Below are 71,745 nucleotides of genomic sequence, written 5' to 3'. Positions count from 1 at the left end.
CAGAACCAACGGTAGGACCTCGGCCCATTTTCGAGGCGAGTCCACCATCTCCTTCCTCAACCTTTCTTTTAGGGTCCTATTCATTCTTTGCACAATCCCTGATGATTGTGGGCTGTGGGCCACATGCCACTTCCCCTCGATGCCTAGCAGCATAAGGGTATTCTGCATTACCTGCCCAGTAAAGTGACTCTCTTGGTCGGACTCCACATACTGTGGTAGCCCCCACCGCGAGGACACCTCCCGGACCAGGATCCTGGCAGTACCCAGAGCTGTGGCTGTTCTGCAGGGGAAGGCCTCTACCCATTTCGTGAACACATCTACCAGGACTAGGCAGTACTTATAGCCTCCCTGGGCAGTGGGCAGGGGCCCGATGTAGTCGACCTGTATCGACTGCCATGGACCCTCTACCCTCCTGATGTGTCCCATAGGTACCTTTCTTTTGTGGGGGTCAGGGTTATTAGCAGCGCACACAAGACAGCCGGCGCAGAACTCGCAGACATCTTCCCTGAGTCCTGGCCACCATCCCGCCTGTTCCACCCATTGCCAGGTGGTCTCAGGCCCGGGGTGTCCCTCTCTTGGACCCTCATGGGCCAGTTGAAGGAATTCCCTCCAGTGCTGCTGCGGCACAACCCACTGTTTCCCCCGGAACAGCATGCCCTCTTTCACGGAGAAGGTTGCTGTGCCATACGGACCCTCTACCCTTTTTCCCTCAGTAACTGCGCTGAGGACCGCCTTGAGGACGGGGTGTCATAAATCGCAACTTCGACAAGAAGTAACTCAGGAAGTACTACTGAACGGCCAGCTGAGGGTGCCGTCCAAGGAGTATAAATACTCGGGCGTGGGCCCAACGCGGCCAGAGACAATCTGGAAACAGGAAGCTGGTGACTACTAACTAGACCTCCATGTTTTGTTACAAGTCGATTAACGCCTTGCTTTATGTACAACCAAGTGCGTAGTGAGTCTTTATTACGTCAATTTAATCGACTAGTTATTGTCTCCATGCCTTGGGTGATTCGGAACAACCAGCTGCAACTCGAACCGCAGAAAGGGACTTGGGCAAGAGACTGATCCATCATGGAAAAACTCCTTAGACCCACTCGTCTCGACCTGGACCCGAATGCACCTGCGGCAGCGAAGATATGGAAGCATTGGTTTCGTACCTTTAGCAACTTTCTTGAAGAATGTGGGGCGGATGCCCCTAATAAGTTATGAATGCTTATTAACTACGTATCCCCTCATTTGTATGATTATATTGAGGACTGTATAGACTACGACGCTGCTATCCAAATTTTACAGCAGCTATATGTCAAGTCCCCAAATGAAATCTTTGCTCGACACCTACTGGCCACAACTCGGCAGCAGCCTGGGGAATCAGTTGATTAATTCCTCCAGAAACTTCGCAGGCTCAGCAAAGATTGTAACCTTAAAGCGTTTACAGCTGAGCAGTATCAAGAGGAACTAATCCGCGATTCCTTTATCAATGGGATTGCGTCCCCTTTTATACGTCCGCGCCTGCTGAAAAATAAAACCCTCAATTTAAGGGCTGCTTATGACCAGGCGTGTTCCCTGGACTTGGCCAAGAAGAATGCAGACACTTATCTCTCACCACGTGCACGGGCGGCGGCTATCACTTTAATAAGTCTTTCGATAGGTCTCGGATGGATGCCCCCGCTGATGATGAGTCTACTCTAACGGACGACGACCCTACCCTAGAGGCCTTTGCTGATGACGACCCCGCCCTAGCAGCATCCTGGCAATCAGGAAGAAAGTGTTTCTTTTGTGGAGGTACGATCCATTACAGAAAATTTTGCCCGGCTCATAATGCGACCTGCAATCATTGCAGCAAGAAAGGACACTTTTCCAAGGTATGCCAGTCACGGGCCTCTGCTAACAAGAAAGGCCGCTCCTCTAAAGTATACCGGTCGAGAGCTCCTGTTAGCTTCACTGCTGCTATCTATGGAGCTGCTCCTCCCCCAAGAACCACTGCTAAGGCTACAGCTGCCGAAGGAAAAATTACCACTCCTCTCATCACAGCTGTTTTTCCCCAAAGTTTGTCCCATGCAACCACGAAGGTTTCAGTAAATGGGCACACTCTAAGCACGCTAATCGACTCCTGCAGCTCTAACAGCTTCATTAGTAAGCGGGCTGTCAGCAGGTTAAAACTGCGCATTTATCCCTCGGACAGGGAGATTGCAATGGCTCTGACGACTCTGACCACCAATTCTTTTGGCTTCTGTCTCGTCAACCTCATCCTCAATGGTCGCACGTATCCCTCCCTTCGGCTCGGACTACTTGAAAACTTAAGTAGCGATGTGCTTCTGGGACAGGACTTCCAGAAGCAGCACAAAAGACTCACTTTTGAGTTTGGAGGGTCGAAGCCGGAGCTTACCATTTCTAAGGTGCCGTTTTATGCGCTCTCGGCGGCCTTACTCGGTGAGCCCGCCCTGTTTGCCAATCTCTCCCCCCGCTGTAAACCCATAGCCATCAAATCCTGGAGCTTTAGCCAAGTTGACCGAGCATAGAAACATAGAAACATAGAAGATAGGAGCAGGAGTAGGCCGTTCGGCCCCTGGAGCCTGCTCCGCCATTCAATGCGATCGTGGCTGATCATCCAAATTCAGTACCCAGTCCCTGCTTTGTCCCCATACCCCTTGATCCCTTTAGCCTTAAGAAATATATCCAACTCCTTCTTGAATATATTTAATGTATTGGCCTCTACTGCCTTCTGTGGTAGAGAATTACACAGGTTCACCACTCTCTGGGTGAAGAAATTCCTCCTCATTTCTGTCCTAAATGGCCTACCCCTTATCCTTAGACTGTGACCACTGGTTCTGGACTCCCCAACCATCGGGAACATCCTTCCTGCATCTAGTCTGTCCAGTCCTGTCAGAATTTTACAAGTTTCAATGAGATCCCCTCTCATTCTTCTAAAGTACAAGCCCAATCGACCCAATCTCTCCTCATACGTCATTCCTGCCATCCCAGGTATCAGCCTGGTGAATCTTCACTGAACTCCTTCCATGGCAAGAACATCCTTCCTCAGATAAGGCGACCAAAACTGCACACAATACTCAAGATGTGGTCTCACCAAGGCCCTGTACAACTGCAGCAAGGCATCCTTGTTCCTGTACTCAAACCCTCTTGCTACGAAGGCCAACATGCCACTTGCCTTCTTAACCACCTGCTGCACCTGCATGCTCACCTTCAGCGACTAGTGCACAAGGGCACCCAGGTCTCGTTGCACTTCCCCTTCTCCCAATCTTTTGCCATTCAGATAATAATCTGCCTTCCTGTTTTTGCCACCAAAGTGGATAACCTCGCATTTATCCATGTTATATTGCATCTGCCATGCTTTTGCCCAATCACCCAACCTGTCCAAATCATCCTGGAGTTTCTCAGCATCCTCCTCACAGCACACATGACCACCCAGCTTTGTGTCGTCTGCAAATTTGGAGATATTACATCTAGTTCCCTTGTCTAGATCATTAATATATATTGTGAATAGCTGGGGCCCAAGGACCGATCCCTGCGGTACCCCACTAGTCACTGCTTGCCACTCGGAAAAAGAGCCGTTTATTCCAACTCTTTGCTTTCTGTCTGCCAACCAGTTCTCTATCCAAGTCAATACCTTGCCCCCAATCCCATGTGCCTTAACTTTACATGCTAATCTCTTATGTGGGACCTTATCAAAAGCCTTCTGAAAGTCCAAATACACCACATCCACTGGTTCTCCCTTATCTATTTTACCAGTTACATCCTCAAAAAATTCCAGTTGATTAGTCAAGCATGATTTACCTTTTGTAAATCCATGTTGACTTTTTCCGATCCTGTCACTGTTTTCCAAGTGCTCTGCTATTACATCTTTTATAATGGGCTCTAGCATTTTCCCCACTACTGATGTCAGGCTTACCGGTCTGTAATTCCCCATTTTCTCTCTACCACCTTTTTTGAATAGTGGGGTAACATTAGCTACCCTCCAATCCATGGGTACTGTTCCAGATTCCATCGAATGCTGGAAGATGATCAGCAAAGCATCAACTATTTCTAGGGCCACTTCCTTAAGTACCCTAGGATGTAGATTATCAGGCCCTGGGGATTTATCGGCCTTCAATCCCATCAATTTCCCTAACACCATTTCCCTACAAATACTGATTTCTTTCAGTTCCTCCCTTTCATCAGACCCTATGTTCCCTGACATCTCTGGGAGGTTATTTGTGTCCTCCTTTGTGAAGACAGAACCAAATTATGTATTCAATTGGTCTGCCATTTCTTTGTTCCCCATTATAAATTCCCCTGATTCTGACTGCAAGGGACCTACGCTTGACTTCACCAATCTTTTTCTCTTTACATATCTATAAAAGCTTTTACAGTCAGTTTTTATGTTCCCTGCAAGCTTACTCTCATATTCTATTTTCCCTTTCTTAATTAATCCCTTTGTCCTCCTTTGTTGAATACTAAACTGCTCCCAATCCTCAGGTTTACTGCTTTTTCTGGCCAATTTATATGTCCTCTCCTTGGATCTTATGCTATCTCTAATTTCTCTTGTTAGCCACGGTTGAATCACCTTTTTTGTTTTATTTTTATGCCAAACAGGGATGAACAAATTCTGTAGTTCATCCATGCGATCTTTGAATGTTTGCCATTGCCTATCCACCGTCAACCCTTTGAGTGACATTCCCCAATCAATCCTACCCAACTCGCGCCTCAGACCATCGTAGTTTACTTTATTTAAATTTAGGATCCTATTCTCTGATTCGACTACTTCATTCTCCATCTTAATGAAGAATTCGCTCATATTATGATCATTCCGACCCAAGGGGCCTCGTACAACAAGATTGCTAATTAATCCTTTCTCGTTACATAATACCCAGTCTAAGATGGCCTGATCTCTGGTTGGTTCCTCGACATATTGGTCCAGGAAACCATCCCTTAAACACTCCAGGAATTCCTCCTCCACAGTATTGTTACTAATTTGGTTAGCCCAATATATATGTAGATTAAAGTCACCCATGATGACTGCTGTGCCCTTATTGCACGCTTCTCTAATTTCCCTTTTAATGCCATCCCCAACCTCCGCATTACTGTTTGGAGGTCTATATACCACTCCCACTAACATTTTCTGCCCCTTGGCATTTCTCAGTTCTACCCATACAGATTCCACATCACCAGAGCTAATATCCTTCCCTACAATTGTGTTAATCCCTTCTTTAACCAGCAATGCTACCCCACCTCCCTTTCCTTTTTGCCTATCTTTCCTGAATATTGAATACCCCTGGATGTTGAGTTCCCAGCCTTGGCCACCCTGGAGCCATGTTTCCGTAATCCCAATCAAATCATATTCGTTTACCTCTATTTGCGCAGCTAATTCATCCACCTTATTACGAATGCTCCTCACATTAAGACACAAAGCCTTCAGGCTTGTCTTTTTAACGCTCTTACACCTATTAGAATTATTATTTACTGTGGCCATGTTTGATTTAAACCGTTGATTTCTCTGACTGCCAGTTTTGTTATTCTCCTTCCTATCTTTTGCTTTTATCCTTGTTTCCCTTTCCTCTGTCCCCTTGCTCAGGTTCCCAACCCCCTGCCATTTTAGTTTAAACCCTCCCCAGAGCACTAGCAAACACTCCCCCTAGGACATCGGTCCTGGCCCTGCCCAGGTGCAAACCGTCCGGTTTGAACTGGTCCCACCTCCCCCAGAACCGGTTCCAATGTCCCAGGAACTTGAATCCCTCCCCCTTGCACCATTCCTCCAGCCACTTATTCATCTGAAATATCCTTCTATTTCTACTCTGACTAGCACTCCTGAGATTACTACCTTTGAGATCCTATTTTTTAATTTACCTCCTAACTCCCTATATTCTGCTTTTAGGACCTCATCCCGCTTTTTACCTATATGTACCACGACAACTGGCTGTTCACCCTCCCCTTCCAAAATGAGACATCCTTGACCCTTGCACCAGGGAGGCAACACACCATCCTGGAGTCTTGTTTGCGGCCACAGAAACGCCTATCTATTCCCCTTACAATAGAATCCCCTATTACTATAGCTCTCCCCCTCTTTTTCCTCCCGTCCTGTGCAGCAGCCACCCCTGGTGCCAGGAAGTTGGCTGCTGCTGCCTTCCTCTGGTAAGCCATCCCCCCCAACAGTACTCAAAGTGGTTTATCTGTTTGAGAGGGGGATGTCCACAGGGGACCCCTGCACTACCTGCCTGTGCCTGGTACTCTGTCTGTTGGTCACCCGTTCCCTTTCTGCCTGTCCAACCTTTGCCTGCGGTGTGACCAACTGATCAAACGTGCTAGTCACGACCTCCTCAGCCTCGCGAATGTTCCAATATGAATCCAATCACAGCTCCAGCGCCGCAATGCGGTCTGCCAGTAGCTGCAGCTGGACACACTTCCTGCACACATAGTTGTCAGGGACACAGGAAATGTCCCTGAGTTCCCACATAGCGCAAGAGGAGCATACAATGGGTCCGGGCTCTCCTGCCATGACTTACCCTTAAATTAAATCAAATCAATCCCACCAATTACACTACCGTTAAATAGTATATTTAAGGGCCCTGGTTTATAAACAGTCCCCGCTACACCACAGAGACTTTAGAAACTATAAACCACAGAGTTAAAGTTTATAAAGAGAGAAATACTCACCAACCAATCACTTACCTGCTTTCTGGTGACGTCACACTTCGATGACTTTTTACTTCTTTCCCTCTGAGATTGGAGATTGGTATGCTCTGAGGCCTACCTGGTCTCTTGGAGCCATTTGTACTGCTGCCGCTCCGCGATTCCCGCTGAGATTTCGCCCGCTGACGCTCTGAGGCCTTCCTGGTCTCTTGGAGCCTTTTGTACTGCCGCCGCTCCGCGATTCCCGCTGAGATTTCACCCGCTGACGCTCTGAGGCCTACCTGGTCTCTTGGAGCCTCTTGTACTGCCGCCGCTCCGCGATTCCTGCCGAGATTTCGCCCGCTGATGCTCTGAGCATTTATCGAGGCAAAAATCTCTCACCTTTTAGCTGACGGTATTATCGAGCCGTGTTTATCTCCCTGGCAGGCTCAAGTCATCATTGTGAAAAACCCTTTAAAACAACATAAGAAACGTCTGTGTATTGATTATTCGCGGTCTATTAATCAATATACCAATCTGGATGCCTACCCGCTACCACGCATAGATGACATGGTCAACAACCTTGCCAAATACAAGGTATTTTCAACCTTCGATTTAAGGAGCGCGTACCACCAGGTACCGCTGAAAGATTCTGACAAAAAGTATACGGCCTTTGAGTCCAATGGTCGGCTTTATCAGTTTCATCGCCTTCCATTTGGGGTCACCAATGGGGTGGCTGTCTTCCAACGGGCAATGGATGGCCTAGTCCGGCAAGAGAACTTGATGGATACCTTTCCGTATTTAGACAATATCACTATTGCCGGCCATGATCAAAAGGAGCATGACACCAAGCTATAGAGATTTTTTGACGTTCTCCGTCGTCGCCACTTAACGTTAAACAAATCCAAATCGGTGAAATCGGTGCCATCAGTGAACATTCTTGGCTACTGGGTGGGCAACCATGTTATTAAACCGGACCCAGAACGACTTCATCCACTTCAGGAGCTCCCTCCCCCTACAAATCTTGGCTCTCTTCGTCGGGCACTTGGCATGTTTGCTTATTACGCAAAGTGGATACCTCACTTCTCCGATAAAATACAGCCCCTGCTTCATACGAAGTCTTTTCCATTGGAAGCAACGGCTATTTCTGCCTTCAACCTCCTCAAACGACAGCTGGAGAAAACCACGCTTCGCTCCATTGATGAAAACCTTCCTTTTGTGGTTGAATGCGATGCATCGGAGGTGGCGATCTCGGCTACCTTGAATCAAGGTGGTCGACCCGTGGCATTCCAATCCAGAACCTTACAGGGTAGCGAGCTCCATTACCCCCCCCCTGTCGAGAAGGAGGCTACAGCCATCATCGAGGCTGTATGCCAGTGGAGTCATTTTCTTGCTCGGCGTCATTTCACGCTCATAACTGACCAGCATTCCGTGGCCTTCATGTTGGATAACCGGAAGCGCACGAAAATCAAAAATAATAAAATTCAACTCTGGAGGATGGAGCTGGCAGCCTTTGGATATACTATCCGTTACCGACCCGGGAAACGGAATGTGGCCCCAGATACCTTCACACGGGCATTTTGCTCTTCAATGTCAACGTCGACTCTGGCGGATCTGCATATGGATTTATGCCATCCTGGCATTACCCATATGTTGAACTTTGTGCGTTCCAAAAATCTTCCATTCTCAACGGAGGACGTAAAGAAAACATGCTCCTCCTGTAGGATTTGTGCAGAATTGAAGCCACAATTCTTCCACCCATCAGATGACTTACTCATACATGCAATGCAGCCTATGCAGAGGCTCAGCATAGACTTTAAAGGGCCATTGCCTTCGTCGACGCAGAACACCTACCTACTTACGATGGTAGATGAGTATTCATGCTTTCCCTTTGCCTTCCCCTGTCCTAATATGCTTACCTCTATGGTAATTAAATGCCTCGATCAGGTCTTTTCCCTTTGCGGGACGGCCAATTTTATCCACACGGATCGGGGTCCCTCCTTTATGTCAAGTGAACTTAAAAGTTATCTCTCCCAATGGGGAATCGCCTCGAGTAAGACGACACCATATCACCCAATCGGCAATGGACAGGTTGAATGATACAATGCCATCATCTGGAACGCTGTCCGTCTGGCATTGAGGTCACGCAACCTATCAGACCAGCAGTGGGAAACTGTGCTCCCCGACGTGTTACACTCTATCAGGTCTCTTCTCTCCACATCCACTAATGTCACGCCTCATGAGCGATTCTTCAAGTTCCGGCATCGCTCTACACACGGGACATCTCTACCATCATGGTTGGTGGCTCCAGGCCCTGTGCTACTCTGGAGGTTCGTCCGGTCTGCCAAGAACGACCCTCTCATTGACGAGCTGGAGTTAACAGAGGTAAACCCCACGTATGCGCACGTGCGGTACCCCGATGGCCGGGAGTCCACCATCTCGCTCAGAGATCTGGCTCCCTGCCCAACCGGTCACACGGGCCCGAATGATGAAGGATCCCACGACGATGATGTCAACACTCCGCACCCCTATGAAGATGACGCCCAACGTGGGACATCGAGGGATCTGCCGGCAGTGCTACCGGATCAACTCAGGGAGCCGAACGCTCCCCGTAGGATGGCCACCTGAAATCAGGATGCCAGACAAACTCCGGCTACGACCCAGGATGAGGCCAGCTCTGCACCTGTGAGGACCCGCACCCGGAGTCATGATATTCCCAGGCCTCCACAGGATGATCAAGACGATGCGGACTCTACCGACTTACCGGTACGGGCCAAGCGACCCAGAGACCAGGAGACAGTCCGGGGAGACGTGCCTTCCGGTCACAAGCAGAAAGCTAAACGACTACGGCTATTTTTGGTCCGCCTAGTCCGTTAAAGGAAGACTGGACTTCCAAACCTTTTAGGGAGGAAGAATGTCATAAATCGCAACTTGTACAAGAAGTAACTTAGGAAGTACTACTGAACGGCCAGCTGAGGGCGCCGTCAGAGGAGTATAAATACTCGGGCGTGGGCACAACTTGGCCAGAGACAATCTGGAAACAGGAAGGTAGTGACTACTAACTAGACCTCCATGTTTTGTTACAAGTTGATTAAAGCCTTGCTTTATGTACAACCAAGTGTGTAGTGAGTCTTTATTACATCACGGGGTCTTGGGCTTGGACCGTCTTAAGGTCCGGGGCTAAGGCTACCCCTGCACTTCCTTGTGTCCCGTCCCTACCTCTGACTGCTGCCATGGGTCTGGACCCATACGGGTTCTAGAAAGTGCCTGTGCAGGCACCCTCCTTGGCGAGCAAGTCAGCCTGCTGGTTACCCTGACTACGGGGTTCTGTGGAGGAATGGGCCTTCACCTTGTGGATAAAAACCTCCCCTTCCTCCCCCACTGCTGCTAGGATCTTTTCCAGCAGGGGTTTCACTGTGAGGGGTCTCCCGTTGGTGGAGGGGTATCCGCGGAGGGACCAGATGGCCAGGTACGCCATACACAAATTGCACGTAAACATGCTGCCCGAGCAAATCGTGTATGGGGTGGGGAAGATTTTGGGGTGTGTAACGATGTACACTACCGTGGACATTTCAGCCTGCTGAGTGCTCATGGTGCTGGGGAGCTTAATTGCCAGGGCAATGTTTGCCGCTGGGTCATAAACTCCACACCCCGTGAGTTGCTCGCCAGCAGATACCGTGCTGGAGCCGTGCACATAGATCTTGTGGCCCATGGGATGTATCCCGGCCCGTAAACCTATGTCTACTTCCCAAACCCCTTCAGTGGAACACCGGTGTAATGATCATTCTAGAATGGTACACTAGGTGGAGCTGTATGTATATAAGAGTGGGCTACCCATGATGCACTAGGCTACCCACAAGGCAGTAGTCAAGATGAATGCCTATATAAGAGTCCACATAGCTGAATAAAGTGACTAGCTCAAGCTAGCTGTTCATAATGATAAAGTCTAGTTATTTATGAACATAACATGGTACCAGGAGTGGTAAAATCTGCTGAATATTGTGAAACGCGACATGGAGAATTTGAAGCCACCGGAGGGTTTGAAACTCACGGGGAATGTCGACTGAAATTGGCGGACTTTCAAACAACAATTCGAACTCTACATTGCTGCCATCGGATTCGGTACGAAGCCAGACGCAAGGAAACTAGCGTTGCTGCTCATGGTTGCAGGCCCACAGGCGATAGAGGTATTTAATACATTTGTATTTAATCAAGAGGAGAACAGAGAAAAATTGGACGATGTGCTAAAGAAGTTTGATACACATTGTTCTCCCAAAAAGAATGAGATACGTGTTCTTTTCACGGACAAAGCAGCAAAATGAGACTTTTGATAGCTTTGTGACTAATCTGAAACTGAAAGCATGGACATATAATTTCTCTGAGCTGAAATCATCCATGATTCGTGACCAGATTGTGTTTGGTATTCATGATAAAAAAAGTCAGGGAACGTTTGTTGAGAGAAACCGAACTAACAATGGAAAATGCTGTGAAAATATGCCAAGCCAGTGAGCTAGCTCAAAAGCACGCGAAGACTTTCAGTGAAATTAATAATAATGCGATTGTAGTAAGTGATAGTGCTGCTGTCGGTGCTGTGTCCTACAAAGGGAAGAAACATGGGCAGAACAGAAATGCAAAGCAATCGGAGGATGGAATTTTTAATTGTAAACGCTGTGGTTACAAACACCAGTCGCGACAATGCCCAGCGTTTGGAAACATGTGCATAAAATCTCATGGAAAGAATCACTTTGCCAAACAATGCTTTTCAAAAGTAAAAATTAAGAAAGGGCAACGAGTTAACGTGATTGAGGACACTGATTTAAGTGAGACATTTTTTGTAAGAATGGTGTCATGTGACAATATCAAAAAGGATACAGAAAATGTGCAGGCCTCAGGAATGGACAATGCTGAACATAAAGTTAATGCAGTAAAAGAGGACAAATGGATGATCCCACTGCAGGTAAATGGAGCATTAGTTACATTGAAACTAGACACTGGGGCAAAAGCAAACTTAATCAGTATGAGTGACATTAAAAATATGAAAGAAAAGCCCAAAATACAGAAAAAATCAGTACTACTGAAGAACTATAATGGACAGAAAATAGATAGCTTAGGTGTATGCAGACTTAAAGTGACAGTCAAAGACAAAGTGCATCATCTCATGTTTTCTGTTGTGGCTGAAGGACTTGATTCACTACTAGGTGACAAAGCTTGTGAGGACTTAGAACTGTTCAAGAGAGTCTACCGTATATACTGTGCCATAAGCAGACCAGATGACTCAGTGGATTCTGTAGTGAGTAATTTCCAGGATGTGTTCAAAGGGTTTGGAGTTCTACCATTCACTTACAAGATCCAGCTAAAGCAGGATGCTCAGCCAGTGGTACATGCTCCACGGAGAGTTCCAGCACCCCTGCGTGACCGGCTCAAGAAAGAACTGGACAGAATGACCACACTAGGAGTCATCAGGAAAGTCGAAGAGCCAACAGACTGGGTTAACTCCATGGTATGTGTAAAGAAAAAGAACAATAATCTAAGAATATGCATGGATCCAAAGGACTTAAATGCAAACATAAAACGTAAAGACTACCAGATTCCCAAGCGAGAAGAAATCACCAGTGAAATGTCAGGTGCCAGATATTTCACAAAGCTCAATGCCTCACAAGGATTTTGGCAACTAAAACTGGATGAAGAGAGCACCAAATACTGTACCTTCAACACACCATTTGGCAGGTATTGTTTCCTCAGAATGCCTTTCGGGATAATATCTGCATCTGAAATCTTTCAAAGAGCGATGGAACACATAATTGAAGGTCTGGAAGGAGTTCGGGTCTATGTTGATGACATCATCATCTGGGGCTCCACACTAAAAGAACACAATGAGAGACTGACTAAAGTGCTACAGAGCATACGCCGGAATGGGCTGAAGCTCAACAAAGCCAAGTGTGAGTTTGGCATCCAAGAAGTCACTTTCCTAGAAGATAATATATCTGGTAAAGGAATAGAGCCAGATATGGAAAAAGTAAACGCCATACTCAACATGCCCTGAACCACTGACAAAAAAGGAGTGCTACGCATCATGGGGATGATAATCTTCATTGGAAAGTTCATTCCTAACTTGTCAGCCAAGACAGCCTGTCTGTGAGACCTGCTACATAAAACAAATGAGTTTGCATGGACAGAAAGACATGAGCAAGTGTGGATGAACCTCAAAACAGTGCTGAGAACCACACCTGTACTCACCTTCTTTGACCCAACAAAGAGCAGAGGGTGAAGATTGGAAGCCTGTTGCCTATGCCTCCAGGTCTATGACTGATTCTGAGTGTCGATACGCCCAGATTGAAAAGGAATGTCTAGGCTTGGTAGTTGCACTAGAAAAGTTCCATGGCTACATATATGGACTTCCCACCTTCACAGTTGAGACAGACCACAGCCCACTGGTTGCCATCATAAAAAAAAACCTGAATGAGATGCCTCCGAGGATTCAACGACTCATGATAAAGTTGCAAAGATATGACTTTGAACTGATCTACACACCAGGCAATCACATAGTGTTAGCAGATGCACTATCCCGAGCACCCACAATGAGTCATGTGAGCTCTACTGAAGAAGACGTGGATGTTCATGTGAGTATGGTCACTGCTGCGCTGCCTGTGTCAGACACAAAATCAAAGCAAATAGCAGATGAAACAGTAAAAGATACAGGCCTAGAAATTCAGTTTGGGCCCGCCAGCTGGCGTGCGCCCAAAAGTTAGCGCTGCGTGCGGAGCCAGTTGCGCCCGTGAGATATTCAGTTTTTGCGCCCCAAGTCGGAACTGGGCGCTGTTCCAGGGTGTGCCCGCCTCTGCTTGGGGCGCTGAAACTGAATTTCAGCGCTCTAGGTGCCGCTGCGCCACCCGATGCGGTGCGGCAGGCTGCGGTACTGCAGGCCTCCTCCTTCTCTTAAGGTGGAGGTGCCTGCAACGGGGAGATCGCCGCTGGATTGTGCCAGCAAATGAGCCCGGCACCACGGAGAAGTGCCGGGCTCACGGAAAGCAGCCGGCAATGCCGCGGGGGGGGTGGTGGAGGAGGCCGGGGAAGGAGGTGCGGGCAGGCGGCCGCCGAAAAAGCGGCCGGCCGCACCTCCATCTTTATGCGCCCCACTAAGGCTGCAGGAAGGCCCTGGTCTCCGGATGTTAGTAGCGGCCGCCACGGAGGAGGCGGCCGCAACTAAATATGGGGGTCGGGGCGGTAGCGGGGCGGAACCGGGGCACTGCGCACACCGATGACGTCATTGGTGCCGGCGCAGCGCTACCGGCTACCACCGCCATTACCGCGGCACTCAATATCAGTGCTACCACCCCTACTGGTGCAAAAGCCCTCTTTGGGCGAAAACTGGGCGCAAAGCCAACTGAATTTCCAGCCCACATTGTTAGAAACAGTAATAGAGAACATTCATCATGGTTGGCCAAAAGGTTCCTGTCCAAAGTACTTTCACATAAGGTCAGAGTTGAGTGTCGCAAGTGGACTATTACTGAAACAGAACAGAATAGTCATTCCACAGGCTCTATGTCAAGACATGCTCAAAAGGATTCATGAGGGACACCTCGGAATTGAAAAATGCAAAAGGAGAGCAAGAGACACTGTTTATTGGCCTGGCATAAATAAGGACATTGAAAACATGATAGGCAAATGTGAGACATGTCAGAAACACCAAAACAAACAAGCAAAGGAACCAATGATAGTAGCTGACTTACCAGCAGCACCATGGCAAAAGGTTGGTATGGACCTTTTTCATTTGAATGGTAAAGACTATCTAATAGTGATTGACTACTATTCTAACTATCCTGAGATGGTGCTGCTCTCAAGCACCACAGCAAGCAGTGTCATAATGCATGGTAAATCCATCTTCGCCAGACATGGGATTCCCAGGATTGCCGTTAGCGTCAATGATCCGTGCTTCAACTGTAAGGAGTTGCAACAGTTTGCAGCACAGTATGACTTTCAGCACATCACATCCAGTCCTTTGTATGCTCAGTCGAATGGTAAGGCAGAAAAAGGTGTTCAAGTTCTCAAACAGCTACTGAAGAAAGCGACAGAAAGCAAGTCTGATCCTTATCTCGCCCTGCTGAGCTACCGAGCCTCACCTTTAGACTCTGGTTCTTCACCTCTTGAACTCCTAATGAGTCACAAGTTGCACACCACGCTACCCTGCTATGCAAAAGAAAAGCAGAGTAAGGAACTGAGACAGAGACTTCAACTGTTAAAGCTAAAACAGAAATCATACTATGACACGTCAGCCAAAGCTCTAAAACCATTGACAAGGGATGATGTTGTCAGGATTGAGGATCCAGATGCATGGAACAGGAAAGCGACAGTTCTTGAGGAAGTAGGGCCAAGGTCATACACTGTTAGAACTGAGGAAGGACAGATTCTCAGGAGGAACCGCCGTTCCCTCATAAAAACACAAGAAACTATCGAAGAGCAAATCGATGACAATGCCGCAACTGAATCTTGTCACTCACCACCAGAACAATCTAACACAAACACACATACAGGCCCTCATGAAAACACATCAGACTTACCTGTGCTGAGAAGATCCACACGTGAAGTAAAAAAGCCTGATAGACTTAATCTTTGAGTATAAAGTAAAGCTTTGAAAATGTGTTGACTGTTGTGAAAATGTTTATGATTATAGAGCACTAACAAAAGTGTTCCTGATATCATCTTTATCGTGTTTCTTGAAAGTTGATTCATATTGATTTTGTTTAACCTCAAAGAAAGGGGGATGTAATGATCAGTAACATGTTATTCTAGAATGGTACACTAGGTGGAGCTGTATGTATATAAGAGTGGGCTACCCACGATGCACTAGGCTACCCACAAGGCAGTAGTCAAGATGAATGCCTGTATAAGAGTCCACATAGCTGAATAATGTGACTAGCTCAAGCTAGCTGTTCATAATGATAATGTCTAGTTATTTATGAAGATAACAACCGGTGGGCTGTTCCAGGATATACCAGGTTGGCTGCGAGCTTTGGCTCGCAGAGACCCTTCACCTTGAGGTCCATCTGTGAGAGAAGCAGGGTCCAGCGAGCAATGCGGGCACTGCTCACTGTCCCATCCTTGATCCTCCCATCCAGGAGCATCTGGGTGGGTGTGTGATGAGTGAGGAGGGTGATGGGAGAGGTGCCTGTGAAGATCAGTGATCTTTTCACAGCCCAATGTGTGGCCAAGAGGTGCCTCTCACAGTTGGAGTAGCTCCTCTCCACATCCGTGAGTATCCTCAGCTGGCCATGCTGCTCTTGGAGCAGCACAGCGCTCAGGCTGTCCCCGCTGGCTGCTACCTCCAGGAAAAACTCTTTCCCCCCATCTATGGCCCCTAGAGCTGGTGCGGTCTGCAAGTCCTTCTTGAGCCTGACAAATGCTGCCTGGCAACCCTCATCCCAAACCCACTCCACTCCCTTGTGTAGGAGTCGGAGCAGAGGGGCTGCTGTGGCTGCATAGTCTTCAATGAAGTCCTGCTAGCCCTAGAAACAACCTCACACCTGTGACTGTGTTGGGGACTGGTAACTCTTGTACCGCTTCTCTCCTAGCCTTATCTATGCCCATTTCTCCAGCGCGTACGTTCAGGCCTAGGAATTTCACCTCCTGCTGGCCGATCTGCGCTTTCTTGGGGTTTACTTTAAAACCCTTTTGCCCGAGCAGCTCCAGCAGTTCGGCCAATAGCGGGCGATGTTCCTCTCTCGAATTGGTGAACAGGAGCAGGTCATCCACATATTGTACCAACTGTCTGGGCTGACTCAAATCCTTTAAACTGTTTGCCATGCACTGATGGAAAATGCTGGGGCTGTTGTGGAAGCCCTGAGGCAAACAGTTCCACGTGTACTGTTGCCCTTTAAACGTAAAGGCAAACTTGTACTGATCCTCCCTCCTTAAAGGGATGGACCAAAACCCGTTGGAAATATCCAGCACCGTGAAAGTAGTCGCGGATGCTGGGATACTTCCTATCAGGTCGGCAACTGCTGCTACCGTGGATGCACAGGCTGGGATGTTACTGTTGAGCACCCGATAGTTGACCGTGGCCCTCCAGGAATTGTCCGGCTTTCTAACCAGCCACAATGGAGAGTTTACGTGGTTGGCTATCAGTCTCAGAACCCCCTGCTGTACTAAGGAGGACATGGCTGCTTCCATGTCTGGCTCTGCTTCCCTGGGGAAGTTATACTGTTTCTGTGGTCGGGCCATGGGGTCCCCGTCTATGCTGACCTCAAACCCGTTGACCCTCCCGCAGTCGTGTTTGTGTGTAGCAAATGTGGCCAGGTGGGCCTACACAAATGCCTGGAACTCCTGTGGGGTGTTACTGACCATGAGCTCGAGGTTATAACCCTCTTTGGGCTTCATGGTGCATAGGGTCCCCTTCCCTTCTTTCCCTGGGATTATTACTACCTCGCCGTCCTTTCCTGTACTTGCCCCCCACAGGCAATGATTTCTTAAATCGACCAGGATCCCATGGCCTACAATAAAGTCGGCTCCCAGGACCCCTCTTCCACCCTCCACTTCCCACTTCATTAGGACACAGGTCCACTTAGAGCAGAGCGGTCCTAAACGAATAGCGAGCGGGATGGAAAACGAGCCGGCCTGTTCTTTGCCTGTGAATCCTGACAGACTGTATGGGAGCCCGTTAGATAGAGGTGAGGTGGTGGGGTTAGCTGAATGGACCACGGTGCATGATGCCCCCGTGTCCAACAGATAGGTCCCCTTCACCTTTTCTACCTCCATCTCCACGAGGGGTCTTTTCCATTCATCGTACCGAAGGGAACACAGGTAAACAGGCTGCGCTGGCTCTAGTTATGGCTGTGGGTTGGATGGGGCTGATGGGGTCAGAGCACCGGTAGCAGCTGCTACTCTCCCGTGGCCAGTCAATAGGGACCTCATGGTGTCCAAAAATGACTCGACCGCGGCGGGAGGGATTCCTGCCTCCGCCTTCTGGGCTGGGGCTGTGGAATTCTTTCCCTTGTTGTCTTTCCAAGGGTTTTTGCACTCCTTCCGCCAGTGACCATCCTTCCCACACCCGTAACAATTCGTCTTTGTGTTGGGGGGGTTATTCCCTTCCTGATGCCACTCTTTCCTACCCTGTCTGAGTTTTATCTCATGCACCTTCCCCTTGGGTGGGTGTGCATCGGTTCCCCTACCATTCTTATAGGCTAGGGTCAACTGTCTGATCACCGTGAGCTCGGTGGTCTGGGGATTCTTGGGGTCGAACCAGACTTCCGCCTTGGCCCGGACCTGTGGTAAGCTGTTCGCCACCAGGCAACAGAGCCAATGGGCCAGTGGATCCCCGTTCAGGAACGCCCGGTTAGGTGTCCCTGGACAGGCACTCCGGTACACCGGCCATAACCTGTCCACGAAAGCCTGCAGGTTTCCCCTGTGAGCTGGACCGTCTTCTCCACACGGGAGAAAGGACTTCCCTCATTCATCCCCATGGCCTCCAGAACTTCATCCCTGAGTGCCTCATACCCGCTCTGCCCCTTCTTACACTCGTCAGAGAGGGATTGGAGGAGCCTACTCTCCAGGGAGAATAGCAGCATTTTGTCCTGCTCAGCGCCATCGCAGTCGTTGACGCTGGCTGCCTGCTCTACTTCCCTGAAGTGGATCGAGGGGTCCCCCTTTTCAGAGAGTTTGGGGTATGGTTCACCATAGCTCTAAGCTGTTGGGTGCTATAGGGTAATATGAACTGGTTTTGGAGGGGTCCCTCATCGTCGCCATTGACGGGTGGGCCGAACCTCCGATGCTGGGCTGGGCACATCGGTTCTGGCTCTGACCTCTCTGCCAGACCTCGCTGAAACCTGGCGCTATGGGTGGTGGTCGTGAGACCTCCTGTTCCTCAACCGGCTCATCCCTGGGCACTACCAGTGATGTTTGAACTGTCCTCCCCTCATTCCCCATAAAATCCGCCTGACCTGCCTTCGGGCTTATGAGGCACACCATGCCTTTTGCCTTCCTCAGGGCCAGGCTCAGGTTTTCTATCTGCTCCTTGCAGGGGCCATGATCTGCATCTTCAAACCCCTGTTCGCTCACTAGCTTGTAAGCTGCCTTTACCTCTTTTACTTTCTCCTCCTGTTTCCTAACTTGTCTTGCTAGGCGGGCGTTCTTTTCCCGCAACCTCAACTCATTACCCTTGGCTTCGGTGACTTGGCACTGTAGGTATTTAAACTTGGCCTTATGTTCTCCCATTAAATGCATTCTTTCCTGATTCAGGGCCTGCAATGCTACCAGTAGCTTCTCCCCTGCTAGAGCCTTGTCCTGGATCTCCAGGGCTGACTCCTTTAGCTCGGCTGCCTGTGCTGCAACGAGCCTGTCCAGAAGCTGGACCTGCTTTTTGAAACACATCAGCCAGACTGCCTTCTCTAAGGACTTCTTGTGTTCCCTCCCCTCTGTCCACTTAGCTGCTGCATCTACCGGATGCCCAGCCTTTAACAGAGTGGTGATCCACTTCTTTGTGAAAGTCACCTTACTAAACACATAATCAGAAATCCTTTCCTCCATCATGGTTTGCTCATCCGAACCATTGTCTGTATCGCACCCCTGTTGCCGGAGTCATGCTGTGGTCACCATTTCTATAGGGGGTGGTGTGTGCGCCCAGTCAGCTTCACCTCTGACTGTCCTTTGAGCAGTTCGAATCACTCCATCACCCCTGGGTTCTAGACGCCGGACTTAGGTACAGGCGGCGATACAGAAAATCGAGTAGACAAGTGGTTTGGTGTAAGAAAACCAGAATTTTATTACAAGCAGAATACAACAATCTTATGAAAATTACTGGTATGAAAATACAGTCATAAACAATTACACTTATATGGGAATGGGGAACACACGGCACATCGAGGGAAAACAACCACATTAACCAATCCCCTTATCCTTATCCCACCCCCTATGCTTAACTAGATTAAGCTATGAGGGGCCAGGAATTCATGCTCACCAATCCAAAACCTGTTGCTTTAACGGTTGTGAGTTTTGGGGTCTGTTCTTGCTGTCCTTTGGGGTATCCCGTCACCACGTGGTCTCAGAGCGCTGCGCTGAAGTTGTTGATGTGAAGCACCCTCCTTTTCCTCAGCTACCGTCGTCATCTCGTCGTGATGGGTTTTCTTCTTCTTCTCCCTCGGGTGGTCGTCGGTGGTAATGTTACAGTTGGGGGTTGATTGGTGGTCTTTACCGTCTAAATGATTTCACTATCCAAGCTTCGAACGCCAGCTTATTCTTTAACTGGGCTATTAATGTCCATGTGACAAACGCCAGCTTATAACTAGGCTGTATGTCTCGATTCTTCTACCCATCCTTCCAATGCCAGCATATTCTTAAATTGGGGTGACACTATACGTCAACTTATTCACCAAACACCAGCTTATAACTGGGCGTTGGTCCCCAAATGCGTCTTTCCGCTGCCCTTCTCTGCCTTTACCGGTTTACCTTCTTCTTCATCTCGTCTCGTCTGCCCGTTTGTGGCCTGTGTGTCCTGTGTGGTTTTGAACTAGGGTCTCATTCTCCTCCTGCGTTTGGCCCCGGTGTAATGGGCGTCCTTGGTTGTTGAGCGGCGCGGGGAGCGAGAAGAGAGCCCACCACGAGGCCAGGGCGCGAGTACGATAGGCAGCAGGCCAAGGCTACAGGCAGGCGATAAGAGTCAAGAAAGTGATTGCCACTGATGGGCCTACAATTATACCCGTTCTTCAACTCCTTATCTGCGTGCCAAATCAGGTCAGTCCATTGTTTGACTTTTGGCGGGCTTGTTTAAATGATTGCAGCCATTTATTTTAACGACTTGTGGAGTGGTTGTCTCCGGGTCTAATGGCCCCGATGTCCTGGTTGTTTGTCATGGATGAAGCTTAATTGTCCCCATCCTGACTTGATGGCTACTGTGAGCTGTTACCGATTAAATATGCAGAAGCCTAATGGCCTCGATTCTAGGCCCATTCTAGCTTGATCTATTTCAAGTCGAATGAATGTGTATTCTGTGTTTACTTTGGCTGTCTGGCTCCAGATTGTCCTTTTCACAGATTGCTGCATTTTAAGTTTCGTCCCCGGGCCTGCCTGTCTGCAGAGCCCTGTTTTAAAAATCCTGTCGGTTTTGGTCATGAGGTTACAGAAGCCATTTTGGGTACCCTGTTTTTAATAACAGGTCCAAACAGGGTCCCTTGATCCATAATTTGGGGATTGCGGGAATTCTGAGAACCCTGCACTTACACAGGCAATGAGCCTCTCCAACAAGCGAGAGTTTAACCACATCCCCTTGACATTCAATGGCATTACCATCACCAAATCCCCCACTATCAACATCCTGGGGGTCACCATTAACCAGAAACTTAACTGGAGCAGCCACATAAATACTGTGGCAACAAGAGCAGGTCAGAGGCTAGGTATTCTGCAGCGAGTGTCTCACCTCCTGACTCCCCAAAGCCTTTCCACCTTCTACAAGGCACAAGTAAGGAGTGTGATGGAATATTCTCCACTTGCCTGGATGAGTGCAGCTCCAACAAAACCCAAGAAGCTTGGCACCATCCACGACAAAGCAGCCCGTTTGATTGGCACCCCATCAATCAACTTAAACATTCACTCCCTCCACCACCGGCGTAACGTGGCTGCAGTGAAAGGATTATTACTAGTCCTAGCCCTTTTAGGGCTACCCCAGATCAGGCGTATTCCCCAGACGTTCACTTTCAAGTAAAGTTTGAGGTAGCCGAATCCTAAAGATGCTTAATTGGGTCTAAAGGTCCAGACTGTCTCTCCCTAAAGGAAAGGAACAACCTGAAGATGTTACCGTCCTCCAGATAGCACTTTTAATAAGTTTAGCTAGAGTGTAACGTTCCGGATATTATGAGGGTCCGGCAAACTCCCGCAGAATTCTGCAACTCCTCACCAAGGAGCGTACAGAGATTGAGTTCGCGAGTTTGATACAGAAGTATTATGTGAGACAATTCTAAAAATGTATAGATTTATTAAAGAACCAACATGTAATTACAGTAGGTGTTTCAATCACAACATTAACAGTTCCAAATACAAAAAGCTTACAATTCTATTATCAGAGATCCTTATTCTCAAATCTTAACTTCGCTAGTTTTACAGTTCTCAGTTTTTATTCCAGGATATCCACCAAAATCAAATACCTTTGATACCCGAGGTACAAAGAGGTGTAGACTTACAGAGCCTGCCTCTAAAGCCGAGAATCGCTTTGCCCCTTCAAGCGAGTCTATCATCCCATTTGAAAGTTCATTTTTTATACCTTTTTGCAGTGGTATTTCCTTTGAAGTTTTCTGCTGATGTAAGCTAATTATCTCTAGTCATTTTTCTGCTGACCCCTGTTATTTTTACAGTTAGATCAGCTGGTAGCATTAAGAATTATGTCTCTACCCTAGGTGTTCGAAGCTTATCATAAAAAATGGTGTAGCCAGCAGGTGCATCTATTTGATGTCATTCTTACCAAGGTCTTCTGTTCGTGTTTTTTTATGACGTGTAAATTAAAACTCCTCAACCAGGGTGATCTATGCAATTCTTACTTACCTCAGCTGGTTGCAACACAGAATCGTGTCTCCTGTGTTTCATTTGATGTCATTTTCATGAAGGCATATGTTTCTTACTCTTATGTGATTATTTCCAAAGTGTAATTTAGGACACCTTAACAGGGTGTACCATTGTGTTCTTTCCAATGATTCAGACGTCAGGAGCCTCCAACCTCCTGTTTCAACAAAGTTATTGATTCAGTGTCAACAACTTATCTTATCTCAATAGCCTGTATGCTGTTCACAGCTTCTCCATTGTTGAGGCTTCCAGATTTCCAGACTTAGTTTGTCATGTTTTAATAAAGTAAGAATTCTTTCATAAGATGGTGTATTTTTCTGAATATGGCTTATTCCTTCACAGCAGTGTGTACCATCTACAAGATGCACTGCAGCAACTCGCCAAGGCTTCTTCGGCAGCACCTCCCAAACCCGCGACCTCTTCCACCTAGAAGGTCAAGGGCAGCAGCCGCATGGGAGCACCACCACCTCCAAGTTCCCTTCCAAGTCACACACCATCCTGACTTAGAAATATAGCGCCGATCCTTCATCATCGCTGGGTCAAAATCCTGGAACTCCCTACCTAACAGCACTGTGGGAGTACCATCACCACACGGACTGCAGCGGTTCAAGAAGGTGGCTCACCACCACCTTTTCAAGGGCAACTAGGGATGGGCAATAAATGCTGGCATTGCCAGCGATGCCCTGATCCCATAAACGAATTTAAAAAAAAGTTTTTTTTTTAATTTGCAGGGCTGGGGAAAGGGTGGGGGAGTAGGACTAGCTGAGGTGGTCTTGCAGAGAGCCGGCAGGGGCTCGACGGGCTGCATGGCCTTCTTCTGTGCTGTAACCATTGTATGATTAAATGTTTTGGCCTGGAAATTGGAATCTTTAGCACGGCCGGTTTTGAAGAAAAAATGGCGGCTGCCTTGCTTCCTCCCACTTCCAGAGCGGAACACGGCGGCCGCCATATTGGGCTCGTTGCAAATACTTTACTGACCAGGAGCGTGATGTCAATCAGCGTCCAACACCGAATTGATGCATGCGCAGCGATTTTGGATGTCGCCGCCCCTCTTACCGCCCTCTCCAAAGCACACCCGTGTTGTCACCAGCGCTTAGAGCTGGGAGAATGTGGCGGAGATCTATAGATCTCTGCCAAAGTCTTCAATAACTCTGCAGAGTATGTTCAAACCAGTGAGATGGCTCATGGTGATTGCTGCAGAAACACATCAGCAGATTGAACGCCTGTTCTATACACGTTAGATGCCAGCACTCAGCTGGAACAGGTCAGTGAGTTCTGCCACGTAATGTGTACAGAATATGGTTACAAATAGTCTGGGGAACTTGTACTACATCTAAAGGCTTAATCCATTATTGCCACTTGCAGTTGTGTCAGTAAACTGGAAATGAAATATGTAGGGTTTGTAAATGTTTACTGTTATTGTTACAAACATCTGTACTGAATATGCATCCCATTCCTCTGAAGTAACAGGTGTGTGCTTATTACTTTTTCAATGAAAGGAGACCAACGACTTTTTCCTGTTTCTGAAGGAATTTGTACATCTGCATTTCCTCGTATCGATACTCAGGTGTTCAGGTTATCCAGTAAACTTTTCACATCTCTTGGTGTATTCAGGGAGGAATCATGGATCACCTATGCCGGCTCCAACATTCAGTATTACAAACAAATCTCCCAATTCCAGTACACCATTGCCCTTTCAAAATGTTTATCCGGGTACTTTCTAGAGATATATTCCTAAAAAGACTTACAAAAAAGCATTTGTAATAACAAAGTTTATTCACTATGTACATTAAAATAATAGGCTGCTTTTATTTGTAGTCTAGGAAGTAGAATTGGAAATATTAGTTGCATTCCTTAAAATGACAGAGTAGTCTATTTTATGCTTTCATTTATCGTGTATACCCTCTCTGTCAACCGAGAAACATAACCGGAAACATTGCACTTCACTTTAAGAAATCGCAACTCCTGAGAACATCACACAGATAGATTAGACCCGACCTTTGGCCTCCTGCTGATTTTACCGCCTGAAAGAATGCATTGCACGGGAGCTTCTGTGCTGCGCTCGTTTAATCAGCAGGCAGCACCAAAATACCGGTGCTGCCTGCGCTCTTTTTGGAGCGTTGGTTAACACTGGCCTACGGTGGCACTGCCCATTTTCAGGCTTAATTGAATTTCTAGGCCTTTGTTTTTAGCACACACTTCTTTATCAGAAGTGATGCTTGAGGGCCCATGCTGGACAGCTGGGGTTGGAGCTGGGCAGGAACAGCCATGACAGGAATCGAACACAAGAGCCCATTCTGGGAGGGGTCATTTTAATTTTGGGTGATGGTGCAAAATGGGCAATATCGAATTAGTCGGTAATTATATATCACGCACTATTTCCCTTTCCGTTGAATTCAATGAAAGGGAATATCGGTCTGGGTGTGGGCCAGTTTGATATTGCCCATTTCACTCGGTGGCCCACAGTTTAACTCCCCCACCCCGGGAGCGGGAAACAGGGACAGGCGGCAAAGGGCCGAAGGAATGGCCATGTGACTAGCAAAGACCAATCAGCTCACCGCACGACCGAATGCCAGCCAGGCGCCCGATGACGGGTAAATGCCAACAGCCCCCGTTTTTGCGGGGTTATTCAGACCGTCCTCTTTAAATTAATCATCGCAGCTCAACTGTTATATACTTTTAAATTATTAGACCAGGCGGCTCCGCGCTCGCTGTTCGCCTTGGCTGTGGAGTCCGCTCTGGGAGCGGCCGGGAGGCGTCAGTTGGGCTCGCGCTGGGACAGCGCTTTAAAGCGTGCGCGAGAGAGGGAGAGGGAGAGTGAGGGTGAGGGAGAGAGTGAGGGAGGAGAGAGAGAGAGAGAGAGAGTGTGAGGGGGAGAGGGAGAGTGAGGGGGAGAGAGAGTGAGGGGGAGAGAGGAGAGTAAGGGAGGAGAGAGAGGAGAGTGTGAGGGGGAGAGTGTGAGTGTGAGGAGGGGGAGTGGGGAGGAGGGGAAGAGTGGGAGGAGGAGGGGGGAGAGTGTGAGGGAGAGAGGAGGGGTGGGAGTGTGAGGGGGTGGGAGTGTGAGGGGGGGAGAGTGTGAGGGGGGGGAGAGTGTGAGGGGGAGAAGAGTGTGAGGGGGGAGAGTGTGAGGGGGAGGGGGAGGAGAGTGTGAGGGGGAGAGTGAGGGGGAGAGTGAGAGAGAGAGAGAGAGAGTGAGGGAGGAGAGAGGAGAGTGTGAGGGGGAGGGGGAGGAGAGTGTGAGGGGGAGAGTGAGGGGGAGAGTGAGAGAGAGAGAGAGAGAGTGAGGGAGGAGAGAGGAGAGTGTGAGGGGGAGAGAGAGAGGGGGAGAGTGTGAGGGGGAGAGAGAGGGGGAGAGTGTGAGGAGAGTGTGAGGGGGAGGGGGAGAGTGTGAGGGGGAGAGAGAGAGGGGGAGAGTGTGAGGAGAGTGTGAGGGGGAGAGAGAGGGGGAGAGTGAGGAGAGTGTGAGGGAGAGAGAGAGAGTGAGGGAGAGAGTGAGTGAGGGAGGAGAGAGAGGAGAGTGTGAGGGGGAGAGAGAGAGTGAGGGAGAGAGTGAGTGAGGGAGGAGAGAGAGGAGAGTGTGAGGGGGAGAGAGAGAGGGGGAGTGTGAGGAGAGTGTGAGGGGGAGAGAGAGTGTGAGTGAGAGAGAGTGAGGGAGGAGAGAGGGGAGAGTGTGAGGGGGAGAGTGAGGGAGAGAGTGAGGGAGAGAGTGGGAGAGAGTGAGGGAGGAGAGTGTGAGGGGGAGAGTGTGAGGGGGAGAGTGTGAGGGGGAGAGTGTGAGGGAGAGTGAGGGAGAGAGTGAGAGGGAGAGTGAGGGAGGAGAGAGGAGAGTGTGAGGGGGAGAGTGAGGGAGACAGTGAGAGGGAGAGTGAGGGCGGAGAGAGAGGAGAGTGTGAGGGGGGAGAGTGTGAGGGGGAGAGAGAGAGAGAGAGAGAGGGGGGGAGTGAGGGAGAGAGGGAGAGGGAGGGAGGAGAGAGTGTGAGGGGGAGAGTGTGAGGGGGAGAGTGTGAGGGGGAGAGAGAGAGGGGGAGAGTGTGACGGGGAGAGTGAGGGAGAGAGTGAGGGAGAGAGAGAGGGAGAGAGGAGAGTGAGGGGGGAGAGTGAGGGAGACAGTGAGAGGGAGAGTGAGGGAGGAGAGAGAGGAGAGTGTGAGGGGGAGAGAGGGGGAGAGAGTGAGGGAGAGGGAGGGAGGAGAGAGTGAGGGGGGAGAGTGTGAGGGGGAGAGAGAGAGGAGAGTGTGAGGGGGAGAGTGTGAGGGAGGGGGAGAGGAGAGTGTGAAGGGGAGCGTGTGAGGGGGAGAGTGAGGGAGAGAGGGAGAGAGAGTTAGGGAGGAGAGAGGAGAGTGAGGGGGAGAGAGAGTTAGGGAGGAGAGAGAGGAGAGTGAGGGAGAGAGAGGGGGAGAGGGAGAGGAGAGTGTGAGGGGGAGAGTGAGGGGGAGAGTGTGAGGGGGAGAGTGAGGGGGAGAGTGAGAGGGGGAGAGTGAGAGGGGGAGAGTGGAGAGTGTGAGGGGGAGAGTGTGAGGGGGAGAGTGAGACTGAGGGAGAGAGTGAGAGTGAAGGAGAGAGTGAGAGAGAGGGAGAGTGTGAGGGAGGGAGAGGGAGAGTGTGAGGGAGAGGGGGGAAGGGTGAGAGTGAGAGAGTGGGAGAGTGAGAGTGAGGGGGAGAGAGGAGAGAGTGAGGGGGAGAGAGGAGAGAGTGAGGGGGAGAGAGGAGAGAGTGAGGGGGAGAGGAGAGAGTGAGGGGGAGAGAGGAGAGAGTGAGGGGGAGAGAGGAGAGAGTGAGGGGGAGAGAGGAGAGAGTGAGGGGGAGAGAGGAGAGAGTGAGGGGGAGAGAGGAGAGAGTGAGGGGGAGAGAGGAGAGAGTGAGGGGGAGAGAGTGAGAGGAGTGAGGGAGAGAGAGGAGTGAGGGAGAGAGGAGTGAGGGAGAGAGGAGTGAGGGAGAGAGGAGTGAGGGGGAGAGAGGAGTGAGGGGGAGGGGCAGAGAGGAGTGAGGGAGAGAGTGAGGAGAGTGAGGGGGAGAGGGAGGGAGAGAGGAGAGTGTGGGGGAGAGGGGAGGGGGAGAGAGAGAGAGAGGAGAGTGAGGGGGGAGTGAGAGTGAGTGAGGGGGAGAGTGAGAGAGAGAGGGGGAGAGAGTGAGGGGGAGAGAGGGCGAGGGAGAGGGGGAGAGTGAGAGAGTGGGGGAGAGAGAGGAGAGTGGGGGAGAGGGAGGGGGAGAGTGAGAGAGGGAGACTGAGAGTGGGGGGAGAGAGGAGAGAGAGTGAGGGGGAGAGAGGAGAGTGAGAGTGAGGGGGAGAGTGAGAGGGAGAGGAGAGTGAGAGTGAGGGAGAGAGTGAGAGGGGGAAAGAGAGGAGAGTGAGCGTGAGAGGGAGAGATGAGAGAGGAGAGAAAGTGAGGGGGAGAGTTAGAGAGGAGAAGGAGAGAGAGTGAGGGGGTAGAGAGAGAGTGAGGGAGAAAGAGAGGGAGAGTGAGTGAGGGTGTGAGTGAGGGAGAGAGGAAAAGAGTGAGGGAGAGGAGAAGAGTGAGGGAGAGAGGCAAAGAGTGAGGGAGAGAGGAAAAGAGTGAGGGAGAGAGGAAAAGTGAGGGAGATAGCGAGTGAGTGAGGAAGAGAAAGAAGAGGGAGGGAGAGAAAGAAAGAGTGGGAGGGAGAGAGGCAGCGAGGAAGAAAGTGGGGGAGCGAGAGAGAGAGCGGGGGAGCGAGAGAGAGAGCGGGGGAGCGAGAGAGAGAGCGGGGGAGCGAGAGAGAGAGCGGGGGAGCGAGAGAGAGAGCGGGGGAGCGAGAGAGAGAGAGCGGGGGAGCGAGAGAGAGGGAGCAGGGGAGCGAGAGAGAGAGCGGGGGAGCGAGAGAGAGAGCGGGGGAGCGAGAGAGAGAGCGGGGGAGCGAGAGAGAGAGAGCAGGGGAGCGAGAGAGAGAGAGCAGGGGAGCGAGAGAGAGGGAGCAGGGGAGCGAGAGAGAGGGAGCAGGGGAGCGAGAGAGAGAGCGGGGGAGCGAGAGAGAGAGAGCGGGGGAGCGAGAGAGAGAGAGCGGGGGAGCGAGAGAGAGAGCGGGGGAGCGAGAGAGAGAGAGCGGGGGAGCGAGAGAGAGAGAGCGGGGGAGCGAGAGTGGGGGAGGGAAAGCGAGAGTGAGGGAGGGAAAGAGGGAAAGGGAGAGTGGGGGAGGGAGAGGGAAAGCGAGAGTGGGGGAGGGAAAGCGAGAGAGAGGGAAAGCGAGAGTGAGGGAGGGAAAGCGAGAGTGGGGGAGGGAAAGCGAGAGTGGGGGAGGGAAAGCGAGAGTGGGGGAGGGAAAGCGAGAGTGGGGGAGGGAAAGCGAGAGTGGGGGAGGGAAAGAGTGGGGGAGGAAAAGAGGGGGGAGGGAAAGGGAGAGTGAAGGAGGGAAAGGGAGAGTGAGGGAGGGAAAGAGTGGGGGAGGGAAAGAGGGGGGAGGGAAAGGGAGAGTGGGGGAGGGAAAGGGAGAGTGGGGGAGGGAAAGGGAGAGTGGGGGAGGGAAAGAGAGAGTGAGGGAGGGAAAGGGAGAGTGGGGGAGGGAAAGGGAGAGTGGGGGAGGGAAAGGGAGAGTGGGGGAGGGAAAGAGAGAGTGGGGGAGGGAAAGAGAGTGGGGGAGGGAAAGGGAGAGTGGGGGAGGGAAAGAGAGAGTGGGGGAGGGAAAGAGAGTGGGGGAGGGAAAGAGTGGGGGAGGGGAAGAGAGTGGGGGAGGGGAAGAGAGTGGGGGAGGGAAAGAGAGTGGGGGAGGGAAAGAGAGTGGGGGAGGGAAAGAGTGGGGGAGGGAAAGAGTGGGGGAGGGAAAGAGAGTGGGGGAGGGAAAGAGAGTGGGGGAGGGAAAGAGTGGGGGAGGGGAAGAGAGTGGGGGAGGGAAAGAGAGTGGGGGAGGGAAAGAGAGTGGGGGAGGGAAAGAGAGTGGGGGAGGGAAAGAGTGGGGGAGGGAAAGAGAGTGGGGGAGGGAAAGAGAGTGGGGGAGGGGAAGAGAGTGGGGGAGGGGAAGAGAGTGGGGGAGGGGAAGAGCGTGGGGGAGGGGAAGAGCGTGGGGGAGGGGAAGAGCGTGGGGGAGGGGAAGAGAGTGGGGGAGGGAAAGAGAGTGGGGGAGGGAAAGAGAGTGGGGGAGGGAAAGAGAGTGGGGGAGGGGAAGAGTGGGGGAGGGAAAGAGAGTGGGGGAGGGAAAGAGAGTGGGGGAGGGAAAGAGTGGGGGAGGGGAAGAGAGTGGGGGAGGGGAAGAGAGTGGGGGAGGGGAAGAGAGTGGGGGAGGGAAAGAGAGTGGGGGAGGGAAAGAGAGTGGGGGAGGGAAAGAGAGTGGGGGAGGGAAAGAGTGGGGGAGGGGAAGAGAGTGGGGGAGGGGAAGAGAGTGGGGGAGGGGAAGAGCGTGGGGGAGGGGAAGAGAGTGGGGGAGGGGAAGAGCGTGGGGGAGGGGAAGAGAGTGGGGGAGGGAAAGAGAGTGTGAGGGAGTGAAAGAGGGAGAGAAAGAAAGCGAGAAAGAGTGAGAGGGAGGGAGAAAAAGAAAGAGAGGGAGAGGCTGAGCGGTGGCACCCGGCACCAAGACTGATGGTAAAAGTGGGCGGATTGGTTCGTTTTAAATTCCTCTTTCACAGGCTCATGATCCACAACGGACCCAAGAGTCATGAAAGTGACATCATAGGCAAGGCAGGGCGACTGGAGGGTCTGTGTCTATGCGTTTGCACATGCTGGATGATTAAAAAGCACGTGGATTTTCTGGGGTAGGAATTTGTCCTGGGGCGGTACACCATTGACTGCCCGTTATACGACATTGATGCCAATATCGAGCGGGGCGTATAACGGGCGGCCGATGCGAACTGCTGTAAATCTTGTTAACGCATTGACCCGGCTTTAAATTTTACTGTTGAGCAGCAATTGACAACGCACCTGTTGGTCCGGCAGCAGTGCCTGGCGGCAGACTATTTTGGAAGAGGAGAAGCAGGGCCAGCAGTAGTTCAGGTCCTGGCGGATTCAGGGGTATACGAATTGGACTGTTAGGATTTGGTGTTATACAAATTAGTGTGGATATGATATGCCAGTTTCCTGATCTTCAGCCAGAAACTGTGTGAAGAGATTCTGCCTCATCAGTGGACCATATCTAACTCATGCCAACTGCCATAACCAGACCTGAGCCAAGGAAGTGACCACCATACCAAACTCCTATGCCACTTGTGCATTCCAAGCAGACCTTGGTATGCATTTCAGTATGACCTTGATTGAGTTGGTAGAATTATTTGATATGCTGCATAATATTGTCATTGAAAGATGCATGTGCCTGCTTCCTGAAGAGGAGTAGCAGCAAGCCAGCCTTTGAACAGGATAAGGGGGAAGCAGGATCCTCGGCAGAACAGCAGCAATACCTGAGGTGGTACAGGTACAAAGAGCAATCATCCATGTTCCTTTCTGCAAACAGAATTCAGAACATTGTAAATATGTATTGGTATAAGTTGCCTGACTGGCCTCCATTTTTTATCACAAGACTAATTTTCCTTTTAGAATATTTAGTAATGAGTGCAATATTTACAGTGTTAAGTAGTTGCTCTTATTTAAGATTTGCGTTGCTTTGACATACTTTATACAAGGTGCTGTCATACTAAACCCCTTGTGTTGTGTATTGAGCAGTACTATCCCTTTGTGCAGTGTGTACTAGTGTGTTTGTGGTTTTTTCCAAGTACAAATAAATGCTTTTATTGGAAGAAGTGATCATGGAGCATTCATGAAATATCTCATGGGGACTCGTCTGAAATTCCACGAGCTATGTACACCAGACCTGGATACTTTACTTGTGAGACAGGAATAGTTGTACTGTGCTGGGTGTCTGGCTACATGCTTTGCAACTTTTCTTCTGTCACTTTCCCAGAAATATGTGCTGCAAAGGAACTGATGATGACATGTGAAGCCTGTTCCTGTGCTTCGCCAAATATTCTGCTGTTGGAGGCTTAGTCCTGACTGCAGCCACTGATCCCTGTGAGTAGGGAGTCTCTGGGGGGCATTTTAACTCGGGTGCGGGATGGTGTGTTATCCGAATTTCATGTTTCCCACAGGAATCTAAATGGATGTGGGAGATTAATGCAATTTTAACTTAAGTGGCCAATTGATTTTCAACGTGCGGGAAGCCTTTGCAAATGGGTTTCTCGTGACTGAAAGTCCCCTCCGATGACGTCTTCATTGCTGCTGCATTTAAGGTCCACAGCAAGCCTTGCTTCTTCTGCAGACTGCCAAGCTTCTTGACTGTGCAGTGAGGCAGCTGCAGCAAACATGACCAACTGGAGGGCAAGAGCAGCTCCTCGCTTTAACGAGGCAGCACTGCAGGCATTGGTGGATGGGGCTAGGGCCCACAGGGAGGTCCTGTTCCCTTCATCAGGGAAGAAGAGGCCTCCCACTCAGACCAAGGCTGTGTGGGTGCAGGTGGCTGAGGAGGTCAACTCTTTGGGAGTCACACGGCGAACCTGGATACACTGCAGGAAAAGATTTCATGACATTCAGCCCCATGGAAAAGTGAGTATGAATTTCCCATCACCCTCAATGTGATCCCCATTGCCTTTCCTCACCAGCACTCAGCTTTAGCAATCTCTTCCTCCACATCCCACTTGACACTGACATCCATGCACCCTTACCCATTATAACAACAGAAAATGCTGGAAAAACTCAGCAGGCCAGGCAACATCCGTGGAGAGAAAATAGAGTCAACGTTTTGGGTCAAACCCTTTGTCAAGACTGGAAAAGCACAGGAAATGAAATAGATTAAAAGGCCAGGCTGGGAGAGAACAAAAGAGAAGTGAAGAGACATTAAGAGGTATTCAAAACGAGACAGTGATAGGACTAGTGGAGACAAAAGACGGCTCTAGATTAGGTGTGAAATGCGCTGGCAGAATGGGAGACAGCTGCCATGTGGGGGAGAAAAAAAGGGGGGGGGAAGGGCCAAAACAAAGGTGTGGATAAAAAACGAAGTAAAAATGTAATGGGTGCCGAGGTTATGATCTGAAATTGTTGAACTCGATATTGAGTCCGGAAGGCTGTAACGTGCCTAATCGGAAGATGAGGTGCTGTTCCTTGAGCTTTACCCTTACCCATTCCCCCTCTCTATGCTCACATTCACATAACTATTCCACCATGTAGCCCTCACACTCCCTATTACTCTCATCATTTGAACGCAACTGACAACAAACAGGGAGGGCCCTTGGTCTTGCAACCTCACTCCATCTTTGTCTCCTTCTAAGTATCTATGCTATGCAATCTCTACACTCACTCCTTCATTCTCACTCAACCTCCACTTGTTTCCCTCATTGCAGGAAAAAAGAGCTCACAACAAGAGAGAGCGAGCCAGGACAGGAGGAGGGCCACCCTCAATAGCCCACCTGACCCCCTGGGAGGAGGCCGCCCTGGAAATCATCAGCATTGAGGATGATTCGCACGTGGGGGACGGACAGACGGGTGCAACACAGCAAGCTGGTGACAGAAAAGTTTCCCACCTCTCTCTTTGACATTGCATGAGTCGCTGATAATGATTGTGAAGCTGTAATGGATGCACTTATGAGCATCTGCAAAAAGCTATGTGCATGTAGCCTATGCATTACATCTCTGACTCCTTTACTACCCCACAGGACCATCACACGCATCCGTCCCCCCTAGCCAGGAAGAAGAGGCTGAGCAGCCAAACTCCTCAGAGGAAGCTGCAACCTCTGAGGGCGCAGCGTCAGCAGAATTCAGTGCACCCAGCACCAGCGCAGACACTCACACCTCGGTGGGACCTTCGGGACATAGAGTAGTGTTGTCACCTGGTGTATCACAGCTCACAAGTGAGCATCAGCAGATTGTGGAGACAGGGACAGCAGTGGAGTGTCCTAGTCGGAGGGCGCAGGACTCTGCCAGCTCAGCTCAGCTCAGCAGCATGTCGACCCTCTGCCTCTGGGTCCATCCATAAGATCAGAGGTGATGGAACTCCAGGCACAGATGCAGGAGTCTCTGGCAGGTTTTGTCTCTAGGGTCACTGCGAGTGTGGAGCGAATGGAGGAGTCCATAACGAACATGAGCAGAGCCTTTGTGGAGTCATTGGCGCATGAACGCATCACCACGGAAAGGATGGGTATCTCCGTGGAAACGATTGCTACCTCCGTGGTAAGGCTGGCTACCGTACAGGAGAGGATGGCTACGGTAGAGGAGAGGAGGGCTATGGCCACGGAGGAGCTTAGTCGCCAGAGTATGGAAAACATGGTCATTGTTCAGAATAGAATGACATCTCTTAAGGAGCGATGGGCATCTATTTAACATAGAAACCAGACCTTCATGGAAGTCCTCCTGAGTAGGACTGCCATTGCAGATACAGGTCCCCATGGCTCCCCTGATGTGCAGCAAGGTGCTCTCCAGCCACTTGCAGGCGCGGAGGGGGAGCTGACCCATGAGAGGGAGGTTGGTGGCAGACCTCAAGGCAGTGGGGGTTCCTCTCCAAGCGCTCACACTTCTATGCCACTGCAGAGCCCTCGGTCAGAGCCCCACCGGAGTCCACACCCAAGTGAGATAGACGTCTCAACCCCTGCACAGCCACAGGAGCAGCAGACTGTTGACGAGCCCTCACAGGCTCGCCACCCCAGAGGACGCCCGCCAAAGGTGTCAAGACAGGAGCAGCAGGAAAGTGAGCAAGGGGCCTCCACATCTGCTGAAGCTACAGGGGAACCACTACGTAGGAGCACGTGTAAGAGGAAGATAAAGCAAGTAGTCACAAGGGTAGTCACTTGGGTGAAATTTGATGTATTGTTAGAAAAAGCCATCAGATTAATCATGGTAATAGAAAATCTGATGGCTACTGCTGTATTTGTGGCATGTGTCATTTCGCGAATGGGACTTTCACGTTGAGGGCTTAGGATTACTTGCAATTGTCAGTATGCTCGTCAAATAGCTAGGAATCTACAGGCTGTTGGCCATTGTCGATGCTCAGGTAAGAAGCTGCGAGGCAAAAGTGATTGACTAGGCTAAGCAAATCTGGCTAGGATGAGTGCGTTCCTTGCATCCCAGGCAGCAGTGTTCTCGCGTAATGCTGCCGCTGGTTGATGGGCCTCTGCAGGATGTTCGTTTTTGCCCCCCTCCTCCTCCTCATCTGAGGAGGATATGTGAGGAGCCACTTGGTCCGCAGGAATCTAAGCCACGACGCTGTGCCATGTTGTGAAGTGCACAGCAAACCACGATGATTCTGGAGACCCTGGCTGCTGAGTACTGCAGGGCTCCACCTGATCTATCCAGGCATCTGAAGCGCATCTTCAGCAAACCGATGGTTTGTTCGATAATGGATCTGGTTGACATGTGGCTGGAGTTGTAGCGCTCCTCAGCTTCGTTGGCTGGCCTCCTCAACGGTGTCATCAGCCACATCCTCGGGATAGCCCTTGTCTCCAAGTAGCCATCCGTTAAGTTGGTCTGGCAGACGGAATAGCGGAGGCACACTAGACTGGCGCAGTATGAAGGAGTCATGGCAACTGCCAGGGTACATGGCACAAACATGCAAAATTTTCTTCTTGTGGTCACACACCAGCTGAACGTTGAGGGAGTAGAAGCCCTTGCGGGTGACAAAAATACCTGGATTGTGATGGGGTGACCTAAGGGCAACATGTATGCAGTCAACGAGGCCCTGCACCCTTGGAAAGCCTGCCAGATTAGCTAATCCAACCGCTCGCGCCGTGACACTGGCTCGATCCTTGGTGAAATGGATGTGATGGTGCGCGAGGGCAAAGAGGGCATCGGTTACCTGCATGATGCAAGTGTGTGCGGTCGCCTGGGAGATGCCGCTGATGTCTGCTGCTGATCCCTGGATTGAGCCTGAGGCAAAAAAGTTGAGTGCGGTGGTGACTTTGACGGCCACTGGTAATGCTTGTCCACCTGGTCCTCTGGGCAACAGGTCTTGCTGTAGCATTGCGCAGATGTCAGTTACTACCTCTCGCGAAAGTCGGAGCCGCCTTTGGCACTGCTGCTCAGGCATGTTGAGATAGGTGACCCTGCGTCTGCAGACCCTGTTTGGGGGGTATCTCCTGCGCTGACGGGCTTCCAGGCGCTGGCCCCTTCTGGCCTGTGCATCCTCAGGTGGGTGAGCAGCAGCCTGGCGCTGCTGTTGTTCCTGGTTCTGCTGGTGCTGCGGCTGGTGCCCGAGCTCCTCTAATGCCCAGATGGGAAGGAAATAAATGGCTCCCATGCTTCTGGTATATGCCTCCGTTGAGGAAGCGCTGAGTGAAGGTGGCGAGAGGAGTTGCCCAGGAGGCCACACTGGAGAAGGGTGTGATTCTCCAACCTTCCATAGGTGTGGTTAAGACTTGTAAATTGCGCCCCAGACCTGAGACCACTAAGTCCTGCCACCTGCAAATGATGGCTGATCAAATCTCCTCTTTAATGGTTGACCTGCAGTTGATAGTCAGCAATCCAATAGTGCTCCCGCCAGGTTTCACATTCGTGATTCCCACCAGGCGTGTTTTACGTGGGAAAAGGGTTAAAGTTGCAAGGGCCTGTTAAAATAGGATTATAGAGGCCATTTAGTGGTTATTAAGGGCCTTAAAGACCAGTCCCGCCTGTTGGATGCGGGACGGAGTCGGGACCATCAGACACACCTGAGTTAAAATTGCTCGGAGTCAGGAACCAGGCGGGGGTTCCCCGCCCCCCGCCAGTTTTTGCGATTTTTAACCCCCCGCACGCCTCCAAGCCCGACTCCACTGCTCAGTAAAAATCGAGCCCTCTGAATTTCTCCTCCTTGGCTGTCCCGAATACGCCTCAAAACTAGCCTTTCTCTTATCTTGGAATATGAACCTCAACCCTAACAACACAGCTTGTATTAATATAGTGGCTTTAACATAGTAAAATGCCTCAAGGTGGTTCACAGGAGCATTATCAAACAAAATTTGACACTGAGCCAAGGCAGCGAACACAGTTGGAATATCTCTAGCTTCCTAACTTCTCCTCTGCAGATGCCACTGACATTGCATGTTGCTTAAACTGCGGTTTGGTGAGCAAAGAACTTACTGTATGTCATTGCCCAACTGAATGGTACAAACCACCTTGCATCATTGTGTGCAGTGAGACAAGTGACTCATTCACTAGTTCTTGAAGTAATCTACCACTTCATCATTGGCTCTGAGAAATCAAAATTGTTATGTAATGCAGCTAGACCCCTGGCCATGTTAAGTCCCACACACACAGCAGTTGCCAGTCTTCCTGATTTGTGTTCCCACTTTAAACTTATTTAACAGTCTCCAAAGTGTCTGTCTGAGATTGTGCCTGCTGAAGGAGATGTAGAATGCTGAGGTGAGCTTTGCAATTTCACAGGTCTAGATTAATTCTCCTGGCCTTCTATCGTTCCGTCAAAAAATATGGCACAAGTTGAGTACGTGGCATTCTTATGCATCTTGATGTCCTTGAGTGCTTCTGCCTGATAGATACCGGGGGTGAAATTCATCTTGGGCTGTAAGATGTTTTACACCTCAAACTTAATGATTCGGACGTAACTTCATATGGGCACAGTAGATGTTTTATTGGTATACAGTAGAAGTTGTGTAAAAAAAGTTTTTCCTCACGTCCCCCCTGGATCTCTTGTCCAAATCCTTAAATCTGTGTCCCCTAGTCCTTGTACCATTAGCTAGTGGGAACAGCCTTTCCCCATCTAGCCTATCCAAACCCGTCATAATCTTATACACCTCTATCAAATCACCCCTCAACCTCCTTTGCTCTAATGAAAACAAATCCAGCTTCTCCAACCTGTCCTTGTAGCTAAGATCCCCCATCCCCGGAACCATTCTGGTAAATCTCCTCTGCACCCGCTCAAGGGCCTTCACATCCTTCCTAAAGTGTGGTGACCAGAACTGGACGCAATACTCTAGTTGTGGCCTAACCAGCGCTTTATAAAGGTTCAGCATAAATTCTCTACTTTTGTATGCAATGTCTCTATTTATGAAGCCCAAGATCCCATGAGGGATAAATTCGGTTGCTTTGCGCTTCCCGTTACCGCCCTAAGAGGGCGCTAACAGGGCGCAACGTAACTAGCACCCAGACACGGAGCCGTCAATGCCTCCCGCGAAATTCAGCTGGAGGGTGGCGGGCAGCCGGTGATGACTTCATCGCCGTGCGCATCGCTCACGCCCCGGCCACGATCTTCGCTAGCGCCCCCTGACTTACTGCTGGACACTATGTCCAACGGGGTCAGGGGGACCTACCTGCGGTCGGGGCGGCGGTAATTAAAGGCGAGATGCTGGGCGGCCATTTTTGTAGCTGGCCGCCTGCCTGCACCTGTCCCTGGCCTCCTCTTCAGCCCCCCTGCGGAGTGACGGCAGCGCTGCGTGAGCCTGGCACTTCTCTTGCACAAGGCCCCTCCCCTTTAAGAAGGGGAGGAAGGCCTGCAGTGCCGTGGCACGTAGCGCCGCGATATTCCCTCGCAGCGCCCCAAGAGGGAGGCAGGGCGCTTCCAGTAGAGCCCCGCTTCCCTCTTTGGGAGCTACCAATGAATTTCGGCTGCGGGGGCACTAATCTTTTCGGGCGCTAAAGTTAGCGCCCCAAAGGGGGCATGACTGAATTTCCACCCCCTCCCCCATATGCTTTGTTAACTACTCTCAATATGTCCTGCCACCTTCAGGGAGCTATGCACGTTAATTCCCAAATCCCTCTGTCCCTGCACACTCTTTAAAACTGTGCCATTAAGTGTATATTGCCTCTCCCTGTTCCTTCTGCCAAAATGCATCACCTCACACTTCTCTGTATTAGATTCCATCTGCCACTTGTCTGCCCATTCTGCTAGCCTTTCTATGTCCTGTTGCAGTCGATTGACATCTTAATCACTGTTTGCCATATCCCCAAGTTTAGTGTCATCGGCAAATTTAGAAATTCTACTCTGTATTCCAGTATCCGGGTCTCATATATATATATATCAAAAAAAGCAGTGGCCCCAGCACTGACCCTTGGAGAACACCACTGTCTACCATCCTCCAGTCTGAAAAAGAGCCATTTACCACAACTCACTGTTTTCTGTCCTTAAGCCAATTCCTCATCCAAGCTGTCACTGACCCAGCTATTCCATGAACCTCAATTTTGTTAACCAGCCTTCTATGTGGTACTTTGAAAATCCATGTAGACAACATCATCCCTGTTACTTCATCAGAAAATTCAATCAGATTAGTCAAACATGATCTGCCTTTTACAAATCTGTGTTGGCTCTCCTTAATTAGCTTAAACCTCTCCAAATGCCCATTCATTTTTTTCCTTGATTATTGTTTCTAAAACTTTACCCACCACTGACGTTAAATTGATCAGCCTGAAGTTACTAGGATTGTCCTTACACCCTTTCTTGAACAATGGTGTCACATTTGCCACTTTCCAATCCTCAGGTACCTCCCCTGCACTAGGGAAGATTGGAAAATTATGGCAAGCCCTTCCGCTATCTCCTCCCCCAATTCCTTTAGCAACCTGGGATGTAAGCCATCTGGACCAGGCGACTTGTCCACTCTAAGCATACCCAACCTTTCTAGTACATCCAATCTATCAGTTTTCACCCCTTCCATTGCTTCTACCTTTTCCACTTCTACCGATATTTTGTCAGCATCCACCTTCTTAGTAAACACCGATACAAAGTACTCATTGAGTATTCTAGCCTTGCCCTACACCGCTAAGCATATATCACCTTCTTTGTCTCTAATAGGCCCCACCCCGCCTCTTAGTACCCGCTTACTGTTTACATGCCGGTAGAAGATTTTTGGGTTCCCTTTTATGTTAACTGCCATTCTACTCTCATATTCTGTCTTTGCCAATCTTATTTTCATCTTCACATCCCCTCTCAACTTATTGTACAGGAAACTTTGGTTTATCCGGAGGTTGTATGTCCGGAAACCTCGATCTACCGGCAGAAATCAGGAGCCGTTTTGTTAGGTTTTTTTTCTTCTCCTGGCTTTGTTTTCAACAGTCGGACTCTGGGAAGTCTCTCTGAAGCTGTTGCTAAGCTACAGAGACGCTTCCAAGGTACGGGCCGACTGTTTACAAGCTGTTGCTAAGCAACAGTGTTTGTTGTCAGATACGGAGATGAAAACCTCCGTATGCTTCAACATTAACTTTGTACGTCCGGCAGTTTTGATAGATCGGCAACAGCTCGGTCCCGTCGGTGCCAGATATAACAAAGTTTCCTGTATTTGGTCTGGTTCTCCCTTGAAGAATTCACCTGACATGCATCATACACCCTCTTTTTCTGTTTCATCATCTTCTCTATCTCCCTCATCATCCAAGGAGCCCTTGCTTTGGTTCCCGTACCCTTCCCTCTTGTTGGAATGTACCTAGCCTGTACTTGGAACATCTCCTCCTTAAAGATCACCCATTGTTCCATTACAGTTTTTCCGGTCAGTCTTTGGTTCCATTTTACCCTGGCTAGATCCTTTCGCCTCCCATTGAAGTTAGCCCTATTCCAGTTTAGAAGTTCCACTCTAGATTGTTCCTTGCTCCTGTCCATTGCTAATCTAAATCTTATGATACGATGATTACTCGTACCCAAGTGTTCTCCCACAGACACTTGGTCGACCTGGCCCACCTCATTCCCCAGCACCAAATCCAGCAATGCCTCCTTCCTAGTTGGGCCAAGAACATATTGGTCAAGGAAATTCTCCTGAACACATTTCAGAAATTCCTCCCCCTCCTTTCCCTTTACCTTACCATTATCCCAATCGATATTTGGGTAATTAAAGTCCCCCAATATCACCACTCTATAGCTCTTGCATATCTCTGCGATTTCCCTGCAGATTTGCTCCTCTACCTCCCTCCCACTATTTGGAGGCCTATAGAATATCCCCAATAGCGTGATCATACCCTTTTTGCTCCTCAACTCTAACCAAAATAATTATTTCCTTGTCCCCTCAAGAACATCTTCCCTTTCTAACACTACAATGTCTTCCTTAATCAGCACTGCCACCCCACCTCCCTTTTTTTCTTCCCTATCATTACTGAACACCTTGTACCCTTGAATGTTAAATGCCCAGTCCTTACCGTTTTTAAGCCACGTTTCCATTATTGCCACAACATTATATTGCCACACAGCTAATTTTGCTTGTAGCTCACGAACCTTATTCACCACACTTTGTGCGTTTATGTACATGCATTCTAAACCCATTTTTGAATTTTTCGTAGTCTTTCTTAACCTGCTCCTATCTAATATGGTACTACTTGCACCTCTAGTACTGCTTTCTTCACTGGTGCTATTCAACAGACTCATTCCTCTATGCACCTTATTCCTCTTTTCTACTCCTATATGCTGGTACCCATCCCCCTGCCAAGTTAGTTTAAACCCTCCCCAAGAGCACTAGCAAACCTCCCCGTGAGAATATTGGTCCCGGCTTTGTTGACGTGTAACCCGTCTGGCTTGTACAGGTCCCACCTTCCTCAGCAAAGGTCCCAATGCCTCAGGAATCTAAAGCCCTCCCTCCTGCAGCATCTCTGCAGCCACGTATTCATCTGTTCTATCCTCCTATTCCTGTACTCACTAGCAAGTAGCACCGGGAATAATCCGGAGATTACTACCTTTGAGGTCCTGCTTTTTAATCTCGCTCCTAGCTCCCTAAATCTGCCTGCAGGACCTCATCCCTCTTTCTGCCTATGTTGTCAGTACCGATATGGACAATGACCTCTGGCTGTTCACCCTCTCCCCTCAGAGTGTCCTGCAGCCGCTCAGTGACATCCTTGACCCTGGCACCAGGGAGGCAACATACCATCCTTGAGTCACGTCTACGGCCACAGAAACGCCTGTCTGCTCCCCTAACTATCAAATCCCCCTACCACTATTGCTCTTCCACCCTTTTCCTTCGCCCTCCCCCACCCACCCCCCGGGTGCAGTTGAGCCGAGTCACCTGTGGTGCCGTCGACTTGACTCTGGCTGCACTCCCCAGAGGAACCATCGCCCTCACCTGTACTCAGAACAGAATACTGGTTGGAGAGCATGATGCACTCCAGGGATTTCTGCACTACCTGCCTGGTCTTCCCCTTCTGTCTGGCGGTCACCCATTCCCTCTCGGCCTGCATACTCTTAAGCTGCGGGTTGGCCACATCTTGTAACATGCTATCCACAAAGTTCTCAGCCTCGTGGGTGCACCGCAGTGACTCCAGCCGCCGCTCAAGCTCCGAAACCTGGAGCTCAAGCTGCCGTAGCTAGTGACACACCCTGCACATGCAGTCGTCTAGGCTACGCGAAGCGTCCAGGACTTCCCACATGGCACAGGATGTGCACTCCACGGGACTGACTTAATAGACTAAGAACTAACCCAGCAGAAATAAACTTAAAACTTAACAAAAAACACTCCCAAGCTACTCACCAATCAGCTCTTTCCCTCTATTTTATAGACTACTAGCTGGAGTGCCCGGCAGTGCCGAGGGTTTTTTGAGGGCATGTTGTTATGAAAAAAGTAGAAATAATTTTTATCTATATATATCAATGAGTCTGTCTGTCTGTCTGTGTGGGGGAAGGAGAGAGAGAGGGGGGGAAGGAGAGAGAGAGGGGGAAGGAGAGAGAGAGGGGGAAGGAGAGAGAGAGGGGGAAGGAGAGAGAGAGGGGGAAGGAGAGAGAGAGGGGGAAGGAGAGAGAGAGGGGGAAGGAGAGAGAGAGGGGGAAGGAGAGAGAGAGGGGGAAGGAGAGAGAGAGGGGGAAGGAGAGAGAGAGGGGGAAGGAGAGAGAGAGGGGGAAGGAGAGAGAGAGAGGGAAGGAGAGAGAGAGGGGGAAGGAGAGAGAGAGGGGGAAGGAGAGAGAGAGGGGGAAGGAGAGAGAGAGAGGGGGAAGGAGAGAGAGAGAGAGGGGGAAGGAGAGAGAGAGGGGGAAGGAGAGAGAGAGGGGGAAGGAGAGAGAGAGGGGGAAGGAGAGAGAGGGGGAAGGAGAGAGAGAGGGGGAAGGAGAGAGAGAGTGGGAAGGAGAGAGAGAGTGGGAAGGAGAGAGAGAGTGGGAAGGAGAGAGAGAGTGGGAAGGAGAGAGAGAGTGGGAAGGAGAGAGAGAGTGGGAAGGAGAGAGAGAGTGGGAAGGAGAGAGAGAGTGGGAAGGAGAGAGAGAGTGGGAAGGAGAGAGAGAGTGGGAAGGAGAGAGAGAGTGGGAAGGAGAGAGAGAGTGGGAAGGAGAGAGAGAGTGGGAAGGAGAGAGAGAGTGGGAAGGAGAGAGAGTGGGAAGGAGAGAGAGAGGGGGAAGGAGAGAGAGAGGGGGAAGGAGAGAGAGAGGGGGAAGGAGAGAGAGAGGGAGGGGGAAGGAGAGAGCGAGAGAGGGGAAGGAGAGAGCGAGAGAAGGGAAGGAGAGAGCGAGAGAGGGGAAGGAGAGAGCGAGAGAGGGGAAGGAGAGAGCGAGAGAGGGGAAGGAGAGAGCGAGAGAGGGGAAGGAGAGAGCGAGAGGGGGGAAGGAGAGAGAGAGGGGGGAAGGAGAGAGAGAGAGAGGGGGAAGGGGAGAGAGAGAGGGGGAAGGGGAGAGAGAGAGGGGGAAGGGGAGAGAGGGGGAAGGGGAGAGAGGGGGAAGGAGAGAGAGAGAGAGGGGGAAGGAGAGAGAGGGGGGAAGGAGAGAGAGAGAGGGGGGAAGGAGAGAGAGAGGGGGGAAGGAGAGAGAGAGAGAGGGGGGAAGGAGAGAGAGAGAGGGGAAGGAGAGAGAGAGAGGGGGGAAGGAGAGAGAGAGAGGGGGAAGGAGAGAGAGGGGGGAAGGAGAGAGAGAGAGGGGAAGGGGAGAGAGAGAGGGGGAAGGGGAGAGAGGGGGAAGGAGAGAGAGAGAGAGGGGGAAGGAGAGAGAGGGGGGAAGGAGAGAGAGAGAGGGGGGAAGGAGAGAGAGAGAGGGGGGAAGGAGAGAGAGGGGGGAAGGAGAGAGAGAGAGGGGGGAAGGAGAGAGAGAGGGGGGAAGGAGAGAGAGAGGGGGGAAGGAGAGAGAGAGGGGGGAAGGAGAGAGAGAGAGAGGGGAAGGAGAGAGAGAGAGGGGGGAAGGAGAGAGAGAGAGGGGGAAGGAGAGAGAGGGGGGAAGGAGAGAGAGAGAGGGGGGGAAGGAGAGAGAGAGAGGGGGGAAGGAGAGAGAGAGAGGGGGGAAGGAGAGAGAGAGAGGGGGGAAGGAGAGAGAGAGAGAGGGGGAAGGGGAGAGAGGGGGAAGGGGAGAGAGGGGGAAGGGGAGAGAGGGGGAAGGAGAGAGAGAGAGGGGGGAAGGAGAGAGAGAGAGGGGGGAAGGAGAGAGAGAGAGAGGGGGGAAGGAGAGAGAGAGAGGGGGAAGGAGAGAGAGAGAGGGGGAAGGAGAGAGAGAGAGGGGGAAGGAGAGAGAGAGAGGGGGGAAGGAGAGAGAGAGAGGGGGGGAAGGAGAGAGAGAGAGGGGGGAAGGAGAGAGAGAGGAGGAAGGAGAGAGAGAGAGGGGGGAAGGAGAGAGAGAGAGGGGGGAAGGAGAGAGAGTGAGGGGGGAAGGAGAGAGAGTGAGGGGGGAAGGAGAGAGAGAGAGGGGGGAAGGAGAGAGAGAGAGGGGGGAAGGAGAGAGAGAGAGGGGGGAAGGAGAGAGAGAGAGGGGGGAAGGAGAGAGAGAGGGGGGGAAGGAGAGAGAGAGAGAGAGAGGGGGGAAGGAGAGAGAGAGAGAGAGAGGGGGGAAGGAGAGAGAGAGAGAGGGGGGAAGGAGAGAGAGAGAGAGGGGGGAAGGAGAGAGAGAGAGAGGGGGGAAGGAGAGAGAGAGAGGGGGGAAGGAGAGAGAGAGAGAGGGGGAAGGAGAGAGAGAGAGAGGGGGGAAGGAGAGAGAGAGAGAGGGGGGAAGGAGAGAGAGAGAGGGGGGAAGGAGAGAGAGAGAGAGGGGGAAGGAGAGAGAGAGAGAGGGGGGAAGGAGAGAGAGAGAGAGGGGGGGAAGGAGAGAGAGAGAGAGGGGGGAAGGAGAGAGAGAGAGAGGGGGAAGGAGAGAGAGAGAGAGGGGGGAAGGAGAGAGAGAGAGAGGGGGGAAGGAGAGAGAGAGAGAGGGGGGAAGGAGAGAGAGAGAGAGGGGGGAAGGAGAGAGAGAGAGAGGGGGGAAGGAGAGAGAGAGAGAGGGGGGAAGGAGAGAGAGAGGGAGGGGAAGGAGAGAGAGAGGGAGGGGAAGGAGAGAGAGAGGGAGGGGAAAGAGAGAGAGAGAGGGGGGAAGGAGAGAGAGAGAGGGGGGGAAGGAGAGAGAGAGAGGGGGGGAAGGAGAGAGAGAGAGAGGGGGGAAGGAGAGAGAGAGAGAGGGGGGAAGGAGAGAGAGAGAGAGGGGGGAAGGAGAGAGAGAGGGGGGAAGGAGAGAGAGAGAGAGGGGGGAAGGAGAGAGAGAGAGAGGGGAAGGAGAGAGAGAGAGAGGGGGGAAGGAGAGAGAGAGAGAGGGGGGAAGGAGAGAGAGAGAGGGGGGGGAAGGAGAGAGAGAGAGGGGGGGAAGGAGAGAGAGAGAGAGAGGGGGGAAGGAGAGAGAGAGAGAGGGGGGAAGGAGAGAGAGAGGGGGGAAGGAGAGAGAGAGAGAGGGGGGAAGGAGAGAGAGAGAGAGGGGGGAAGGAGAGAGAGAGAGAGGGGGGAAGGAGAGAGAGAGAGAGAGGGGGGAAGGAGAGAGAGAGAGAGGGGGGAAGGAGAGAGAGAGAGAGAGGGGGGAAGGAGAGAGAGAGAGAGAGGGGGGAAGGAGAGAGAGAGAGGGGGGAAGGAGAGAGAGAGAGGGGGGAAGGAGAGAGAGAGAGGGGGGAAGGAGAGAGAGAGAGAGCGGGAAAGGGAGGGAGAGGGAGAGAGGGAAGGCGAGAGAGAGGGAAGGAGAGAGAGAGAGAGAGAGAGAGAGACGGGGGGAGAAGAGAGAGAGAGACTGGGGGGGGGGGGGCGGTGAGAGGCCCAGGGATCAAGAGAGAGACGGAGGGGAGAAGAGAGAGACGGGGGGGAGAAGAGAGAGACGGGGGGAGAAGAGAGAGACGGGGGGGAGAAGAGAGAGACGGGGGGAGAAGAGAGAGACGGGGGGAGAAGAGAGAGACGGGGGGAGAAGAGAGAGACGGGGGGGAGAAGAGAGAGACGGGGGGAGAAGAGAGAGACGGGGGGAGAAGAGAGAGACGGGGGGGAGAAGAGAGAGACGGGGGGGAGAAGAGAGAGACGGGGGGGAGAAGAGAGAGACGGGGGGGAGAAGAGAGAGACGGGGGGGAGAAGAGAGAGACGGGGGGAGAAGAGAGAGACGGGGGGAGAAGAGAGAGACGGGGGAGAAGAGAGAGACGGGGGGGAGAAGAGAGAGACGGGGGGGAGAAGAGAGAGACGGGGGGGAGAAGAGAGAGACGGGGGGAGAAGAGAGAGACGGGGGGAGAAGAGAGAGACGGGGGGGAGAAGAGAGAGACGGGGGGGAGAAGAGAGAGACGGGGGGGAGAAGAGAGAGACGGGGGGAGAAGAGAGAGAGACGGGGGGAGAAGAGAGAGGGACTGGGGGGGAGAGAGGGACTGCGGGGGAGAGAGAGAGAGACTGGGGGGGAGAGAGAGAGAGACTGGGGGGAAGAGAGAGAGAGAGAGACGGGGGGGAGAAGAGAGAGACGGGGGGGAGAAGAGAGAGACGGGGGGAGAAGAGAGAGACGGGGGGAGAAGAGAGAGACGGGGGGGAGAAGAGAGAGACGGGGGGGAGAAGAGAGAGACGGGGGGAGAAGAGAGAGACGGGGGGAGAAGAGAGAGACGGGGGGAGAAGAGAGAGACGGGGGAGAAGAGAGAGACGGGGGGAGAAGAGAGAGACGGGGGGAGAAGAGAGAGGGACTGGGGGGGAGAGAGGGACTGCGGGGGAGAGAGAGAGAGACTGGGGGGGAGAGAGAGAGAGACTGGGGGGAAGAGAGAGAGAGAGAGATGGGAGGAGAAGAGAGAGACGGGGGAGAAGAGAGAGACTGGGGGGGAGAAGAGAGAGACGGGGGGGGAGAAGAGAGAGAGATGGGGAGAGAGAGAGACTGGGGGGGAAGAGAGAGAGAGACTGGGGGGGAAGAGAGAGAGAGAGAGACGGGGAGCGAGAGAGAGAAAGACTGGAGGGAAGAGAGAGAGAGAGACTGGGGGGAGAAGAGAGAGACGGGGGAAAGAGAGAGAGAGAGAGAGACTGGGGGGTGAAGAGAGAGACGGGGGGAGAGAGAGAGAGAGAGAGGGCCGGAGTCCCTGTGCGCAGGGTAGCGCCTGAGGCTCGGCCCGAGTCACCCCAGCTGAGCTGGCGCTGCGGCACGCCGACCGAGTCACTCGACAACAAACACCGTCCTCACCTGTGACGATTAGCCGCAGCTTGCTTTTCGCTGGGCGGGGAGGAAGGAGGGAATGGCGCCTGATGGCTGCGAGGGCTGGAGTCCCCGTGCGCGGGGTAGCGCCTGAGGCCCAGCCCGAGTCACCCCAGCTGAGCTCGCGCTGCGGCACGCCGACCGAGTCACCCGACAACAAACACTGTCCTCACCTGTCACGATTAGCCGCAGCTTGCTTTTCGCTGGGCGGGGAGGAAGGAGGGAATGGCGCCTGATGGCCCGACCGGTCTGTAATGGCCGCCACTCGCCTCACTAAAAGCAGTTTGAAGGATTAGGCCCCACCCACAAACGCCATGAACCGCCGCCCGTGATGCAGCACGCGGATTGGTCAACCATCACGTCACTCAACGCTAATGAGCGGTAGGATTGGTCAACCACTAATGAGCGGCTTTTGTCCGTTTCTTGAACATTTTTTGTATACTGTCCGAACAATTTTTGTCTGACCAAAAAGTAAATACGCCTATGACACTCCCCTAATTATAAGCTTTCTTTTGATATAACATATGTGTAGGTACGCTCTATAACTTTTGAGTGATGCCCGGACATACAGACAGACAGACACACGGATCCTTTTATATATATAGATTAACGAACTTAGCAGAAATAAACTTATGAACTTAACATTTTAAAAAATATATAATTTAAAAAATACTTTAAAAATACATTCACCGGCTACTCACCAGTCAGCTCCTTCCCTTGTGCCAACTTCACTTTTTTTACTCTGACGTCACCCTTTCAAAAACTGCCTCTGTTGAGTTGCTGCCACTCAGGACTGCTCCACTCTTGCTGTGCTCCCGCCAAGTCTGCTCCTTCTGGTCTTAGGCTCCTGCCGCTTGGGACTGCTCCGCTCGCGCTGTGCTCCCACTGGGTCCGCTCCTTCCAGACTCTTGTCACCTTCAAAGATTTGTGTAAGTACACCCCCCAGATTTCTCTGTTCCCACAAACCCATTTTAAAATTGCACCCTTTAGTTTATATTGCCTTTCCTCATTCTTCCTACCAAAATGCATCATTTCACACTTCTCTGCATTAAATTTCATCTGCCGTGTGTCTACCCATTTCACCAGTCTGTCTATGTCCTCCTAAAGTCTATTACTATCCTCCGCATTGCTTACTGCATTTCTGCAAACTTGGAAATTATGACCGATATACCTAAAATCACTATTAATGTATATCAAAATAAGTAGAGGACCGCTGAGGACACCACTGTATAATTCCCTCCAGTCTGAGAAGCAACCATTCACCATTACTCTCTGCTTTCTGTCCCTTAGCCAATTTCATATCCACACTGCCACTGCCCCTTTAATCCCATGGGTTTCAGTTTTGCTAATAAGTCTATTATGTGGTACTTTATCAAACAGCTTTTGAAAGTCCATATACACAACATCAACCACACTACTCTCATCACCCTCTTCGTTACTTCATCAAAGAGCTCACCAAATTAGTCAAACATGATTTGCCTTTAACAAATCCATGCTGGCTGTCATATTGACACATATTTTTCCACATGACAAATAATTTTGTCTCAGATTAATGTCTCTAAAAGTTTCCACACCACTGACATTGGGCTAACTGGCCTTCACTTGCCAGGTTTATCCCTCTCTTTTTTGAACAGGAGTGTAACATTTGCAATTCTCCAATTGTCATGCACTGCCCCCATATCTAAGGAGGATTGGAAGATTGTGGCCAGAGCCTCCACTATCTCCAGCCCTCCTTCAGCAACCTTGGATGCACCCCAATACAAAGACAAAATACTGCAGATGCTGGAAATCTGAAATAAAAGTGGAAAATGCTGGAAATACTCAGGTCAGGCAGCATCTGTGGTCAAAGAAAGAGTTAACCTTTCAAGTTAATGACATTTTCAGAACTGGAAAATGTTACAGATGTAACAGAGTCAGAGAAAGGCAGGGGAGGGGAGGAAAGAAGAAAAGGGAAGGTCTGTGATAGGGTGGAAGGCAGGAGTGATTAAATAGGAAAAGGGATGATGGTGCAAGGAACAAGGGGATGGAAATGGGACAAATAAAGAAGCAAAAGATGGGTCTAGAGGAGCTGTAAATGGGAATGGCTGAGTCATTACCAGTACTTGCTGCCCGAAAAATGGGAGCAGTGGTTATGATCAGAAATTGTTGAACGCAATGTTGAGTCCAGAAAGTTGTAAAGTGCTTAACCAAAAGATGAGGTGCTGTTTCTCAAGCTTCTGTTGAACTTCATTGGAACAGTGTAGGAGGCCGAGGAAAGAGAGGTCAGAGTGGGATGGCGAATTATAATGGAAGTGATCGGAAGCTCAGGGTCATGCTTGTGGACTGAACAGAAGTTCAATCTGCATCCCATCTTGACCAGTTGACTTTTCTACTTTGAGTGTTGCCAACCTTTTAAGTACCTCCTCTTTATCTATTTTTATTCTATCCAATTTTTTTACTACCTTCTCCTTTACTGTATCATTGGCAGCATCGTCTTTAATGAAGACAGATGCAATGTACTAATTTAGTTCCGCAACCATTGCCCTCTGCCTCCACAAGAAGATTTCCTTTTTGGTCCCTAATCGGCCCCACCCTTCCTTTGATTACACTTCTACTATTTATGTTTATAAAAGACTTTTGGGTTCCCTTTTGTGTTACCTGCTAATCTATTCTCATATTCTCTCTTTCCCCCTCATTCCCTTTTTTATATCTCCTCTGTATTTTCTATATTCAGCTCGGTTCTCTACTGTATTATGAACCTTACAATTGCCATAAGCCTCCTTTTTATGTTACCCGCTAATCTATTCTCATACACTCTCTTTGCCCTTATTTTTTTTTTCAGTTCTCAAATCTCAGTTTAGGTTGGGTTTCTTGAGGAGGAAAATGATGATGGTGGTTTTGAGGGAGGTAGGGACAGTGTCAGAGAAGAGAAACCAATTGATTGTATTGGCAATTATAGGAGAGAAGATGAAGTTGGTAGTCAGGAGTTGGGATGATAGGGATTCAATGAACGAGATAACAGATGGGGAGAAGCTACAAAGAACAGAAAAAGGATAAAATCACAGATAGGTGGTACGCAGATGCGGAAGATGGGAGTTAGGGGGATTGGGCAGGCTTGGTGTTGGAATTAGAGGAGGTAGTCAATGCCATGCAGATTACCTCAGTTTTGTACATCAAAAATTCCATAAGTTCCTAACATTTTGAGCCAAAGGGAGAAGGGAAAATGGAGAGGCTTGGAGCAGGAGGCCAAGGACATGGCAAAAGATGAAGATTTTCTGGAAGTTTTCCAATGCAGGGAGTGAGGTGGGAAGGTGGAGGTATCCAGGGAGGGTGTTCCAAAGGACAACAACATAGAGGCTGCATGATCTGCAATCAATGGTAGTGTGAATGGGGCAGGAGGCAAGGATTAATTTGGCATCACAGGAGCCGAGGGTGCATCTGGGGGTACTCGAGACTAGAGGAGATTGCTAAGGCAGGGTGGGGTGAGACCACAGAGGGATTTGAAAGCAGTAATGAGAATCTTAGTCAATTTTCTGGGATGTAAGAGTGCCAGTAGAACTTAGAGAGGATGGGGCTGATGAAAGTGCAGGAAATATGTAGGCTAGAAGGTTTCTGTTGTAAAGCGGCTTGTACTGTTTTACAGCGTTGAGTTTATTTACATAGAATACTTAAGAGAAAGACACAAGATCGCACGTGCAATGCATTCCTTGTGCACATATGTTTGGTGTTGCAGCAGATACATCTTATCAATTGCATGCTGAGATGGCTGAACTGCATAACAGATCTTTTGAATATGAAAACCTAGGTGTAAAAATTGATTATCCCCTGTTTTTGGGAACATAACCAATGGTCTGCACAGCGTGCGTGCCCAAATGGGAGGCCCAAGGCTTAACATAAGAACATAAGAAATAGGAGCAGGAGTAGGCCAATCGGCCCCTCAAGCCTGCTCCGCCATTCAATAAGATCATGGCTGATCTGATCCTAACCTCAAATCTTCTATCACTCTGCATCCAACCTAACCCATGTGATCTCCCGGGAGAGGCGAAAAACCAGATAAAGACCCAATGGCCAATTTGGGAGAAAAAAATCTGGGAAATTCCTCTCCGACCCATCTAGGCGATCGAAATTCTTCCAGGAGATCACTCTGTCCCTATATTTTCTACAGTACTTACCTTCTGTAAAGGCGATCTCCACCCCAGCCAGGAACAGGAATAAAACCATCTCCTGAAATCTAACAGAATTAGAACACAGTAGGAGCAGAACAAGGCTACACGGCCCCTGGGCCCACTCCACTACCCACAGGGCCATGACCATTCCGAACCTAGACTCATGTCCAATTTCCTGCCCGCACCCCGTAACCCTTAATTCCCTTTACTTCTAGGAAACTATCTATTTCTGTTTTAAATTTATTTAATGATGTAGCTTCCACAGCTTTCTGAGGCAGCAAATTCCACAAACCTACCACCCTCTGAGTGAAGAAGTTTCTCCTCATCTCAGTTTTGAATGAGCAGCCCCTTATTTTAAGATTATGCCCCCTAGTTCTAGTTTCACCCATCATTGGGAACATCCTCACCGCATCCACCCGATCAAGCCCCTTCACAATCTTGTATGTTTCAATAAGATCGCCTCTCATTCTTCTGAACTCCAATGAGTAGAGTCCCAATCTACTCAACCTCTCCTCATATGACCACCCCCTCATCCCCGGGATTAACCGAGTGAACCTTCTTTGTACTGACTCGAGAGCAAGTATGTCTTTTCTTAAGTATGGACACCAAAACTGTATGCAGTATTCCAGGTGCGGTCTCACCAATACCTTGTACAACTGCAGCAATACCTCCCTGTTTTTATATTCCAACCCCCTAGCAATAAAAGCCAACATTCCATTGGCCTTCTTAATCACTTGCTGCACCTGCATACTAACTTTTTGAGTTTCGTGCACCAGGACCCCCAGATCCCTTTGTACTACAGTACTTTCCAGTTTCTTGCCATTAAGATAATAACTTGCTCTATGATTTTTCCTGCCAAAGTGCATAACCTCACACTTTCCAGTATTGTATTCCATCTGCCAAATCTCTGCCCACTTACTTAGCCTGTCTATGTCCCTTTGCAGGTTTTTTATGTCCTCCTCACTCACTACTTTCCGTCCCATCTTTGTATCATCTGCAAACTTTGATATGTTACACTCGGTCCCCTCCTCCAAATCGTTAATATAGATTGTAAAGAGTTGGGGACCCAGCACTGACCCCTGCGGAACACCACTAGTTACTGGTTGCCAATCTGAGAACGAACCATTTATCCCAACTCTCTGCTTTCTGTTAGAGAGCCAATCCTCCACCCACGCCAGAATATTACCCCCAATCCCGTGATTTTTTATCTTGAGCAATAATCTTTTGTGTGGCACCTTGTCAAATGCCTTTTGGAAGTCTAAATACACTACGTCCACTGGTTCCCCTTTATCCACCCTGTATGTTACTTCCTCAAAAAACTCAAGCAAATTTGTTAAACATGACTTCCCCTTCATGAAACCATGCTGAGTTTGTCCTATTAAATTATGTTTATCCAAATGTCCCGTTACTGTCTCCTTAATAATGGACTCTAACATTTTACCAACCACAGATGTTAGGCTAACAGGTCTATAGTTTCCAGCCTTCTGCCTACTACCCTTTTTAAATAAGGGTGTTACATTAGCAGTTTTCCAATCTGCCGGGACCTTTGCTGAGTCCAGTGAGTTTTGGAAAATTATTACCAATGCATCCACAATCCCTACCGCTACTTCCCTCAAGACCCTAGGATGCAAGCCATCAGGTCCAGGGGATTTATCCGCCTTGAGTCCCATTATTTTACCAAGTACCACTTCCTTAGTGATTTTAATTGTATTTAGTTCCTCCCCCCCTAGAGCCCCCTGTTTGTCCAGTGTTGGGATATTCTTAGTGTCCTCTACTGTAAAGACTGATACAAAATAATTGTTCAGTGTTTTTGCCATCTCCATGTTTCCCACCATTAATTTCCCGGTCTCATCCTCTAAGGGACCAACATTTACTTTAGCCACCCTTTTTCTTTTTATATAACTATAGAAACTTTTACGGTCTGTTTTTATATTTTTTGCTAATTTACTTTCATAATCTATCTTCCCTTTCTTAATCAATCTTTTTGTTATTTTTTGCTGTCTTTTAAAGACTTCCCAATCTTCCATCCTCCCACTAGATTTGGCTACCTTATATGCCCTTGTTTTTAGTCGGATACTATCCTTAATTACTTTACTTAGCCATGGATGGCTATCTTTTCTTTTACACCCTTTTTTCCTCAGTGGAATATATATTTTTTGGAAGTTGTAAAATAACTCCTTAAATGTACACCACTGGTCATGTACCGTCTTACCCTTTAATCTATTTTCCCAGTCCACTCTACTTAATTCCGCTCTCATACCTTCATAGTCTCCTTTATTCAAGCTCAGCACGCTTGTTTGAGATCCAACCTTCTCACCCTCTAATTGAATATGGAACTCAACCATGTTATGGTCACTCATTCCAAGGGGATCCTTTACTAGGACATTTTTAATTAATCCTGTCTCATTACACAGGACCAAATCTAAGGTTGCTTGCCCCCTGGTCGGTTCAGTTACATACTGCTCAAGAAACCCATCCCTAATACACTCAATGAACTCTTCCTCAAGGCTGCTCTGCCCAATTTGATTTGTCCAGTTAATATGATAATTAAAATCCCCCATAATTATAGCTGTTCCCTTATTACAAGCCTCAACTATTTCCTGATTAATACTCCGTCCAACAGAGTTGCAACTGTTCGGAGGCCTATAGACTACACCCACTAGTGTTTTTTTCCCCTTATTATTCCTTATCTCCACCCAAACTGTTTCACTATCCTGCTCCTTTGACCCAATATCATTTCTCTATTATAGTGATTCCTTCTTTTATTAAAATAGCCACCCCACCTCCTCTCCCTTCCTGCCTGTCCTTCCTGATTGTTAAATAACCTGGTATGTTTAATTCCCAGTCATGGTCATCCTGCAGCCATGTTTCTGTAATGGCCACAAGATCATACCCATATGTCATTATTTGTGCCGTTAACTCATTCATTTTGTTACGAATGCTACGTGCATTCAGATAAAGAACTTTCAAATATGTTTTGTAACACTTAGTTCCTGTTTTTTCCCTTTTTAGTACTTTACTTTTTACTCCATACCTTCTGTCCCTTCCTGACACATTCTGTTTTTTAATTCCCCCACTGCTACCTAAGTCTATGACCTTCTCTGTTGTCATTTCTATTATTTGCTCTCTAGAAACCTCCCCCCCACTAATTAGTTTAAAGCCCTCTCTACAGCCCTAGTTATATGATTCGCCAGGACTCTAGTCCCAGCACTGGCCAAGTGGAGTCCGTCCCAACAGAACAGCTCCCTCCTGTCCCAGTACTGGTGCCAGTGTCCCAAGAAGCAAAACCCCTTTCTCCCACACCAGTCTTTGAGCCACGCATTTAACTCTTTAATTTTATTTATCCTAGCCAAATTCGCTCGTGGCTCAGGTAATAACCCAGAGATTATTACCCTTGAGGTTCTGTTTTTTAATTTGACCCCTAGCTGCTCATACTCCTTTAACAGAACCGTCTTCCTTGTCCTATCTACGTCGTTTGTACCAACATGGACCACGACAACTGGATCCTCCCCCTCCCACTCCAAGTTTCTTTCCAGCCCAGAAGAGATGTCCTTAACCCTGGCACCAGGCAGGCAACACAGCCTTCGGGACTCCCGCTCTTGACTGCAGAGAACCCTATCTAGCCCCCTAATGATACTATCCCCTACCACTACAACATTTCGTTTTACTCCCTCCACTTGAATGGCCCCCTGTACCACGGTGCTGTGGCCAGGTTGCTCATCCTCCCTGCAGTCCCCGCTCCCGCCCTCACAGGGAGTAAGAACCTCGATCCTGCTGGACAAGAACAAGGGCTGCGTCTCCTTCAACACTACATCCTGGATCCCTGTACCTTCCTCACTCGTAGTCACACCGTCCTGTCCCTGACCACGGACTACATCTGCAGTAATTAACTTCATAGGTGTGACCATCTCCTGAAACATAGAGTCCAGGAACTTCTCCCCCTCCCTGATGTGTCGCAGTGTCCGAAGCTCAGTCTCAAGCTCCATAACATGGAACTTGAGTTCCTCTAGCAGCAAACACTTGTCGCAGATGTAATCACCGTGAGCCTCAATGGGGTTCACCAGCTCCCACATCTCGCAACAGTAACACATCACCTGCTCCATTCTATATAATTAATTTAATTTCTTATTATTAGTTATGAAGACCCTGCCCAGATATATATGATAATATCACACCACTATTCAATAGGACTTACCAACTTAAAGGTATGAAAGAGAAGAGAAGGAAGAAAACCAACCAACCAGCTGATCACCAACCTCCTCCTTGAATACTGTCTGTGGAGCCTGTTTGGTTGACTCGTCTCGCTGCTCCACCTCCGCAGTGCTGTCTAAGCCTGGGAGTGGGGAATAAAACAGAGCAAAAAACACACCCTCACCTTCCACTTATCTGAACTCTCCCACTTAGCAAAACTCCAACAGCACTCAATGCACAAAGCACTCCGTGCACTGCACTAGCCCCTCCCCTTTTATACCCGGATTCTACTTCCTGTTTAAACTGCCCAAGAGTTTAAAAAACCCTTAAAAAATTAAACTTACTTCAAATAATTGACTTCTTAACACACAAAAATTCACAAAATACACTTAAATTATTTTTCTCCCACTTAGCAAAACTCCAACAGCACTCAATGCACAAAGCTTGCCTGAAATTGGGCCTCAGGATTCATTTGAATCATTTGAGTGAGCTGCCGGCACCTGTCACACCTTCAGAGACAGCTTACCATTGCCAGCGTACTAATTTGGGCTGCCTGCCCTGCCAGCAGCAACCCTCAGGCCAGTCCCAGGAGGGAGGGAGCAAAAGAGAATGGGAGAAGGAACGATTGTGGGCTAGCAGAGGCCTTCAGGAATGCTGTGGAGCCAAGAGGAGCACTACTCCTTTAGGCTCTGCATCAAGCTTTTATTTAAAAAAGAAAATACTTTCCTTTTTGGTTGTGGCGCTTCCTCGGCTGCATCTACGCCAGGAAAACCTGAGCGGAGCAGGTTTGGTATCTGTTCTACTCTAGGCTGGCCAGTCAATAAATGCAAGCCGCCTATTGCCTTTTTACGCAGCTGGCAAGGCATCTGAAAAATCATCCGACCCAATACGATGTTCAACCTATTTCAGGTACCCTTGGGGCGTGGGAGACAGCTCTGTGAAATTGGATGCTTTTGCACCTGTAGTGGGAACACCTCCAGACAGGATTTAACATCTGTATGGCACTGCCAGTGGCTGTGAAGGTTACCATGACCTTCAATTTTTTATCCAGTTGGCCAAAACTGCATGCAATACTCAAGGTGTGGTCTCACCAAGGCCCTGTACAACTGCAGCAAGACATCCTTGGTCCTATACTCGAATCCTCTCGCTATGAAGGCCAACATACCATTTGCCTTCTTAACCGCCTGCTGCACCTGCATGCTTACCTTCAGCGACTGGTGCACAAGGACACCCAGGTCTCGTTGCACTTCCCCTTTTCCCAATCTATTGCCATTCAGATAATAATCTGCCTTCCTGTTTTTGCCACCAAAGTGGATAAGCTCGCATTTATCCACATTATACTGCATCTGCCATGCATCCGTCCAATCACCCAACCTGCCCAAATCGTACTGGAGTTTCTCTGCATCCTCCTCAGCACACATGCCCACCCAGCTTTGTGTCGTCTGCAAACTTGGACATATTACATCTAGTTCCCTCGTCTAGATCATTAATATATATTGTGAATAACTGGGGTCCTAGCACCGATCCCTGCGGTACCCCACTAGTCACTGCCTGCCACTCGGGAAAAAGACCTGTTTATTCCAACTCTTTGCTTCCTGTCTGCCAGCCAGTTCTCTATCCAAGCCAATACCTTACCCCCAATCCCATGTGCTTTAACTTTGCACGCTAATCTCTTATGCGGAACCTTATCGAAAGCCTTCTGAAAGTCTAAATACACCACATCCACTGGTTCTCCCTTATCTATTCTACCAGTTACATCCTCAAAAAATTCCAGTAGATTAGTCAAGCACGATTTACCTTTTGTAAATCCATGTTGACTTTGTCCAATCCTGTCACTGTTTTCCAAGTGCTCTGCTATTACATCTTTTATAATCGACTCTAGCATTTCCCCCACTACTGATGTTAGGCTTATAATTCCCCGTTTTCTCTCTACCATCTTTTTTGAATAGTGGGGTTACATTAGCTACCCTCCAATCCATGGGAACTGTTCCAGAGTCTACAGAATTTTGGAAGATGACCAGCAATGCATCTACTGTTTCTAGGGCCACTTCCTTAAGTAACCTAGGATGTAGATTATCAGACCCTGGGGATTTATCGACCTTCAATCGCGTCAATTTCCCTAACACCATTTCCAAATACTGATTTCATTCAGTTCCTCCCTCTCATTAGACCCTATGTTCCCCGACATCTCTGGGAGGTTATTTGTGTCTTCCTTTGTGAAGACAGAACCAAAGTATGCATTTAATTGGTCTGCCAATTCTTTGTTCCTGATGCGCTATCAATAACTCAAAAGACTGAGATTAAGCGAGTAATTAACAGGCTTTTATTAACAAGAGAATGAAGGTGTGCCTCGTGTGGTCGACCGGTCCAGAATACAGAGGGACTGTGGAGCAGTCACCTTTATACCTGGACTCGTGGGAGGAGTCAGCCGAGACATGTACAGGCATGTACACAGTGGAATACAAACAGTGGTTTACCACATTCACCCCTTGTTTAAAAATGAGTCCGGCGGGGTGAAGTGTATTAAAAGTTAGTGTATTGGAGTCTCTCCGGAGGTCTTGTCTGCCGCTGTGATCGACGTGGCGACGGCAGGTGTAGTGAAGCTTCCGGCGTCGAGTCCCATGTAGGCTGGGGCACTGGTGTGTAGTCCTCGTAGGTGTCGAGCGGGTCGCAGGGCCCAGGCCCGCCGTCTGCTGGGGCTGGATATCGGGTCGTGGGGGGGGTAGTGGGTAGTGGGTTACTGCGGCCCCCGAGGGTGCGAAGTCTCGTATGGAGACTGTGTCCTCCCGCCCGTCCGGGTACGCAATGTAAGCATACTGGGGGTTGGCGTGGAGGAGGTCGACCCTTTCGACCAGGGGGTCCGTTTTATGGGTCCTCACGTGTCTTCTCGGTAGGACCGGCCCTGGGGACGTCAGCCATGGCGGTAGCGATGTCCCCAATGTGGACTTCCTTGGGAAGACAAACATTTTCTCATGAGGGGTGGCGTTAGTGGCAGTGCAGAGCAGTGACCGAATAGAGTGGAGCGCATCGGGGAGCGCATCGGGGAGCACATCCTGCCAGCGGGAGGTCGGAAGGCCCCTAGACTTTAAGGCTAGCAGGGCGGCCTTCCAAACTGTCGCATTCTCTCTTTCCACATGTCCGTTCCCCCGGGGGTTGTAACTGGTGGTCCTGCTTGTGGCAATACCCCTAGCGAGCAGGTACTGACAGAGTTCGTCGCTCATAAACGATGAGCCCCGGTCGCTATGGATATAGCTGGGGAAACCGAACAGGGTGAAGAGGTCGTTCAGACATTTAATGACCGTGGCACTGGTCAAGTCCGGGCAGGGGATGGCGAATGGGAAACGGGAGTACTCATCAATAATGTTGAGGAAGTACACATTGCGGTCGGAGGAGGGGAGAGGCCCTTTAAAATCAACGCTCAGGCGCTCGAAGGGGCGAGTGGCTTTTATCAGGTGAGCCCTGTCTGGTCTATAAAAGTGCGGTTTGCACTCAGCGCAGACTTGGCAGTTCCTGGTCATGGTCCTGACCTCCTCAATGGAGTAAGGCAGGTTGCGGGCCTTGATGAAGTGGAAGAACCTGGTGACCCCCGGGTGGCAGAGGTCATTGTGGAGGGCCCGCAGTCTATCGATCTGCGCGCTGGCGCAGGTGCCACGCGATAGAGCATCCGGGGGTTCATTGAGCTTCCCGGGCCAGTACAAGATCTCGTAATTGTAGGTGGAAAGCTCGATTCTCCACCTCAAGATCTTGTCGTTTTTGATTTTGCCCCTCTGCTTGTTGTTAAACATAAACGCAACTGAACGCTGGTCAGTGAGCAGGGTAAATCGTTTTCCGGCCAGGTAGTGCCTCCAATGACGCACAGCCTCCACAATAGCCTGGGCCTCCTTCTCAACGGTGGAGTGTCTGGTCTCCGGGCCCTGGAGGGTTCGTGAAAAGAAGGCCACGGGTCTCCCCGCCTGATTGAGGGTAGCAGCCAGGGCAAAGTCGGACGCGTCGCTTTCCACCTGGAAGGGGATGGATTCGTCCACTGCGTGCATGGTGGCTTTGGCAATGTCTTCCTTGATACGGTGGAAGGCTAAGCGGGCCTCTGCCGTCATGGGAAAAGAGGTGGACTTGATCAGCGGCCGGGCCTTGTCCGCATAGTAGGGGCCCACTGGGCGTAATAAGAGAAAAACCCTAGGCACCTCTTCAGGGCCTTGAGGCAGTGGGGCAGTGGGAGTTCCATAAGGGGACGCATCCGGTCGGGGTCGGGATCGATGACTCCGTGTTCCACAACACAGCCAAGGATGGCGAGGCGGGTTGTGCGGAATATGCACTTCTCCTTGTTATACGTCAGGTTGAGGAGTTTGGCGGTGCAGAGGAATTTTTCGAGGTTTGCGTCATGGTCCTGCAAGTCATGGCCGCAGATGGTCACATTGTCCAGATATGGGAAGGTGGCCTGCAACGCATTTTGATCGACCATCCGGTCCATCTCCCTTTGGAAGACGGAGACCCCGTTGGTGACGCCAAAGGGAACCCTAAGGAAGTGATAGAGGCGGCCGTTTGCCTCAAAGGCAGTATACTGGTGGTCCTCAGGGCGGATAGGGAGCTGGTGGTACGCTGATTTCAGGTCAATGGTCAAGAAGACGCGGTACTGCGCGATCTGGTTGACCATATCAGCTATACGGGGGAGTGGGTAAGCGTCCAGCAGGGTGTAGCGATTTATTGTCTGGCTGTAGTCGATGACCAGGCGCTGCTTCTCGCCAGTCTTAACGACCACAACCTGGGCTCGCCAGGGGCTGGTGCTGCCCTCAATAATCCCCTCCTTCAGGAGCCGCTCCACTTCGGTTTTAATGAAAACCCTGTCCCCGGCACTGTATCGCCTGCTCTTTGTGGCGATGGGCTTACAGTCGGGGGTGAGGTTAGCAAACAGTGGGTGGGGGGGGGGTGACTCTGAGTGTGGAGAGGTTGCACCTGGTGCGCGGCGGGCAATTTGGAAGCTGCTGGCTGCGGACTGTGAGTGGGGGGAGGGGTCCACCGTACGCCATCGTAACACTTAAGGTGGCACTGAAAATCTAACCCCAGTAGAACAGCAGCACAGAGGTGGGGCAGGACCAGAAGTTTAAAATTATCGTACACAGTCCCGTCTACTACGAGTGTCACCACGCAGTAGCCGCCAATGTCCGCCGACTGGAACTCGGAGGCCATAGAAATCCGCTGGTGCGCAGGCAGGACTGGGAGAGAGCAACACCGCACCGTGTCGGGGTGGATGAAGCTCTCCGTGCTCCCAGAGTCAAAAAGGCAGATTGTTTCGTGACCATTTACCTTAATGTCCATTGTGGACCGGGCCAGCTGGTGCGGTCTCGCTTGGTCCAGCGTAACGGAGGCCAGCGTAGGGGTCGGTGTGTCGCTGCGGGTATCAGATGAGGCGGTGTTGGGGGCCTGCTGCGTCCCGGCTGTCGTCCAAGATGGCGGCATCCATGATCCCCATGTGGCTGGAGGCGTTCAAAATGGCTGCTGTTCCGGTGGTTCGCACATGGCTGGGGAGGCCCAAGATGGCGGCCCGCACGGCCCACACGCGGCGCTGCTGGGGTTCGGGGTGGCTTTGGCCCTGCAGACGCTGGCGTAGTGTCCTTTCTTCCCGCAGCCCGAGCAGATCACATTTTTCGCCGGGCAGCGCGCTCTGGGGTGTTTGGCCTGGCCACAGAAGTAGCATTTCTGGCCTTGGGGCACTGCTGTCTGGCCTTGGGACACTGCTGCGGTAGTTGGGCCATTGCTGGGATGTGGCTGGGGTGGCACAGCGCTATGAGACGGGCCTACCGTGTCCCAGGCTGTCGTTCCCCGCCGCGTCCACGGTGCAGAGGAGTAGGCGTCCATGCCCCGGTAGGCTGCGTCCAATGATAGTGCGAGTTCAGAGGCCTTGTTGAGATCGAGGTCACTCTGCTCCAACAGTCGCTGTCGGGTGTAATTGGACCTGTGGCCCGCTACAAAAGCGTCCCGGATAAGTTCCTCTGTGTACACGGCGGCCTTTACATCCTTACAACCACAGGCCCGGCCAAGCACAGACAGTGCCTGAAGGTATTCCTCGGTCGATTCCCCCGGTTGTTGTTTACGACTCCACAGGAGGTGCCTAGCGTACACCTTGTTCACTGGGCGTGTGTACTGGTCCTTGAGGAGCTTGATAGCATCCGCGTACGAGGTCGCGTCCTGGATGACCGAGTACACTCGGTGGTTCACTTTGGAGGTCAGGACATCCAGTTGAGTCTACAGAATTTTGGAAGATGACCAGCAATGCATCGACTATTTCTAGGGCCACTTCCTTAAGTAACCTAGGATGTAGATTATCAGACCCTGGGGATTTATCGACCTTCAATCGCGTCAATTTCCCTAACACCATTTCCAAACACTGATTTCATTCAGTTCCTCCCTCTCATTAGACCCTATGCTCCCTGACATCTCTGGGAGGTTATTTGTGCCTTCCTTTGTGAAGACAGAACCAAAGTATGTATTTAATTGGTCTGCCATTTCTTTGTTCCCCATTATAAATTCCCCTGATTCTGACTGCAAGGGACCTACGCTTGACTTCACCAATCTTTTTCTCTTCACATATCTATAGAAGCTTTTACAGTCAGTTTTTATGTTCCCTGAAAGCTTACTCTCATACTCTATTTTCCCCCTCTTAATTAATCCCTTTGTCCTCCTTTGCTGAATCTTAAACTGCTCCCAATCCTCAGGTTTGCTACTTTTTCTGGCCAATTTATATGTCCTCTCCTTGGATCTTATGCTATCCCTAATTTCCCTTGTTAGCCACGGTCGAGTCACTTTTGTTTTATTTTTTGTGCCAAATAGGGATGAACAAATTTTGTAGTTCATCCATGCGATCTTTAAATGTTTGCCATTGCCTATCCATCGTCAACCCTTTACGTAACGTTCCCCAATCCATCCTAGCCAACTCGCGCCTCATACCATCGAAGTTTCCTTTATTTAAATTCAGGACCCTAGTCTCTGAGTGAACTACTTCACTCTCCATCTTAATGAAGAATTCTATCATATTATGATCGCTTCGCCCCCAAGGGGCCTCGCACAACAAGATTGCTAATTAATCCTTTCTCATTACATAATACCCAGTCTAAGATGTCCTGATCTCTAGTTGGTTCCTCGACATATTCGTCCAGGAAACCATCCCGTATACCCTCTAGGAATTCCTCCTCCACAGTAGTCTGTGTCTTATTTTTATGGACATTGATTCACTGTGCCTTATATTTACTTGTACAGCAGTGGAACCCGGGGAGAGGGGTGCGGTGTAGCAATAGAACCGGATATTCGTCTCTTTTGCATGTCTTTAGTCGCTCTGAAGGTGGTCTGAGTTAATACTAGTTCAAATGAGGCTTGGATTGAATTGTTAAGCTAATCTATTCCACAGTGAGATGAATGTACAATTACAATAGTTATCAAATTCACTTTGTTCTATTTGATATTTATCTCCATGCAATAACATAAAAATAATGAACACGTTATGCTACCCAACTTCAATGGATCATCTTGCTTGACTTAAACAGACTTGGCTCCTCTGTATTTCTAACATCTTGGGCGTTTTGCCTCAGCAGCTTCTCTGTTGTCAAAGCTGGATTACTTTTTATGGTGCTTGTGCTGATCCACTTCACCTATCCCATCCACCATTTCACAGAGAGCGATAAATGGGTTTTCCAACATAGTGGGTGACAGGTGTTTTCTAATTACCCAGAGAAATGAGCAAATCATTTATTGATTAGTCTCTGAGAGGAAGAACAACTTCTGTTTAGCATATTAACTTCTCTTTGCGTGACCTTTTTTAAAACTTGAGAATAAGCATTTTTATGGAAAGTCAGCATTAAAGGGAACTTTTTCCAGGTTTGAGGAACAAATATGGTAAAAAAAAATCCTAAAACGTGGCAAGCTGCTTTCTGTCCATTGATGAAGGGAGGCGGTGATAGAGTTGTGTATGAGAATAGATTAGTGGGTCACATCAAAGGGAACTCAAAAGTCTTCTATAAACATATAAATAGTGAAAGGAAGGGCGGGACCAAAAAGGAGATCTTCTTGTGTGGTGGCGGAGGGTATGGCCTCGTGGGGATAGAGGGCATGGCTGAGGCCAATCAGCCTAACGTCGATATTGGGGAAACTTTTAGAGACATTAATCTGGGACAAAATCTTGGGAAAATATTGGTTAATAAATGAAAGCCAGCATGGATTTGTTAAAGGTAAATTGTGTTTGAATAACTTGATTGAGTTCTTTGATGAAGTAACAGAAAGGATGGGTGAGGGTAGTGGGGTTGATGTTGTGGATGTGGACTTTCAAAAGACGTTTGGTAAAGTACCAAATAATAGACTTGTTACCAAAAGCCCATACAATTAAAGGAGCAGTGGCAATGTGGATACAAAATTAACTAAGGGACAGATAGCAGAGAGTACTGGAGGGATGTGTGCAGTGTGGTCCCCCACGGGTTGGTGTTGGGACCACTGCTCTTTTTGATACATTTAATGACCTGAATTTGGGTATACTGGGCATAATTTCAAAGTTTGCAGGATAATAACAGACTTCAGGAGGACTTAGACTGGTAAAATGGGCAGACATAAGGGAGATGAAATGTAATGCAGAGAAGTGATTCATTTTGGTAGGAAGAATGAGGAGAGGCAATACAAACAAAAATAGACAATTTTAAAGGTGTGCAGGAACAGACAGACCTGGGGGTGTATGTACACATGTCCTTGAAGGCAGCAGGACAGTTGAGAAGGTTGTTAAAAAGGCATGAGATCCTTGGCTTTATGAATAGAGAAAGAACAAAAGCAAGGAAGTTATGCTAAACTTTCATAAAACATGTGCTGAGCCCCAGCTGGAGTGTTGTAGCCAGTTCTGGGCACCACACTTTAGGAAGAATGCCAAGGCCTTAGAGAGGGTGCAGAGGAGTTTTACTAAAATGGTACCAGGGATGAAAGACTTTTACTTGGAGAAACTGGGGTTGTTCTCCTTAGAGTAGAGAGGGTTAAGGGGAGGAGTTGTTCAAAATCTTGAAGGATTTTAATAGAGCAAATAAGGAGAAACTGTTTCCAGTGGCAGAAGGATCGGTAACCAGAGGATACAGATTTAAGGTCATTGGCAAAAGAACCAGAGGTGACATGGCGGGGAAAAAATATGCAGCACGTTATGATCTGGAAAGAACTGCCTGAATGGGTGGTGGAAGCAGATTCAATAATAACTTTCAAAAGGGAATTGGATAAATACTTGAAAAGAGAGAATTTGCTCGGCTATAGGAAAAGAGCAGGGGAGTGGGGACTAATTGAATAGCTCTTTCAAAGAGCCGGCACAGGCATGATGGACCGAAAGGCCACCTTCTGTTCTGTATCATTCTATGATTCTATGTAGCCCCGATATTTCCTGTTACCCGGGGGAGTGGCGGGGGGGGCGCGGCGGTGGGGAGGGTGCATGGTGGTGATAAACTGGTGCGTGTGCTCAAATTATTCTGCACCTGTTCTAGCTTCAGTGAAAGAAAAAAGATAGAATTTTCATTTATACAGTGCCTTTCCAGACCTCGGGACGTCCCAAAGTGCTTCACATCTAATCAATTATGTTTTGAAATGTAGTCACTGTTGCAATGTAGGAAACGCAGCAACCAATCTGCACACAGTAAGGTTCAACCAACAGCAATGAGATAAATGACCAGATAATCTATTTTGGTAATGTTGGTTGAGGAATAAATTTGCTCAGGACATTGAAAGAACTCTCCTGCTGTTCTTTGAATAGTGCCATGAGATAGTTTACATCCACCTGAGAGGGCAGAAGGGGCTTTGGTTTAATGTCTCGTCCAAAAGACGGTACCGCTGACAGTGTAGCACTCTCTCAGTACTGTTAGCCGAGATAATGTGTTCCAGTCTCTGGAGTGAGGCTCGAATCCATGGTGAGCGCACTGACAAGAAGCCACTGAGAGTTGTGCACCTTAATTTGGTAAGCTCGGTTATTTGCAATGCCCTGTCACACCCTTGGTACAGGCCTGCTCTGGAAAAGAGCCCGAATGCCTGCAGGCCTGAAGATCAGTGGGAAGCCACTAAAGGAATGTTACAATTAGCAAGCCTTCCTTGTCTTGCTGCCTGACCTCCTCAGATTATCCAATAGCCCAGGTGCAAAGCCTAACGCCAGCTTCTTCAGGTGCCCTGGTATTTCTGGTTAAGATGGAGGTCCATGTCTACTTCCCTGGCAGCTTCCATGATACTACTCATCCCTGTCAGCCTTACTTGAAGGAAATGTGGAAGAATGACTCCTTGGAAACCAAGGTCTGTAGACCTGGCTGATGACAACTATGTGACAGTCACAGACAGAAGCAAAGCACAGATGTAATGAAGCTCTTGCTGCCACCAAGATGACTGTAGAGCATATATTGGAGAACTTGAAGTAGTGTTTCAGATATTCTGACTGATCAGGGAGCATATTTAAGTACATACTTGCCACCCCCGAGGATATAAGGAAACATTGTTGTTTGTTGCATGCTGCATAACTTTTGCAAAGAGAACTTGACGTGGAGTATGAGGAACAAAATATTAAAGCCATGGGGGGCAATTTTCCCAGCCCTGGGGAGGCGGGTATGGAGGCTGGACAGCCGGGAAAATGGCAGAATCTGGGAGCGGGTCCCGTCTCCTCGAGGCGGGAAGGGGATTGGTGCCAATTAACTGCCTGTTAACAGGTAGTTAACAGGCAGTTTTTTGGCTAATCCCTATTTTGAGCCCTAAAGCGTGAACTTCCCGATGGCTCCGAACCTCGCCAGGGTCAGCGAGGCGGGGGTCGGAGGGGCCAAAATGTCCAGTGTGCAGGTGACTGATGAGTGCAAGTGTGGAGAGGTAAGTGTGAGTGAGTCTAAAGTGTTTTAATAAGATTACTTACCTTTGCTTCTTCCTCCAGGCTTCATCCCTTTAGGCTGCAGAGCTGCCTCATCTCATCGGCAGAGAAAGCAGAATGGCTGCTGCATTCTTAAATGCAGCAGCCTTCTGCTTTCTGCTCAGGAAAGCTTTCTAAGTGAGCCTGTGTCCAAGGTCTCAACTTAGAAGACAGATTGTCAGTGTTTGACAGCTTCACAGAGCTGTCAAACGATGACAATTCACCTGTCAAAAAATCTTGACAGATGAAACGTCATTCGCTGACGTCATGTCACTGGCTTTCTCTTAATTGGCTGGCTAAGCCCGCTGGGCGGGCTTAACAAGGCCAATCGAGGAAAAATAGCATGGGTTGGCCAGACGTCGATGGAGGCGGGACCGAAACCTGACAAGCAGCTTTCCCGTCTCCATCATGTCCCCATTGATAAAATCACCCCCATGTCATAGTAGGAGGGTGGTGGTGGCAATGAGCAATTGCTACCAAAACATCAGTGTCCCTTGGAAGACTGGTAAGTCTACAAGATTCATTTTACAAGATAAGTTCCTCAGGTGCCCCACTTCTGAAACCTTTTGTTCACCTTTACAAAATAAACTGCACCCCCCCCCCCACAAACCTGCATTACTTTCCAGTCTGCCACAGTTATCATCAATGGATGCATTTTGTTGTGCATCTGCATTATTTTAAACAATCACACATAAAGAAAAGAAAGAGGGGGGAAAGTTCCAAAGTGCTTCACAGCCAAAAAAATTACTTCTTTTGAAGTGTGGTCACTGTTGTAATGTAGGGAAACCCAGCAACCAATCTGTGCACAGCAAACTCCCACAAACAGTAATGAGATAAATGACCACTTAAACCGTTTTAGTCATGTTGTTTGAGGGATAAATGTTGACCAGGATACCGGGAGAACTCCCCTTAATGACTGCACAAATCAATCCATTATGAATATTGTTAATAAAAACAAAATGCTGGAAATACTCAGCAGGTCAGGCAGCATCTGTGGAGAGAGAAACCGAGTTAACATTTCAGGTCGATGACCCTTCGTCAGAACTGGAAAAAGCTGGAGATGGAACAAGTTTTTAAGCAAGTGCAGGGGCAGGGAAAGGGGGGAGGAAAGGAAAGAACAAAAGGGAAGGTCTGTGATAGTTCTGACGAAGGGTCATCGACCTGAAACGTTAAGTCTGTTTCTCTCTCCACAGATGCTGCCTGACCTGCTGAGTATTTCCAGTATTTTTTGTTTTTATTTCAGATTTCCAGCATCTGCAGTATTTTGCTTTTGTATTAATGAATATTGTTAAATTGATTTGCCAGTGATTTCCCCTTTTTTGATTTATTGGTGATGTGCAACACCTAAATAATTCTCCCTGGAGCAAGTAAGCATGTTAGCTAGCAGCGGGTTTGCACAGAATTCTTGCTAGGATTCTGGTGGCCACAGAATTCCTTGTGGCCCATGCTTTCTCGTATATCCAGAGTAACTTTCACAGGGATGCTTGATAGACCTTCTATTGCTTTGATAGATAAATGCCTGATTTTTCCTATTGCAGACATGCCTCTGATGCTGGCTCTCCCTTAGCATGTCTGAAGTCAGGTTTCAGAAACAAGCTACATAATTGTCCCATTGTAATTATGTTCAGTAGTAGTTACTAAAATACAACAGATTTTACAATATAACCATAATTTGCTCTGATTTCAGCAAAATTATTGCCATAATTACTCTATTTTGTGCTTCTGTATTCAGGTCACTGTGACGGTTCAACATAACTCATGATACCCCTTTAGGAATTGTTAATAAAAACTACAATGACTGACTTAATAAAGACTCACTACGCACTTGGTTGTACATAAAGCAAGGCTTTAATCGACTTGTAACAAAACATGGAGGTCTAGTTAGTAGTCACTAGCTTCCTGTTTCCAGACTGTCTCTGGCCAAGGTGGGCCCACGCCCGAGTATTTATACTCCTCGGGCTGCGCCCTCAGCTGGCCGTTCAGTAGTACTTCCTGAGTTACTTCTTATAGAAGTTGCGATTTACGACAATGACAAAATATGTAAAAATGTAATATCCGTTATAAACATAGATCACATATAAATAAATTAATGCAATCTATTTTGCCTGAAAAAGTAATTGTATTTACTATTAATTGTAGAACTATCTAACAAATGTATTTGAAGTTTTATTTCTTTTTATAAGTGTAAGTTAATTTTCTAGAGCCATTTCCTAACTCTGCCCTTCTCTGCGTTCATTTAAGATAGATGTTCAAATAAAGCTGTAATAGCAGAAGATGAATTTTACCTCTACTTTGTTGGCCTTCTCCATGATGAGCATCTCATGGACCGATCTTGTAGCGGTAAGAGAAGAGTGTGATAGGAATACTGTTTACTGGTATGTCATTAATTATTTTTGTAACATTATTTTAATGCAAGTGGACAATTCGATACCAACCATAATACAAGGTTTGTTTCTTCTACAGATATCACCCCTAGATATTTTCAAAGTTGAAGGTAAAGTTGGTTGCATAATGTCATGCATGCTTAAATCAAATGTAATAAAAAAGGAGACAAAAACCTCAATAGTTTGGTTTACAGTACATTAGTGTTTTAAAAAAGTGAATTAAGTAGTGTCAATTGATCCTTGAGTAATCAATCTGTTGCGAAAGTGATGAAGACATCATCAAAGCTATATTGTTTTTCCTTATTACTGTGTAGGGAATGGGGGTAATTTTCTAATTGCTACTGGTAGCAAGTAACCATTGAAATCAAATGATGGCTTAAAAATAACTGGATTGGAAGGGTCAGAATGTAAATATAATTTGTAATTCCTTTGAAAAGCCACAGGATAAATTTTACACCATGAAGGGTGATTATTCATCTTTTTGTTTTATTTTTGGTGTCAGTGGGGAGGGTTGGGGGGTGGGGTGTGACAGATAGCCTGTAAATATTCTATTCTTAAAATTTTGAACTATTTACAATATCTACAAAGAAAGAACTTGCATTTATATAGCACCTTTCACAATCGCAGGACGTCCCAAAGTGCTTTACAGGCCATTAAGTACTTTTGAAGTGTAGTCACTGTGTAATCGCGGTTAGCAATTTGCGCATAGCAGGATCTCATTGAGTTCTGAGATAATGACCAGATAATCCATTTTAACGATATTGGTTTAGGGATAAATATTGGCTAGGATAATCACTTATCTTGACATAAGGCCATGGGATCTTTTAAATCCACCTGAAAGGGCAAAAGGGGCCTGGGTTGAACATCTCATCTGAAAAACCTACTGGTGGCACTGTGGGTCGCAGTTAAGGGCCACTGGAATTAATAGGTCTGGCAGCACCGGTATATTGGTGCTGCTTGCTAATTAACATTAGTGCAGCACTAAACTTACTGTGCAAGGCAGGTTTTCGGGTGGTAGTTTCAACAGGAGGCCCAATGTAACGTGGTTGTAGCATCATTGTAGCAAGAACAGCTGTAAGGGGTTTTTCTCCTAGATCTCAGAGGTTTCTCTCTCTTGAGGCCTCTCTCTCTTTTTCACAGTACAACCTTGAGTGGTTCGACCCACTCGCCCCTTAGGTCCTAGACACTGGACTTGGATGCAGGAACTACAATGTAGAGAATACTCTATAGGCCAGGTTTAATGTAAACGAAATGAAACTTTATTGCATAAAGGAACAAATCAAACTGCAAACCAATAAGGTACATGGGAGGGAAAAACAAATCATAATACAGTACTGGCTAAGATATATACAGGCATATTATACTTCACAAAAGTCATCACGAAATGGGGAAACACACGGAACATCGAGGGACAACAACTCATTGTTAAAATTACCCCTTAAATGCCCACCCCCTAAGCCTGTCTAGATCAGATTGTGAGGGGCCAGAAACATGCTCACCAATCCAGTTGGAAAGTATAGAGTTTTGAAAACAGGTCTGCGTTTTGATCCTTTCAGGCGTCCTGTCTCCACATGGTCAGCGCTGCGGGCTGCGACTCTCTTCTTCCTCGAGGTGAAGGTCACGGACAGGCTGGATGTCAGCAGGCCTGGACGTCGGCGGGGACGGAGACCATCTGTTTGATCACGGTTAGAGAGGTCTCTAGCTGGTTACCATTTTCAGCTAGATTTCTTCTGTAGGGCTGCTGCCCTTTTGTCTCGTCAACGGCCCGGGGTTTTTCGATGATCTCCCGATGGTTACCCCGGGGTGGGACGCAGACTCGAATCACCTTCTTGGTCTCTGGATCGACGTTCCTCCACGGTTCTCAAAAGGACAAGCTCAAAAGTGCGTCTGGCTGATCGCTACCGATGGCTACCCCGGGACTCCAAATATACTTCTCAAGAGAAGCCTTTATCTCCCGCCAAATCAAGCTTAGTCTTTGTTTAACTTTTGGCGGGCTTGTAGCACAGCGAGGTAGTTATATTTAAATTGCTTTCGGGATGGCCGGTGATGGCCATCTCTGGTCTGGAATGACCTTGTATTGTTTTGAATGTCTTCTTGATGTCTTTAATGGGTCTTTGATGCTCCCCTTATATGAATATAAAACTGTTTCCCTTTGTCTGGGTAAACATTTAGATGGCCTTTATCTACAGGCCGATCTGACTGGATCTGCATCCAATCCATATGTATGTGTTCTGTCTGGTTTCGTTTTCTCCGAAACGGCCTTCCAGAACTTGACCTCATCCAAAACTCTGCTGCCCGTATTCTAACTTGCACCAAATCATGTTCACCCATCACCCATGTCCTCGCTGACCTGCATTAGCTCCTGGTCCAGCAATGCCTCAAATTTAAAATTCTCACCCATGTGTTCAAATCCCTCCATGACCTCGCCTCTCCCTATCTTTGTAGCCTCTTCCAGCCTTACAACCCTCCGAGAACTCCGCATTCCTCCAATTCTGGCCTCGTTCATTCCTGATTTTGTTCACCCCACCATTGGCGGCTGTGCCTTCAGTTGCCTTGGCCCTAAGGTCTGAATTCCCTCCCTAAACTTCTCCACCTCTCTCTCCTTTAAGATGTTCCTTAAAACCTACCTCTTTCATCAAGATTTTGGTCACCTTTCCTAATCTCTACTTACGTGGCTCGGTGTCAGATTTTGTCTGATAACGCTCCTGTGAAGCACCTTGGATCGTTTTCCTACGTTAAAGGCGCTATATAAATGCAAGTTGTTGTTGTGGTCCAATGGTCTTATTATTTATTTAGCTGTGGAGGTTAAAACAATATTATGAAGTGGGTGCTGCAGGGAGTTCTGACCTGCCTGGGGCCCTGTACCAGTGTCACCCCACAGCAAAAAATGAGATACAGTGAATCCTTGCACTCCGATGTCCCCTAACCTAAACTTCCATCTCCGTTTGCTGGGGCTGTGTTCACCTCATTAATCACCATCTCTGTTGATGAAGTAAGTATACTAATGAGATAGGAAAAAGCTGAGACAAACAGACCAATCAGATTACACACATCAACACTGGACACGCACAAATTTTTAATTAATGAATAAATTGTTTTTTGACTTTTAGATATGCTGAAAGAAAAAAGAACAGACTTCAGTGAATTGGATATAGGTAGCAGTATTATGGAAATTAACAAGCATCTTGGTAAGGAAACAGTTGGTTTAAAGATTTCATGAACTTATATAAACTATTTTACATGCTTTTGTAATATTGTGATGACTTGATCGGTTCACAAAAAGATGTTTGAACCTGAGAATAAATTTTGTTAACTCAATTTATAAAGAAACCAAGAAAATTATATAAAATAATTCTAGAGGAAGAAGTTGTTGGTCAATGTACTATAACTTTTATTGATAATAAAAATATTAGCTGAGGAGAATTATGACAGCTTTTGTCATCTATGTTCTTGTGGCATGAAGAACTTTGAATAGGGTCTCCAGGTGGAAACTCCCTCCCTGCTGGACTTTGCAAGAAAGCTAGGTTTCGGTATTCCGACAAATATATGTAGAGGAACCAGACAAATCTATAATACCCTCTTTTAACTCCTTACCAAGGAACTATCTGAGATTTTACCTCTAGGGACAAATGATGCCTGTCTCAGCTCCCAAACTGTCTTACATTTAACCCAGTTTTGGATCAAAATGAGTTTAAGTTACTAATACAAAAGTAAAATACTAAGGATGCTGGAAATCTGAAATAAAAGCAGAAAGTGCTGGAAATACTCAGCAGGTCAGGCAGCATCTATGGAGAGAGAAACAAAGTTAACGTTTCAGGTCGATGAACGTCCCCATACTCACAAGC

The 71,745-nt window shown here is 49.0% G+C and overlaps 1 long non-coding RNA gene across 1 annotated transcript; it reads left to right on the top strand.

Moving 5' to 3' along the window:
- Window positions 1–29,564: 29,564 nt before the first annotated feature.
- On the top strand, window positions 29,565–71,309 carry LOC147106564 (uncharacterized). Its single transcript, XR_015081063.1, has 4 exons — window positions 29,565–30,315; window positions 67,758–67,856; window positions 67,980–68,010; window positions 71,011–71,309. It is a non-coding gene; the product is annotated as an uncharacterized LOC147106564 (long non-coding RNA).
- Window positions 71,310–71,745: the final 436 nt, after the last annotated feature.

The sequence above is a fragment of the Somniosus microcephalus genome, chromosome 15 (genome assembly GCF_052327205.1).
Source record: "Somniosus microcephalus isolate GS21.2 chromosome 15, FLI_Smic_1.0, whole genome shotgun sequence".
In the NCBI taxonomy this organism is placed as follows: Eukaryota; Metazoa; Chordata; class Chondrichthyes; order Squaliformes; family Somniosidae; genus Somniosus; species Somniosus microcephalus.
Note: the sequence above shows the minus strand (reverse complement) of the source record. Positions and strands in the feature narration are given on the sequence as shown.